Below are 63373 nucleotides of genomic sequence, written 5' to 3' on the forward strand. Positions count from 1 at the left end.
GTTTCAAAAGACTAAAATCCCACTGCAACAGTAAAAGTCCCATTGCAAATAGTAACCCCTAAAATAAGCACAGGGGGTATTTGCTAGTGTTTTTTTTATGATAGGGGGAAAAGCGCAGTTGCGACTTTCACATGGAGATATTTGTAATAAATGATGCAACAGGTTTGAATTCCTTTAATAAAAGAATCGCTTATTTCATTAACCAAAGTAAATATAATACATAATACATACATCATACATGATTCAAATGTCTCTTTATTTTTGTAATGAAAGAAAATATAATGCAATCTTGTAATTTAAAAAATTACGTAATACAATCATACAATTTGTACTAATGTGACCGAACACCATAACTCCAAATGGTAGTATGCTTCCATTAATTGAATTTTATTGTCAATTGCCCCGCCTTTGTAATATAAATTCACCTGCAGAGATATAGGTAGTAGAACATCAAGACGTCAAAGTTGTCACTAACCAATGGATTGTTTGTTCAAAGTACGAGAAACTATTTAGCCAAATGTTAGATTTGAAATTTGTTGCACGAGAAATAGAGTATCTATTATTCGGAAAGGGAATTTAATTAGGAAGCTATTGGATTTTAATTTGGAAATAGTACCATCTTAATTCTTAATCCATTTTTTTTTTCCAAAATAAAGTATTTTAAAACAGAGAGATTATACGCAACGCCCTGGATTCAAAAAATTCCAGAGGTATATTGTGGAAAATATTAAAAGAATAAAAATAACCACTAGATTTGTTTAAATAACGGATCTATGGGAAAGAATAAAAAAAAAAAAAAAAGAAAAGGAAGACAAAAAGTAATTAAGAAGAGAATGAATTAATGACCTGGGTACTAAGGTTCCCCTCGAGGGAAACAATTTGGCGCCATATTTTTAAAGAAGGGGCGAAGAAAACGATCGTAAATAAAAGGCAGCAGCCTCTTCTCAGTTACCCACAAAATCCAGACAGGCAAGAACAATAGAAATCTAACGAGGTCAGGTAATAAAAGAGAGAATAACAAACCAAAGAAAAGAGGATCAGCTACATTTATTTATTACATAAGATTTATGAGGCCCTTAAAACTACCTCTTCTATTGTTCTAGGTAACCCAAAAAGGCCAAAGAGTTCAAATAAACTTACTATCGTCTCTCTGTTCTTCTACTTAAACTTGCCAAAATTGCAATTAGTTCAAATCAATTGAGGATTTGTCAATTTTGAGACTCCAAATATGCTTAAGAGATGATTAGTTTGCTTTTTTCAATATTTTTAGTGCTTTGAAATAGTTTTCACATATCTAAATACCAGCCCTGTGTTACGAAAAATCTGCACCAAACCCCCTTGTGTTAATTTTATTGCGTAAAATCTCCTTGTATTTTATTGTATCTTGCATGAAATCCCCAATTCGGTTATTGGTAACTATTTAGCAAGTATTTCATAACACAAGGGGTGTTGGTGCATGATTTAAGCAAAAATATTTTATTTATTTAAAATTTTAAGTCAAACACATATATTCAACAGCAACATAGAAAAAAATTAAAGACTAATGGTAAGGATGTAAAACATAGGGAGAAAATAAATTTAATAAATTAAATGTCAAGCTGTCTCCAAATATGCTTAAGAGATGATTAGTTTGCTTTTTCAATATTTTTAGTGCTTTGAAATAGTTTTCACATATCTAAATACCAGCCATGTGTTATGAAAAATCTGCACCAAACCCTCTTATGTTAATTTTTGTTAGAGTATATTATATTATTAGATATTATAGAATATTAGGATTCTAGTATGATTCGGTTACCTAGATTAGTTAGGATTTAGTTACCTAGTCAAACTCTATTACCTTACAATATATCTCTATATATATTCCATGTAATCAACCCATAACATAATGGGGGTTTCTATTTGTTAAGTGTATATTTATACACTTAATTGTACCTTTTAATTGGAGCTTTTGATGTGTTTTTACGATAATTGGTGATTAATATGGTTATTATTTGTATTTTAGGTGCAAATTGAAGAATTGACAACTTTTGGGGTGAAAACTGCAAATTCAGATAAAAAGTGGGTCAAAAGTGAAAAAATCAGATTTCTGCAGAATTGAAGACCGCGCGGCCGTGCGGATTTCAGGCGTAAATCTCACACGGCCGTCCGGATTGACGTAGGGGCGCAGTGAAGGAAGTTTAATTACACAAGGAAACCCGCCCTATTATATTTTTGCACCCTATTTAAAGGCCAAAAGCACACAATTAGAGGAGGCTGGACCTTTTATCTTGAATCTTTAGTTTTTATCTTTCATCTTTCTACACGCAATCAAGGAGCACAAGAACGAAGACGAAGACTTGACGACTCTTCATCATAGTTCTCCTCTTTTATTAGTTTTTATGAATTTTCGTATTTTTATTATGCTTTTCGTAACGAACATGAGTAGCTAAGTTTTTTATTCTAGGATTTTGTTGGAACCCTATGTGGTAATTCGAACCTATTTTTCTACTTTTATGCAAGTTTAATTCTTCGATTATTTCTTCTATCTTGATCTTATTTAGCGCATGAACGTAGCTAATTTATGTTGCTATGTGTTATTGTTAGAATTGATTGACAGATCGTTTTAATAATTAGAACAGGGATAGAAGAGCCTTCGAATAGTTTTTCACCGAATGCGTGTGTTGATTGCATGTATTATCGTAGACATACAGATAATACCTTAGGTAGCCGTTTACGAGACTTGTTATTTAATGCTTTATTTTTACTAGGTTTGCATAGACATATAGTGAATCTTTTATGAATAATAGGCTTATAACGCAGCGACAGCTGGTTATGAGTAATTTCGTGTCTTGGGTTAATAATCGAGAATGAATGACCTGGGTTGTAAGGGACCCCCTCGAGAGAAACAATTTGGCGCCATCTTTTTGAAGACGGGATGAAGAAAACGGTCGTAAATAAAAGGCAGCAGCCTCTTATCAGTTACCATAAGAACCCAGAAGGGAAAGAATAATAAAAATCTAACAAACTCAGGGAATAAAACAGAGGCTATCAAACCAACGAGAAGTTTCCCGGACCAGATCATAAAATTGCTAGATATGACTGAAGCAGAGTAACCACCGAATGAAAAATCCAACTGCCCGCTAATTGCTAAGAAGTAAACAAGCAAAGCGCAGCCTGCGAAGCTTATAGTGATGGTGTGATGGGAGAGTTGGAAGCTCAAACCGAGAAGGGCGATTAGGGTCGGAACTGTGAATCGAATGCTTTCGTGAAAGCAATTCGTCACCGTCTGAATAGAAAGATCCCTCGGAAAAAAGTGTTTTAAAAATATTAGCGATGGAGAAGACATTGCGAAAAGAAAAGAAAAAAAAAATCTAAGTGGTTTGAAGATTGTAGATTTGATAAATAATGGAAAGCTAGATCAAATGTGGCTGTATTTATACAAGTTTTAATGTGGAAAATTCGACTGGAGTGATGCTAGTATTCATGTCATTTCAAGGCCAAATAGTTCAAATTCCCATCGAAAAAGGCCAAAGAGTTCAAATGCATTTTAAATATATATCCATGATAAAACGTGTTTGCGTTTTGTCATATACATGAGCGTTGGAGTAAGGCATGTTTATTCAGGCGCAACTTCTAAAACGGCCAAAGGGTTCAAACAGCAGTCCAAAATGGACGAGGTTCGATATAGTATAGGTTCAACTACTTCTTTTTTTGTTCATTTAATTATTTTTGTGTGACGTACTGACATACAATAATACTTACTGACATACACCGGTAGAAAAAAGATAAAAAAAGAATAATATTGTCGCTAACTCTAATTGTGCTGTCAACGACAGTACAAATACACATAAATGTACTCTCAACAACAGTACAATTACGTTAATGTACTGTCAACGACAATATAATTACGTTAATGTACTGTCAGTGAAAGTATAATTACTGTTTATAACAGTACACTTATGGTCAACGTTTAGCGGCGGACGTAAACAAACGGATAAAAAATTTAGGAAAAAAAGGAAAAAAAATTGAAATAGTCAACGCCGGAAATCGGCGGCGGAAAAAACATACCACAAAAAAAATCGAAAAGTCAACGCTGGAAAAAAAAGTCAAAATTTCAGACAAACAAATGTTTTAAAAAAAAGTCAAAATTGGATTTTTTTATGGTCAAAGTTGATTAAATTGAGGTTACAATTAAGTATTGGATGTAAAGGGTTGGGGGTAATTTTTTCATATACATTATTTTTTTCTTTATTTGTAATATATATTAAAGTGATGGACTTATTAGCGAAAGAGATATAGCCCTTGAACTAGACACGGCCAAGGGCCGGGTTTGACCCGGACCCGGCCCGGACCCGACCCGAAGACCGCCCCGCCCCGCCCCGGCCCCGACCCGTTGACCATGGACCCGGACCCGGCCAAGCACGGGTCGGTTTCGGGTCCCAAATATCAGGACCCGAGACCCGTCGGGTCCACCCGGCGGGTCTACCCGTGGGACCCGGCCCGAGGCCCCGACCCGGGAACCGGGTATTAAACCGGATTTTTTTGTACAAAAAATGCACCTTGGGGGGTTCGAATTCGGAAAGATGGGGGAAGAATGAGCAATTCTTAACACTGGACCAACCAACATTTTTGTTTAAATGTAGACAAGAAATATATATAATATAAACACGCTGGTGTAAAATGATAAATATGTTAAAAAAAATTATTAATTTTCATATTAATTGTTATTAAATAATTTTAATTAACTTATTAACAAATGCACTATAAGAAACTTTTAAAAAAATATATAGAATTACGATTCAATACTTCAAAAAATTTATTAGTAATTATTATATCAATATAATCTCCACTATTGAAATATATAGGATTGAATCAATTCAATATTATTATATCAATATAATCAATATATTGAATCAATTCAATATATAAACAAATGCGTTGATTCATATAATCTCCACTATTGAAAAATATATAGGATTGAATCAATTCAATATTTAATCAAATGCGTATACTTAATACAAACTCACTTTTGTTATTAAAATCGATAGTGTGAAAAAATCGAATGAAAAATTAAATAATATGAGTATTTTAACATAAGATAATTATTCAAAATATTATGATGTAATTTCTCTTTTAATAATTGGTTTAATTTGTAAAAATCGTAAGAATTAAATTGTAGATCATATGATTTAATCCTTTTTTTTACATATACATTTTATTCAAATATTCGAATTGAATCGTAAGATTTAAATGGATTAAGCTCAAGTTCTTTCAATTTATTTTAATTTTTTTATTATATTATATTTGTGAATAATTTAATTAAAATTCTTTAATAATTATGAATATGATAATTAATAATCCATTAAACATTATTTTTATAATCATTTTACACTATCTGTTATTGTTATATACATTTCTTGCAAGTAATTTCACAATTAATTGCCTTGTCCCACTGGTTTGGTTTGGTATTTTCATGTGAAGGGGACCAGAGTTCGAACCCCATTCCAAGCATATTTTGGAAAAAGTTTCAAAATCCGGTTCGGACCCGGCCCAACCCGGAACCGACCCGGACCCGGGTGGACCCGAGTGGACCCGCCCCGGACCCGGACCCGCCTCCCCGCGGGTCGGTTTCGGGTCCTCCAAAACTCGGACCCAGACCCGGACCCGACCCGACCCGGGGCCGTGTCTACCTTGAACAGTAACATCCAACGGCCCACATAGTCCCCACCCCTGCACTTATTTATTTGCTAAAAGTGGATCTTTTGATGCTACTATTTGCCCACATAGTACCTCTTCTATTTTTCAATTTAATCCAAAAGGGCCAAACAATTCAAATAAATTGAGCTACTAAGTATCGTTTATTTGGTCTTCTACTCAAACATGCAAAAAAGGATAAAGAGTTCAAATGAACTGATGAGTTGGCAATTTGCAATTCTAGTCATTTGTTTACTTCTTGTTTCTTAAGTTTTCCACATTGAATTTGAAATATGAGGCAATATTGCAAACATCATCGCAGACTGCCGCCACTGCTCAAGAGAGAGCGCTGCGAGATCAAATTGCTATCTCAGAATAGCGGACTCAAGAATTGGCTTGTATGCTTAGAAATGATTGAATAATTTATTTTGAATAAGGTGTACATTTTTTGAAGGGCAAGCAACAACTATATTATGTTTGTTTCTCATCACTAAAACGGAGAGGGTTTAACCTAAAAATGATCTAGTATATATACTACTACAAGTATGGGCCCTGTTTTACATTTCCTGGGCCCAAAGCCGCCACCCTACCACTCCCTACTCTGCCACGTGGCCAGTTATCATTGGTTCTTTTTACTGCCCCTGTGCCAGTGCAATTCTGCCACTTGTCCCTTTTTTCTCAGAGTTGTCCCCCGTACAGCCTCTGCAGTGTCGAGGAAGTACCCTTTCTCCGAGATGTAGAATTACCTCGTCTAGTCACCTCGCACGACCTATTCTTACTTCTTCCGCAGCCTTCCTTGCCTACCTCGCCTGTCTTGGCCCATCATGGTATTGGACTTGCCCATCTTGGGCCCACGAGCTTTCTTTCCTTTCTTGGGCTTATCACTTTTATCCTATGGGACAAAACAGTACGGATCATCTACTCCCCCACTATACCTAGTTTGACGAGATATTGATGGCTAGGTATAGTCCTGACTTGTTTAAAATAATATTTTATAATTCATCTCTACTCCCCCCCAGTTCGTCGCAACTAACGTTGTTCGGTTGCGACGAACTACTACCAATGCGCTTGCTCCTCTCTCTCTCTCTCTCTCTCTCTCTCTCTTTTTTTTTTTGTTTTTACCAAGCTCTTTACTCCCTAGTTCGTCTCCAACAAAACGAAACATTTACTAGAATTGCCGGATACTTCGGCACTCATCGCTTCATATTCCGCATCCGGATAGCGAAATTACATAATCACCACTTTTTCTTGGAGAACGTGTAAGCACCTGAATCAATATGTTAGAAGAATTAAAGGCAGTGATGTTTCATCTCTGCCACGTCTCTACACCCCTGTGGCGACTGTTGGTATTCCCGAATGACTGGGGTATACGAAACGCCGTTCTGGTCGTGGTTGTTCCATTTTTTGAAATGAACGGCCAGATTTCATCCCCCGATCAAAAGAAAAATCACAAAGTCTATAAATACACCCCAATTAGGTTTTGAACCTTTCTTTTGCCTCTTCTTCCTCACATATCCACCTTCTCTGATTCCGGCTAAGCGCCAGATCCACCCTTCACTTCTCACCTTTTTTGCTTCCAGTTTTTTCCAACGGCACGCTGACGTCCTTTTCCGGATCATCCTCTAGCTTCGCCGGAGGTCCTTCTTGCAGGTGATTCTTTCCTTTTGCATTCTTCTCTCTTCTTCTCCTTTTTCATCAAAGATAAACTTTTCCTAGGATGTCCCAACTTTCCAATGAGTCTACCCCATTAGGTAGTTCTTTAGAACGTTTATTAGGTGACTCAGATACCTTGCTGCATCTTTTAGCCGACGCCATGTTCTTAGGTGTAGGCGACATGGATAACGTCGCTTCTCTTGACCCCCCTAGAACCTCGCAAACCGCCATACAAACCCCTGCCGCACAACTCGCCGTGGTCACAAAAGATCCTTATTCAACGGTGGATAGCGGTTGGGTCCTAGAGTCGGTGGTGTACGGGCCTAGATATCGGTACGTACACCCTGAACCATCTCAACTCCCAGGCTACTTCGATGACGAGCTGCTTGTTAGAGTAGGTGACCGAAAATCCAACTAATTGTTGTGTTTTCTCACGCTACTCGTAAATAATCTATTTCGTATTAATGATAAATACCCCCATTGGCATTCGATATCTTTGTCCCTTGCATAAACATAGATATAGTCCTCACTCTTACTTAAGTACTATAAATAGATCTAGTAGAATCGTGAGATTATTTATTTAAGTATAGTAACTGTTAAACATAGTTCCTAGTCAATGGGTTACGCCACTAATGAGGATATCGGCCTTTCCCATTCGAGACTAGCACTTAGTGTATGTGTACTGCGTCTCATCAGTCAACGGTGTTGTGACATCGGCATACATAAGTGGGTGCTCATAAGTTGATGAGTTCACTGAACTCTCTCAATCTAGAGATCTCTAATTGGTTTCCAATAATCGAGTAGAGGTTTCTATGATATAGTTGTACACCATTAATCCTTAAGACCCAAACATCACCGTGACTTCACTAGAGGACCAGCTGTATCGTGACCTGTCCCTGAGGTTCCACCGAGGACCGCCCCAAGGGCCAATGTTCGTGCAGTCTGAAATCTAGTGGGAGGTCTGTGCATTGTAGTAGGGGTTTTTTGGGGTGAAACAGTTTCTACTGCTGCTTATGTGATAAATAGATCTCATTTTGTTCATTTGTCTGGAAACTTGCCTGAAACTATTTGGTCTGGTAAACCTGCTGATTTTTTCTATTTTAAGAGTTTTTGGTGCTCAACTTTTGTTCACCAGAAAGAAGATAAAATGTATTTTTATTGGATATCCTGAAGGAGTGAAAGGTTATACATGCTGGCTAAAAAATGAGCATGGTTTCAAAACTATAATTAATAGAAATGTTCTGTTCAATGAAAATGAATTTCCTTGCTTGCATGTGCCTTCATTTATTGTTCCTCCCCCTGCTCCTAGTGAGGTGGAGAAATCCCCTATGGGAAATGAGGAAACTGAGAATGATGATGATGAGTCATCCTCTGTGCCTGAAACTGTATTTGATCAAAATGTTGAGTCTGATCTACTTGATATTGATGATTTACATGAGTATCAACTTGCTAGGGATAGGCCCAGAAGACAAATTAGGAGACCACACAATCTTGATAATTTTCAGCTTGCTTCTCATGTGTTTAATGTGTTTGATGCCTTAGATGGCAATGAACATAAGTGCTACAAAGATGCTTTAAATTCTGTTGAATCTGTTATGTGGCTTTCTGCTATGAAAGAGAAAATTAACTCATTACATGTCAATCAAACTTGGACTCTTGTTCCTAAACCTGCTAAGTGATATGTGATTGAATGTAGATGGGTCTTTAAAATTAAGCATGAAACTAATTATGTGAGATACAAAGCTAGGCTTGTAGCTAAAGGTTTTACACAAAGAGAAGGCATTGATTGTAATGAAATATTTGCTCTTGTTGTGAATTCACCACTGTCATAATTTTGCTTGCTTTAGTTGCTCACTTTGATTGGGAGCTTAAGCAAATGGATGTTAAAACTTCTTTTCTACATGGTGATCTTGATAAGAAAAATTTCATGAAACAACCTGAGGGTTTTGTTGATTTTTCTCATCCTGATTATGTCTGTTTGTTGAAGAAATCTTTATATGGCCTTAAGCAGCCCCCTAGACAATATAACAAAAAAATTGATACGTGTATGCTATCTTTGAAGTTTAAAAGAAGTGATTTTAATCCTTGCATGTATTTCAAAGATAATTGTCAATCTCTTGTGTTCCTCTTAATTTATGTTGATGACATGCCTATTGCCAACCCTTGCTTGAAAGCTACTGATCATGTGAAGAAATGTCTTAGTGATAATTTTGACAGGAAGTTTCTTGGCGACTCAAAAAGAATTCCGGGTATGGACATAATTAGGAACAGAGAAGAGAGTTCTTTGTTTCTGAACCAATCTGCCTATGTGGAAAAGATCTTGGATAAATTTTCCATGAAAAATGCCAAATTTGTTATTGTGCCTTTAGTTGCTCATTCCTGTCAAGTAATGAACAATCTCCCAAGACTGAACATGAAATGTGTGATATGAAATCTGTACATTATACTAATTCAGTTGTCTCTATTATGTAATTAATGGTCAGCACAAGACTCAATATTGCATATGTTGTAAGTTGTTTGAGCAAAAATATGGCTAATCCCGGCATGCCTCATTAGGAGGCTGTAAAATGGTTAATGAGATATCTAAAAGGATCTTTTAAATCATGGATTGAATTTTCAAAATGTTAAAAATAAATAGGTCTATGTGGCTATGTGGATTCCAATTACGCTAACAATAGGGATAATAGGAAACCTACAACCTCCTATATGTTTACTCTATGTGGATCTTGTAAAAGCTGGAAATCACAACTTCAAAATATTGTAGCTCTTTCTACCACTGAAGCTGAATATACTGCAGCCACTAAGGTTGTTAAAGAATCTATCTGGTTTAAAAGGGCTTCTCTCTGAAATTGGTTTCTTGAAAGAACAGGTTGTGGTATTATCTGATAGTCAATAGGAATTTATGTTAGGATAGTAGACTAAAAGTCTCGCTTTTAGCTACATAATTTTATTATTGAATTTATAAAATAGCATATTATCATTTTACGAGAATCTGCACTAGGGTATTCAATCCATTTAATTGATTGTTTGTCAGTTACTTAAAACCATAAGTCTAAAATCTAATTGTATTCGAAATGGTGTGCTACGACGCATAGAAAGATCATTTCGAAAGTTCGTTTAGAATATAAAGATAAACGTTCACAATCTAGATTGAAATGGACAAGCCATTGGTAAAAGATTGTAGCTCAATATTTAAGTGATTGGTCTTGATCACAGTAAACAGAGAATAACTTTTGTAGTTATTGTTTTGACTTATTGTGCTAGCACACCCAGCATGTGTTGAACCGGACAAAGTGAAATAATTGTTTCATCACTGTTCATAAATGAAACTGTATTATTTCTAGTTGACAGTAAATTAGTTACTCTCTTAATCCCTAGATAATTAACGTACACATTTAATTGATGATCTCTACTTTGATGTCACAATTGGAGAGATTCCTATATTGAGTCAAATGGCCCCCGGTGCGTTGGGTAGAGACATTAAGAATCAATAAGTGGAAATTAATTATCGAAAGGAATCTACATCTTTGAAATATGAGATTGATAATAACCCTTGAGTAGCTTATAAGATTTGTTTATGCCAAGTCCTGGCCAAGTGGATTTCGTATCCGGCATACTCAAATAAATTAAGCGGGTAAGACTCATGAACAAGAAACCATTTAATTTATTAACAGTAAATAAATTATTTGGTGGTTCAAAGATATCTTAATGTGGGGAGAATTTAAGTAATGATCGACCGGAGCTCGAATATAATATTTGAGAATATAAACAGGAGTTCAATAATTATTTGGTAGTGGAAAATAAATAATTATTTAATGATTAATTAAATGAATTATTTTAAGAGTTTGAATTGAATTAATTATTAGTTGCCATATTTATATTTTCTTCTTTAGTCCCTATTGTAGCCCAATGGACTTTCTAATTAATCGAGAAAATAAAGTTCAACCAATATTATATATTGGAATTAATATAGCCGAAAATTAAGTCCCCATTGGACTGCAATTTTCGACTATATAGAGTTATAGAAGGAGTGGGATTTGTTTCCATGTAATCCTCTATGTGTGTGACTCTAATTCCTTGTGTTATATATAATAGAGATTAGGTTGATGAGAGATGGAGAATTCGACACGCCTAATTCACGTTGGAAGAGAATAAAATTTTCTCTTCTTCTTTTCTCTCTAAGTTTCTTCATTATAGGTTTAGATTGCTTCAAGTACATGTCCACCATTGTAGAAAAATTATTAATCCAGGATATACAATAGAAGACTATAGGTTTTTAGAGCAAACTATTATTCCCAAAATTTCTGAGCAGTCCTGCGAAGAAATTCACCATAAATCAACCGTTCGTCCGATAGGCTTGAAATGTATACATTGGCTTCCTAACCCATAGTAATACAATCTTTCCGAAGGGTTTCTCCATAAGATCAAGAATCTAGGAGATATCGGTAAAGGAAGACGGATGTAAATTTCTAGACAACAGTTTTTCGAGGATTGAAGGCTTGGTGTGGATCCTCGTTCGTGCGTTGATGATATAAATGAGTCTGCTCGCTAAAACTTTAAGTTACTAGATTAAATTTATTTCTTGTTAAACGAATCTAATCAAAGCATGTTAATATAATTAAAACTGGCTAATCTCGAACCTCTTGCGAATTTTCATTGACTCCTAGGCTTCACATCCCAACAATTTAGTTGTGCAAGAATCGTGTCTTTCATGACAGAACAAAACAAATTGACATCAAATTCCACTTTATGAGAAAAAATGTGGAAACAGAAGTTGTAGATCTTGTGAAAATTCCTTCTAAATTCAACCCCGCTAACATGGGTACTAAGTGGTTACCTGTTGAAAAATTGAGATCATGTTTGTGTTGGGGATCAGGCACGTGTACGCAGCGGAAAACAAGATTTTTATTTTATTTATATAAACTAATTTATATAAACAAACACGTGCACATTAATTACAATTAATTGCATACCTTTTCGCTTCCAATCACCGACAAACATGCTCGCATATATAATTAATTTAAATGACATAAATTAAATCATCATAGCATGCTTGAAAATGAAATCAAATAATCAACATGTTCAACGAACGATTCACATAAACACATAATCGAATATATAGATTCATGTGATTTGATAATTAATTAACATACATTAATCTCAATTAATACAAATTAATTAATATATATATCTTAATTAGGAAAAATGATATTTTACCCTTGAAGAGGGAATCGAACGAAAACTCGAGAAGATGGCTAGTTGCTCTTCCCACTCCTACTAATCCAACGTGTTTGCTGATCTGAAATTACAGGTCTGCTCCGACTTTAATATCTCCATTATTATTGACTCGATAGACAATTCCTTTTGGCAAATTGTAGACCCATGAGTTGTGAAGCTTCTATCAAGATGCCACGACCATTCGAGAGCAGTTTTTCAGAATTGCCTTCTCGCATCACCGGCTTGTGGTGGTGCGTGAGGCGCGTGGAGACTACCCTGGTGGCGGCGTTGGCGGTAGAATAATCTTCCTCTTCTTAGGTTTCACCTCATGTATTCAATCCACTATCCACGCATCACTAGATACGTGATAGGAAAAATACAACGAATAAGAACGAGGGGAAAAAGAAGATGCCGATGCGGCGGCGGTGCGGCGGCTAGTGGCAGAGGTAGGGTGTCGGCTGCAAGGTGGACGGCTGATGGAGAGAGAGGCTAGGGTTTTAGCTTGTGATGTGTGTCGTTTTTGTGTGTCTTTCACAAGACATATAAATCCTATTTAAATGCTCCTTGTGAAAACCCTAACATGCCTTAAGTTGGGGTAGGCCTAACAGTTAAGTTCACTCTATTTCTCGGATCATTTTTAACAAACGAATGCTCGTAAAAATATAACAATTATACTTTGACAACAAGCACAAATTCTCGTCGATACGAGTACCACTTTGCAATTTACCAATTTCCGAAATTGGAAACCCTAATTTAGGACTTGCCAAATTGGGAAGCTTCCCAATATAGAAAGTTCACTAAATTTCCGTCGAATTCTTTTCCTCTACTTATTCTCATCCGTATTAACAATTACGAATGTTGGACTCAATCATATTGACTTCCAATTACACTAAGATTAACTAATTAATCTTAGCTCGTTGCATTAAGGATCTCAAGTACACGAGCAGTGTGACCCTCGATGGTTCAGGTGTAAGCTAGCCGTGGGCCCACAACCCATTGAGGTTTAAACTCGTCCCTTGAGTTATAATTAAGTTGAAGCTAATTTCAACTTAACTACCCAACGAATCAAGATTGGCGTCTAGCAACTACGGGTCATGATTCCCTAGATACAAATGAAGTGCCTGCAAGAACCGTGTGATATAGTTAACGTACAGTACGATCCCTTCGATACATATATCCCGATTGAACTAGAGGCATTGGTTCGTCGAGACCTCTTTATGAGTTCAATAACTGTGTGGACGTTCTTGATTATATAATCCGTTCACGTTTGACTTAGGGAAACATATTTCTCTAATCACGACACTTTCAGCTGTGGCCACAGACTTCATTGATTATAAATCGTAAGAACACAAAGGATATCCATGACTGATCAGGCGATCGAATCCCCTACTACAATGCACAGACCTCCCACTTGATTTCGGACAGCACGAACACTGGCCCTTGGGGCAGTTCTCGGTGGAACTCAGGGACATGTCACGATACAGCTGGTCCTCTAATGAAGTCACGGTGATGTTTGGGTCTTAAGGATTAATGGTGTACAGCTATATCATAGAAACCTCTACTCGATTATTGGAAACCACTTAGATATCTCTAGATTGAGGGAGTTCAGTGAACTCATAAACTTACTTATGAGCACCCACTTATGTATGCCGATGTCACAATATCGTTGACTGATGAGACGCAGTACACATACACTAAGTGCTAGTCTCGAATGGGAAAGGCCGATATACTCATTAGTGGCGTAACCCGTTGACTAGGAACTACGTTTAACAGTTACAATACTTAAATAAATAATCTCACGATTCTACTAGATCTATTTATAGTAATTAAGTAACTGTAAGGACTATATCAATGGTTGTGCAAGGGACAAAGATACATAATGCCAAAGGGGGTATTTATCATTAATACAAAATAGATTATTTACGAATAGCATGAGAAAACACAACAATTAGTTGGCTCTACGGTCACCTACTGTAACAATCTCCCACTTGACCTTAAGCCAACTACTTACTACCTAAGTCCCATCGACTCTCGATGTTTCTCATGGACCGGTCTGGGTAAAGGCTAAGTAAAGGGATCTAGAATGTTGTCTACCGAGGCAACTGTCTCGAACTAAAGTTTGCCTCTATTAATTATCTAACCAATGAGATAATTATGATTGAGTATGTGCTTGAATTTCTGATGAGATCTTTTGAAAATACACATTCAACACTTGAATATAATTTCGAATCCAAACTGCTACATTCGCGTCATCTAATGCCGCAATATATTAAGCTTCAGAGGTGGAATCCGGCGTCATGTTCCACTTGGAACTCATGCGGCACATCGTTAATAAGCATGAATATAAATACCGACGTCCTTTTTAAGTTGTCCACTTCTGATTGAAACACTAAAGTCATCGAACGACTTTATTTTCAACTCGGAATCCCCATTGACTATATATGAACAAGTTCTTAATACTTCTGAAGTATTTAAGGATTTGTTTCATAGCTATCCAACTAATTTGGTTGGGCTTAGACTGGTGTCTATAGTGACGCTTCACTACATATATTATATCATGTCTACAATATGAATTGGGATAACTAAGCAACCTCTTCTATTTATCTCTATAAATATTTATCATCTAATACGTAGGAAGCTTATCCCCAATTCATGTATTGAGAAATATGTGGATAATTGTGCTTTAGTTGACTGCAACATCCCTACAACATTCCGAATGAGTAGGATGCTATCAACACAGAGTACTGGGAAACGTAATGGCACTCCCACTAACCTTCTTGTAAACTGAAGGCTCTTTCGAATTCGTTACTAAATCAATTGCTTGATTTTTGTTTCGAATTGAACATTCTAATTTATGGGATGCTAGGTTCAATCCATAAATGGAACGCTGGAATTTTGCAAACCTTTTGCTAATTTCCAGAAGATGTGAAGCCTTTCGGCTGCACCACCCTGATTTCCTCAATCTCGCCATTGAGGAAGGTGATCTTCATATACATTTTTCATATCTCATAGTCTTACTACGCAGAAATGGCTAGCAAAATCCTAATGGAATTACAACATAGTGTTTGGTGAAAAATTATCTCAGACAACAACTTGTCTTAGAGTATAACTCATTTCCACGTATCTAGCTTTATAGGTCGATACATTACAATCTATTCCAACTTAATGATTATAGATCCACTTGCATCCAACGGGAAAGATTCCCTTGGGTGGATCCATCAAGGTTCATACCCTGTTGGATATATGAAATCCATTTCAGATTTCATGGCGTTAAGCCAATGTCCCTTATTGCATTAAATACATCCTCATTGAAGGTTCTTGGATCACATCCCTTTTCAAATTTATTTTGACTACCTTCAATGAGGGTTAGCCTATTGAGTTCTCTATGGATCATTTCGAATCTAAACATAGATGGTTGAGAAGGTACATTAATGGGTGATTTGATTTTGATTGGCTCTTGTTCTATTTATGGTGTTGGAACTTCAATTCGTTGTTCTCGAATTTCTTCGAATTCTACCATGCACCTATTCTATCGCATAGAAATTTCATCTTTAAGAAGGTGGCATTCCCCGAGACAAACACTTTTGTTTCAAGGGATAGTAGAACAAGTATCTAAAACATTTTTTTAGAAACCCAACAAAATGGCATAAGTTGGATCGACTATTCAACTCGTTTCCCACTAGCCACTTTATGTAAGTGGATTATCAGGAATGCCAAAGTTCATATGGTGTGGAACTAACTGCTTTGGTGTTAACCCTATTCAGTAAATACGCGGCGGTATGAAGTGCATGACCCTATAAGTACGCTGGTAACTTTGTGAATCACGTTCTCTTTGAGATAGTCGATAAACTCATCATTTGAGTATTTTCCACTACGATGGGATCGTAGTTTCTTAATACTTCGTATGAGTTGCTTTTCTACTTTGTTTCAGAAATCTTTGAACATTTCAGAAATTTCAAATTTTTACTTCATCAAGTATACGTAACCATACCTTGAGTAATCATCGGTAAAGGTTACGAAGTAGTTAAAACCACCCGTGGCACTAACACATAGTGAACCACACATGTCTGTATAGATCAAATCCAAGGGACTTCAACACGCTCCATTTGTCCCTTTATGGTAATTTGGACATTTTTCTTTTTAAACAAAATTTACAAGCCCGCACTGAGTTCATATCATCCAATCGTGAACAATCCCTCACATGCAAACTCATTCATTCGTCTTAAAGAAAAATGTCCTAATCTAACGTGCCAAAATTGTGTTGGGTTATCTTCTATATTGAGTTCAGGTTAAACGAAAAACGCATCTTTCTCAGAACGTTTCCGATCAAGATACTCCGTGCAGTTTACAGAGCCCATGTTGGGAATCGGACACGTGTACGCAGCGGAAAACAAATTTTTTTGCGAATTAAACAAGTTTAAATCACATAATCACATGCCCGACAATAATTAAACAATTAATTGCGTACCCGTGCGCTTCCAGTGAAATTAAAAACGACAATCATGCGAATTAATTTAATCGACAGTAAATCAATTAGCATGCTCGCAGTAAATCATTTAACGTGCTCGCAGTAAATCATGAGTTTCATGTGAACATAAAAAACATACAAATTCACGAAACGTACTACGAAAACGAACGTGGATAATTTAATCCAATTAAATTAAAACCTAACGAATACCGGATTCGAGAATTACCTCTTGAAGCGTGAGGTTGGCGCACGAAACGAAGCAAGACTGCCACGGAAACCAATTCGTGCAGTCCGGGAGCGGTGACGGAGAAGCAGTGGCGGCGGCAGTGCAAGCTACGGCGGCGCGAGAGGATCACGCGCTGTCTTCGGGTGGCGCGTGGGAGCGCGTACGTCGTCGGCTCGGGGGCTGCTCCTCGGTTCTTTGAATCTTCGATCTTCCTCCCCTTGGATTTTACCTCGTATACTTTGATCTACTAAAAACGTGGCACTAGACACGCAATAGTGAGAATACACGGAAGAAAAGAAAAGAGGAAAAGAACTACCACAACAATCGGCCAAAGAGAGGCCGATTCCGGTGATGCAACGGCGTGAGGGAGCGCGTACGTCGTCGGAAAGCTAGGATCACGCATTGTCTTCGAATACAACTTCAAAAATATTAGGATATGGGGTTGTCCCACTTATGTGAAGAGATTAGTGGGAGATAAGTTGGATAGTAAATCCGACTTATGCTACTTTGTGGGGTATCCCGAAGACTCAATGGGATACGAATTCTATTATGTCAAGGAAGCAAAGACGTTTGTTTCGAGAAATGCCACCTTTCTAGAAAGGGAGTTTCTATCGAATAGCTAGGATCACGCGCTGTCTTCGGGTGGCGCGTGGGAGCGCATACGTCATCGGCTTGGGGGCTGCTCCTCGGTTCTTCGAATCTTCAACCCCATATCACAATACCGTTTACTGATGAGATCTTGAGGATATCTTTCACAGCCGTCCAGTGAGCTGGACCGGGGTTAGACTGATATCGGCTTGTGACACTCACAGCATACGCGATATTGGGTCTAGTACACAGCATGACATGCATTATACTTCCTATGGCAGAAGCATAAGGCGTCCTTTTCATCTCCTCGATTTCACTAGGTGTCTGAGGACACATGGATTTCGAGAGATGAACACCATGGGACATTGGCAAGAATCCCTTCTTGGATTCTTCCATGCTAAACAATTTCATAACGGTGTCTATGTAAAGGTTTTGGGATAAGTCAAGCATCTTTCTTGCTCTATCACTATAGATGCGTATTCCAAATATGTAAGATGCTTCTCCCAAATCCTTCATTGAGAAACGTGTGGACAACCATGCTTTCATTTGTTGCAACATTCCTACGTCATTCCCAATGAGTAGAATGTCATCAACATAAAGCACCAAAAATATCACTGCCCTCCCACTAACCTTCTTGTATACACAAGGTTCCTCCGGTTTCTTCTCAAAATCAAACTCTTTGATAGTTGAGTCGAACCTAATGTTCCAACTACGGGATGCTTGTTTGAATCCATAAATGGATCGCTGGAGTTTGCAAACCTTTTGCTCACTTCCAGAAGATATGAAGCCTTCCGGCTGCGCCATGTGAATTTCTTCCTCAATGTCTCCATTAAGGAAATCGGTCTTCACATCCATTTGCCATATCTCGTAGTCGTACCACGCAGCTATGGCAAGCAAAATCCTAATGGACTTCAGCATTGCGACCGGTGAAAAGGTTTCGTCATAGTCAACACCTTGCCTTTGAGTATATCCTTTCGCTACCAATCTAGCTTTATAGGTCGATACCTTTCCATCTACTCCAATTTTCTTCTTATAGATCCACTTGCAGCCTATGGGAACTATTCCCTTAGGTGGATCTACCAAGGTCCACACCTTGTTGGAGTACATGGAGTCCATTTCGGATTTCATGGCAGTTAGCCAATGTCCCATGTCCGTATATGATACGGCCTCATTGTATGTTCTTGGATCTTATCCAAGATCAACATGATCTTCATCATTTTCGAGGAGGAATAACCTATCCGGCATTTTCCGAACTCTTTCGGATCTACGCACTATAGGTTCAGGAGGTATATTAGTGGATTGTTGTATTGGTTCGATTACTTGTTCTTGCGCTTGAACTTCACTTTGCGGTTCTTGAACTACTTCAAGTTCTATCATGCTGCCTTTTCTATCGGACAGAAACTCCCTTTCTAGAAAGGTGGCGTTTCTCGAAACAAACGTCTTTGCTTCCTTGACATAATAGAATTCGTATCCCATTGAGTCTTCGGGATACCCCCACAAAGTAGCATAAGCCGGATTTACTATCCAACTTATCTCCCACTAATCGCTTCACATAAGCGGCACAACCCCATATCCTAATATGATTGTATTCCATTCTCTTTTAGATAGTCAATGAACTCGTTGCTCAAGTATTTTCCACCACGATCGAATCGTAGTTTCTTAATAATTCGTTCGAGTTTATTTTCTACTTCGTGTCTAAAATCTTTGAACTTTTCAAATGTTTCGGACTTGTACTTCATCAAGTACACGAACCCATACCTACAATAATCGTCGGTAAAGGTAGCGAAGTAGTTGTATCCACCCTTTGCACTAACACTTAGTGGACCACATACGTCTGTATGGATCAAATCCAAAAGACCTTCGTCCCACTCCATTTTCCCTTTGTAGGGTGACTTGGTCATTTTCCCTTTAAGGCAAGATTCACAAGTTTGTAGTGATTTCACGTCGTCCAAAGTGAACAATCCTTCACTAACAAAATCGTTCATCCTTCTTAAAGAGACATGACCTAATCTAGCGTGCCAAAGTTGTGCGGGGTTTTGATCAATCTCCTTACGTTTTGCTGATATAACATTAATAGGTATTTCACTTGGATTTAGTTCATATAAGTTGTTTAATAGTCGTCCCTTGCTAATCAAGTTTTTATCCTTTTGTATAATGCAAATCGAATTTCCAAAAACAAAAGTAAAACCTTCAATATCTAATACATGAATAGAAATAAGGTTTCTAATTAGAGACGGAACAAATAAACAATCGTTCAAAACAATAGGAAAACTAGAATCCAAAACATTTAAGTAAATCGTGCAAATGGCTTCAGCAGCAACTCTTGCTCCATTCCCCATCCTTAGGTAGGTCTCACCCGCTCTAAGCTTTCTACTTCTTGTCATTAGCTGCAAATCATTACATAAGTGCGAGCCACAGCTCGTATCTAATACCCAAGAAGAAGAATTGACAGACAAATTTACGTCAATGAAATACATACCCTTTCAGAACGTTGCTACTTTAGGTAAGCCTTGCAGTTGGGGCGTCAATGTCATTTCTTTCCACAATAATGGCAAGCTGACCTTTGCCTTGGGAACCCCACTACCTTCACCCACTTCGAACTTGTTGTTTGGGAAGGGAACTCTTTCCTTTCTCTTCTTTTGGAAGAACTCTTCTTTCCAGAGATAGCAGCAACGAGAACAGACTTCTCTTTCTTAATGGTGGACTCGACACTGACCAACATGTTCATTAACTCATCCAAGGGAGGATCTGGTTTGTTCATGTTGAAGTTCACTATGAACGATTCATATGAACTAGGAAGAGACAATAGGATCAAATTCAACGAGACCTCGGCAAGGAGGGTGACATCAAGGTTCACTAGCTTTTCGAGGAGAGTGATCATTTTGAGACAGTGCTCGTGGACCGAAGTCCCTTCGCGCAGTCTCGCAGTGATCAACTCCTTTGTAGTAGCGTACCTCGATGCCCTAATATTCTCATTATACATGCTATCGAGATGAACCTTGATATCGAAACCATGTTTGTGAGATTCATATTTCCTCGCAAGCACGGGCTCCATGGCGGCTATCATATAGCACCTAGCAGGAGTGTCGTCTTTCTTCCATGCTTCATAAGTTTCCTTTTCAACATCGGTCGCAGTGTCGGGTATAGTGGTAGGAAGTATCTCATTAAGGACATAGAGACGCCCCTCAACAGTTAGCACAAGTTAAAGACCACGCAACCAATCTAGGTAATTAGGGCCATTGAGTTTATTGTCGAGGATTGACATTAAGCGATTCTTAGACATGATTATATGAGAGGTTTAGAGAAGAGGATTATTAGAGATTCGTATTAAATGAATTTTACAATTAAATGTTTGGACTTCTGTTATTTAATTGTTCTCCCACTAATTTTACGAGTTCCACTTCCCTCTAGTAGACAAACGAGAAAACCGATTTTTCTTTAATGGGCTTCAGGTCCAATAGACAAATATAACCCGTAGTTAATCTAGCCCGATTATATTGCCCAAAGGTAGATCACAATCAATCATATCATTTATATGACCCTAAATTAATTTTCCTCACACTTGATAATGACCTAAGTTAATCTCGCGAATTGAAAATCTTCGTGTGTCAAGTCTAACCTACCAATCAAAGATGCTCATAGAACTTAATTATACCAAACTAATGCAGTCCCTAGTTAATCTAGCCGACCACGTTAATCTAGCATAACCTTTTCTATGGCTACCTTCATTGTTATGTCAATTGAATTACATCTTACTTTACATCTTACATCGTTATGTCCACTAACACGGCTTACTGGACTATAGTAAAGGGCTACACATAATTCAACAGTTGGCAGAATGAAAGAAAAATTCAACAAATTGGTTTTTCTTTACAGCTTGAAATAATTCTTGATTAGATTAAGAATGAGGGATTTTTTGAGAAAGTTTTTATCTCATCAGAAGGTTTGGATTGGTCTATGTGATTCCTACATCTATGTTCTCTAAATGTATATGGAAGCGCATATTGTCCTAAGAGGAACATACGACCTAACTATATAATTAATTACATTAATTAATTATCGGTTTTTTAAAAATAATTATAGGTTATCAACTAGCATACATCAATCAAATAATGTTGAGGTACTATTAATTAAGTTGAAGTATAATCATTATTATATGTGCATTCTATTAATTAAGATCAATTTAACAATTTAAATTAATTAATTAATTAATCTAACACCTATTTACTAAAATAGATGATTGTTGAATCTATTATCTAATTGGGTTTAATTGAAAATAATTTTCCAAAAATTAAAATCAATTTGTTTTAAGTTTAATTTTAGAAATCTGAAATAAAAATTTTTTTTTCAGTGAACCGGCTCGGCCCGATCGGTCTGACCGGTTCGGACCGAAACGTTCCAGTTCTAACCGGTCCAGTTGACCCAAATCAGTGGGCCGGGTCAGTCGGACCGAGAACCGGTCTGACCGACCTGAATCCACCTGGATTTGGTCAATTGGATCGAGTAGAACCATCGAACTGGCCGGTTCGACCAGTTCGATCCGAATAATTAAAACCAACAATTTTAAATTAAATTTCAGATCCAATTTTCCAATTTTAAACAATTTTAAAGCTGGAAAAATTCTAAATAATATTTCAAAAATATTTTAAACTTTCGAAAACACCCAATTAAATAATACAACAATCACAACTTTAATAAATCGAACATGCATCAAAATAAGCATAGCATATGAAAACGCAATTAATTGCGCAACGAGCTCTAATACCACTGTTGGGAATCGGACACGTGTACGCGGCGGAAAAGAAAAATTTTATGCAAATTAAACAAGTTTTAATCACATAATCACATGTCCGTCAATAATTAAACAATTAATTGCGTACCTGTGCGCTTCAGCAAAATTAAAAACGACAATCATGTGAATTAATTTAATCGACATTAAATCAATTAGCATGCTCGCAGTAAATCATTTAACATGCTCGCAGTAAATCATGAATTTCATGTGAACATACAAAACATTCAAATTCACAATACGTACTACAAAAACGAACATGGATAATTTAATCTAATTAAATTAAAACCTAACGAATACCGGATTCAAGAATAACCTCTTGAAGCGTGAGGTTGGGGCACGAAACGAAGCAAGACTGCCACGGAAACCAATCCATGCAGTCCGGGAGCGGCGGCGGCGGTGCAAGCTAGGATCACGCACTGTCTTCGGGCGGCGCGTGGGAGCGCGTACGTCGTCGGCTCGACGGCTGCTCCTCGGTTCTTCGAATCTTTGATCCTCCTCCCCTCAGATTTCACCTCGTATACTTCGATCTACTAAAAACGTGGCACTAGACACGCAATAGTTAGAATAGACGGAAGAAAAGAAAAGAGGAAAAGAACTACCACAACAATCGACCAAAGGGAGGCCGATTCCGGCGATGAACGGCGGCGACGTCGGTGGACGGCGGCGGCCGTGAGTGAGCTTGGCCGAGAGAGAGAGGTGAGCGGCTAGGGTTTGTGATGTGTTGTGTGTTTGTGCAAGACCGATAAATCAAGTATTTATAGTGTCTTGTATAAAAACCCTAACGGGCTTAAGTTTGACCGGGCCCAACAGCTTAAGTTCGTTAGTTCTTTACTCGCTCGTTTCTCTCAATTGAATGATCGGAAAATTGTAACAATTACATTTTCGGAATCATTATAATATCATCGTCATTACGAGTGCCAATGTTCGATTTCAAACTTTCTAAAAGTTGAAACCTTAATTCAGTGCACTTTCTAAATTTGGAAACTTCCCGATTTAGAAAGTCCACTAAGATATTCGCCTATTCTTTTCCTTTTCTTATTCTCATTCATAATTCCAAATTACGAATGTTGGACCGAATCATATTGACTTCCAATCATGCAAAGTTAAAAACACTTTTATCTTTGACCGTTTATTCAAAGATCTCGAGTGCACGAGCAGTGTGACCCTCGATGGTTCAGGTGTAAGCTAGCCGTGGGACCACAACCCTTTGGGGTCAAAACTCATCTCTTAGAGTTACGATTAAGATAAAGCCCGTTTCACCTTAATGACCCAACGAATCAAGATTGGCGTGTAGCAACTACGCTTCATGATTCCCCAGATACAAATGAAGTGCCTGCAAGAACCTTTTTTGATATACACTAGGCCAAATTTCATTTCAGGCGACATTTTTTTTGCGACGATTACGGAAACGTCGCACACATTGCGACGTTTTATTAACAAATCGTCGCAATAAATACATAATTTAAATTCAAATTTTAAAAAATGAGTAAATATTGCGACGATTCTTAGTTCCGTCGCGGAAATCATCGCAAACTTTGAAACGAAAAGTTCCCTAAAGAAAAGGCGACGAATCTGGTATATAAGTCGCACATTTGCGACGTTTATGGAATCTTTCGACGCAATAAAAAAAAAGAAAAAATTATTTTTTTTACTTAATAATAATTGCGACGATAATGGTGAAACGACGCAATATGATTGAAAAATTAGCGACTTTTGTATATTATTGCGTCGCAATGGTTTTCTAATTAAAAAATTTCTAAATTTGTTTTGCGACATAAATATAGAAACGTCGCAATATAATTGCGTTTTTTTTCACAATATTTTTTTTTGCGACGTTTGATAATGTAAAGTCGCTAATGTTATTTCCATAAGTTTGTTGTTGCGACTAAAATATAATAAAACGTCGCAATGTTATTTTCTATCCTGCGACTAATAGATAAAAACGTCGCAACACCAAATTAAATCCCCTTTTCCACACCCTAATTTCAGAACATTTCAGCCACAGACCCCTCCTCCGCCAAAATCGCAGCTGCTCCCACACCCCTCCTCCGCCGAAGCAAAACATTCCGCCGTCGCCGTCGCCGTCGCCGTCGCTGGTGACGGCATAAGGCCTTGTGCAGCGAAGTAACGAGATAGCCACCGCCGCTTCCTCCGCCCTTCCTCCGTCTTCCACACCGCCGCCGCCGACGCTTCTATATTCTCCACCGTGCCGACGACATCACCGAAGTCTTTCTTATCCCGCTCCTCCTCCCTGTTTCACACCGCCGTTGCCGCTCTTGCTCCCGCCGTTGCCGCTCCCGCTCCCACCGTTGCCGCTCCCGCTCCCGCCGTTGCCGTTGCCGCTGCCGCTGCCCCTGCCACCACTGCACTCCGCCGTTCTTCGATTCACTCCGCCGTCGAGGGTAAGTTTTTGAATATTTGAGAATCATTTTTTTTGTTATCAATTATGTTTTCTCGTATTTGAAAATATATAAGGTGCATAATTTGAATGTAATTGATTGCTCTCATCAATAGGCCATCAAATTATGCTTTCAATTGATGAATTAACTCAGAATAAGTGCGTAATGTTTGAGGATGGAAAATATAATTTTCACTGTTGTGGGTAGGATGGAAATCTGAGAGATGGAATAAGCACTTTTTATATATCTACTCTTTTTTTTTTTTTTTTTTTTTCTGAAATGAAAATTTTCATTCTAAAAAATAATAAATCAAAATTTCAAAAATTGAAATAAAAAACTTATTCGAATATCGGAAAATTTAGACCAGATCCATTCGGAATTCGTTATTTCCATTTTTTTCCAGCTAGACCTAGCGAATAAGGGGATTCGAACATGGTTGACACTGGCTCTCTTGCGAGACATTACTATTATTTTCTAGTTACATACTTACATGTATAATAGCAACAAATCAAGTTCAAATATATATCGCATTTAATTTAAAACTCATCTTGAACGCGGTTCATATTATATTAGACTAGAATTTGTTTGGATTCAACATAATTATATTAAAATCAAATAGAACGTAAATACAGTTCAATATCTATTTAGAAAATCAATTTGGGTTCGAACGTCATCGCATTTGTTTTTTCTTTCTTTTCTTGGTAATGAAGGAATCCCTACTATATATATACTCCGAAATTAAATTATTCCGAGAGAGACGAATATATAAATTTAACTCTCTCGTTACCTTCTATGTTCCTCAGTTGCGAATATATTCTAAGTAAAAATGCCGAAGGATAGGAGTTGGGTTTTGCTAGATGATCATCGATTAGACGCATTTCAAAATGGTTGTTTAGAATTTCTCGACTTTGCTTTCGATAAGGCGGCCATTGATGACAAAATAAGGTGTCCATGTAGAGACTGCAAATGTCGAAAAGTCGGGGATCGTGAATTCGTTCATGAGCATTTACTTTGGAGGGGCTGGGATAAATCCTATGGCAAAGGACAATGGGTAATGCATTTGGAGTCTGATGAAGAGTACCGTAGGGTTCTTTGCGAAGTAAACGAAGAAGAAGCTAGTGAAGTAGGGGGGTTTGGTGTTGTACATTTGAATGAAGACGATGACATGAGTGCCGATATTAATCCCACAATGGATGAATTATTGCAAGCATGTCTCAATCCTGCTCAACATGCCCTAGGTGAAGAGTCCAGCTCAGAAAGTGATGATCTCCGCAAACTCATTGAAGAGTGGTGTATCCCTTTATATGAAGGTTGCACTGATAACTCTAAACTTTCCTTCATGATGGACTTTTATAAAATCAAATCTCGGGGTAAAATGAGCGATAAGACATTTTCAGAAACCCTCCAACTTATGAAAAAGATTCCTTCCCTAAATATTCCCGATTCTTTCTATGAAGTTAAGAAGCTTATCGGGAAGTTGGGATGCGGTTATGTCAAAATTGATGCATGTGAGAATGATTGTATGTTGTTCTGGAAGAATGACAAAGACTTGGACAAATGCAAAGTGTGTGATGCTTCAAGATGGAAGAGTCCCACAGAAAATGAACCAAGTTGTTCAACCTCTCATCGCAAAAGAGTACCTAAGAAAGTCCCCCGACACTTCCCGTTAATTCCTAGACTCAGACGTTTGTTCATATGCGAGAAAACATCAATTCATATGAGATGGCATGCTGAGTCTCGGTGTAACGATGGTTGTTTAAGGCACCCTGCCGATTCTGATGGGTGGAAAGAATTTGATAAGAAGCATGATTCATTTGCTTCAGACCCCCGAAACGTAAGGCTCGGCTTGGCTACAGATGGATTCAATCCATTTGGATCATTGAGTAGTAAGTATAGCACGTGGCCGGTTATTCTAATGACTTACAACTTACCACCAAATATGTGCATGCAACGTTCTTTTATGATGATGTCTTTGCTTATTTCTGGTCCTCAAGGACCGAAAAATGGCATCGATGTTTATTTGCAGCCACTGATAGAGGAGCTGAAAGAGTTGTGGGTTACTGGAATTAGAACCTTTGATGCATCCACCAAACAGTACTTCAATATACGAGCGGCCATTTTGTGGACTATCAATGATTTTCCAGCATATGGTAACTTATCAGGATGGAGCACAAGTGGCTATCTTGCTTGCCCAAGTTGTGGTGAAAATACAGTATCTGAGCGGCTGTACAAATCGAACAAACAGTGTTTTATGGGCCACAGTCGTTTTCCCGAGGAAGGGGCACCACCTCCACCTTCGGGCGACGAGGTTTTATCACAGACAGATGGAATCAATGTTATATTTGGGGCAGGTCAAGCAGTTCATAAAGATTCTCAATGGCGGAAGAGAAGTATTTTCTTTGAATTGCCTTATTGGAAGGATAATCTGATACGTCACAATTTGGATGTCATGCACATCGAGAAAAATATTGGTGAGTTGTTACTTAAGTGGCTGTTAAATATTCTTAACAAAAGCGATGGTTTCGACAATGCCAAAGAGGATATCGAAAAAATAAAAAAACCACCGCCGGGAAAATCTGGTCCACGATTTCCCAATTTAGTTCCTAAATTGGGGAAATATCACAAGATGTCTGCTCAATCTAAGAAAGCTGTGTGTGATGTTATAGCAAGCATTAAGGTCCCTAATGGTTATGCATCAAATATAGCCCGTTGCGTTAATGAAGATAAAATAGGGTGGTTGAAGAGTCATGACTATCATGTTTTAATGCAACAATTGCTTCCCTTAGCGGTTCGCAATGTGGGGTTACCGACAAAGATGGCTTCCGCCATTATCCGATTGTGTAATTTTTTTCGAGGATTGTGTTCCAAAACCAGCAAGTTTGATGACTTCCAAAAGCTTCACTCTGATATTGTAAAAATACTATGCGACTTGGAGAAGTTTTTTCCTCCGGCTTTCTTTGTTGTTATGATGCATTTGCCGGTCTTTAATGTAGTTGGTCGATCTTTATATATGAATTATTGTGTTTTTGTTTACTTGAAAATGTTTGGGTTGAGCAAATTAGTTGGTATATTTTCATTTGAATTATTATTTTATTTTATACTTTGTATCAAGTAATTAGTGTTAATACACTTTTTTATATTACTCAGGCGGATTTGGACAGAGTCTATCAAGAATGTATGAATGATGGGAGTGATGAAAGCACCGCTAACACGATTGCTTGCGAACGAGTACTAGGAAAAACTAAAAGACTAGGACTTGGTTGCTCAAGTTCAAAGAAAGGGGCGAGGTCCAACTTATCTTCTGTTGCTAGAGATGAAGAAATAGCGGCTTTGAAAGAAGACAATCAAACTTTAAAGGACGAGATGAATCAAATGCAGAGTACTATGAAAGCCATGGTCGAATATTTTAGGGCTCAAGGTGTCGAGTTCCATCCCCAGAATCCACCCAGCGACGACAACTAGTTTCCTCTACAACATTGGTTTTGGGTACTTTTATTTCATGTTTGGATGATTTAAGTTGTTATTTGCATTATCTTGTGTTTTGATAGAATTTTTGGATGATTTTGTGTTTGATGATTATGTGTTTTGGAATGTTTCGACGATTTTATGTTTTGGAAGAATGTTTTGGATTGTTTAATGTTTTTGTGTATTTAATTATATTGGAATTATTTATTATTACAGGTCAAATAACCATTAAAATAAAAATCAGTAAAATATTAAATAAAAATATTTATATATTTGCGACGTTTTATGGATATTAGTCGCAATAGCAGAAATTTTTTTGCGACAATAACTGTATATTCGTCGCAATTTCGTAACAAAACTGTGCGACTTTATCAAAAAAACGACGCAAAGCTAAAAACAATTGCGACGAAAACATTTCGGAAATAATAGTCGCAAAACATTTGCGACGATATATATGAGTCGCGGTTGGTGGTCGGAATTTGCGACATATTTGAAAAATCGTCGCAATAAATCAGCAGACGAAAAAATTACAACGTTGCGACGGTTATACGTAATCGTCGCAAGCTGTTGCGACGTTATAACAAAAACGTCGCACATATTTGCGACGGGCATTTTTTTGACTTTTTTCGCGGCAAATTTCGTCGCAAAATAAACGTCGCAAAATTACAAATTTCGTCGCAAACGTGGTTTTTTCGTCGCAAAAAAACGTCGCCTGAAATCTGTTTTGGCATAGTGATAGTTAACGTACAATACGATCCCTTCGATTCATATGTCCTGATTGAACTAGAGGCATTGGTTTATCGAGACCTCCTTAGTAGTTCAATGACTATGCGATCGTTCTAAGTGTTGTAATTGGTACGTCCATGACATAGAGAATCGAATTCTCTAATCATCAGTTAGTCAGCTCTGGCCAGAGACTTGGAGATTACAAACTATGAGAACACACATGTCATCCAAGACTATTCTAGCGATCGAATCCTCGACTACAATGCACAAACCTCCCACTAGATTTCAGACTGCACGAACACTGGCCCTTGGGGTTGTTCTCGGTGGAACTCAGGGACAAGTTACGATACAGCTGGTCCTCTAGTGAAGTCACGGTGATGTCTAGGTCATAAGGACTAATGGTGTACAACTATACCATAGATATCTCTACTCGATTATTGAGAACCACTTAGAGATTTCTAGGGTGAGGGAGTTCAGTGAACTGTCAACTTACGAGCACCCACTTATGCATGCCGATATCACAATACCGTTTACTGATGAGATGCAGTACGCATACACTAAGTGCTAGTCTCTTAATGAGAAAGCCCGATATCCTCATTGGTGGCGTAGCCCTTCGACTAGGAACGCGTTTAACAGTTATAATACTAAAGTAAATATCTCACGATCCTAAAGATCAATTACTAGTACTTGTAATAACTGTAAGGACTATATCTATGTTTATGACAAAGGGACAAATATATAGAATACCAATGTGTTTTTATCATTAATACGAAAATAAGTATTTATTACAAGAATAAATGGGAAGACCATAGCCACAAGTTGGCTTGTTGGTCACCTACTCTAACAACCCAATGGTCTTGTATTTCCACATTGGAAGCAAGCATCACTTACATGCTTGTTTTCCTTATCCTCGCGAATACTCGATTCAACCCTAGTTTATCTTTTGCTCGGCTGGAAACTATTTTCGTTTTGCTCTCTTTTTTGACTTTGAACTGTTCTTAAGAAAAGATATAGAAGGTGCCGACGGCAAAACAAACGTTTCTTCCTTTTTAACTGACTCGTATTTCAACATGTTGACCAACTCTTTCAAAAATAGATTCAACCATATTCTCATTGAAATTAATTATGAATGTTCCATATTGGAAGCATGAGATTCACCGAGAACTCTGGTGGAAGAACGACATTGTGGTCACGCAACTTCTTTGGGAGCGAGTCATCTTAAACCATGCTCATGGACCGGAGTCATCATCTCCTTAGTCGTCACAAACCTCATTGTCATAATGCTCTCACCACACACGATCTCGAGGAGACTTTGTGTCAACAACATAAAGATGATTCTCATAGTTCCTTGCTAACTCGGGTGACCAAACGCTATCATATAGTATTTGTTCATAACGGACACGATTCTTCCACTTCTAATAAGTGGTGGTTTCCTAGTGAGTCGAGTTATCATGAAGTTTGGTTAGTGTGTATTTGAGTATGCACAATTTCTCTTGGATCAAAAGCACCAAACGAATGTTTATTGAACAAATCAAGGTAATTGTTGCCATTAAGTTTTGTTAGTGTCGAGAATTGACGATAAAAGATTCTTAGCATTTATACAGAAAAGCTTTAAGTAGACTTATAACAGATAATTCGTTATTAATGATTGCAATTAAATATTTGGACTTTTATCATTTAATTGTACTCCCACTAAATTTTATCGAATTCCACTACCCTCTACCAGACAAACGAGAAAACTTATTTTTCTTTTAAGGGGCTTTAGGTCCAATAGGCAAATGTAACCCGTAGTTAATCCAGCCCGATTACATTTGTCCAAAGGTACATCTCATCAATCATATCGTTATATGACCCTAAAGATATATTTTCCTCACACTTGATAATGACCTATGTTAATCTCGCGAATTCAAAATCTTCGTGTGTCAAGTCTAACCTAGCAATCAAAGATACTATATAACTAATTATACCAAACTAATGCAGCCCCTTGTTAATCTAGCCGATCACGTTAATCTAGCATAACCCTTTCTATGGCTACCTTCATCATTATGTCAATTAAATTACAGATTAACCAACTATAGCACTCCCCGCTAACACGGCTCACTGCACTATTGCAAGGGGCTACACATAATTTAACTGTTGGTAGAAGGAAAGAAAAATTATACAAATTGCTTTTTCTTTATAGCTTGAAATAATTCTTAATAAATTAAGAATGAAGGATTTATTATTGTTTTGTTGTTATCTCATTAGAAATATTGGACAGGTCGATTGGATTCCTACAACTATGTTCTCTAAAGGTATATGGAAACGCATATTGTCCTAAAGGAACATTCGACTTAAATTATATGTGGATTTGTTTCAAAATAATTAAAGGACCTTAATCAACATAAATCAATCAAATAAGATTAAGGTACAATTAATTAAGCTGAAGTATAATCACCATTATACGTGTGTTCTATTAATGAAAATAATTTAACGTTTAAATTAATTAATTAATCAAACACTCATTTATTGAACATTATTGATTAATGGATTGAATATTTGGATTGGGCTTTAATTGATAAATAATTTCAGAAATTTAAAAATCAATTTTGATTTAATTTTAATTTCTAGAAAAAGAAACCCTTTTTTTTAATAAATTTAAAATCCGGCTGTCTGAACCGGTAAGACACGGTCGGACCGGTTGGACCGGCCGGACCGAGCTGTCCGGTTCGGGCAGTTGTCAAAAGGAAATTTTAGAATTTAAATTCAAATCCAGTTTTAATTTTAAATCCAATTTCCAATTCCAATTTTAAAATCGATCAAATTCAATTTTAAAAACCAAAATCCAATTTTCTAATTCCAATTTTAAGATCGATCAAATCCAATTTTAAAATCAAATTAAAATTAAACCAACTCAATTTCAATTTCACCAATTCAATCAATTCAATAAACTATTCACATGCAATCGAAATCAATAAACACGTAGGCAATTATTTGCGAAAGCGTAGCTCTGATACCACTGTTGGGGATCATGCACGTGTACGCAGCGGAAAACAAAAAAAAAATATTTTATTTATATAAACTAACTTATATAAACAAACACGTGCACAATAATTACAATTAATTGCATACCTTTTCGCTTCCAATCACCGACAAAAATGCTCGCATATATAATTAATTTAAGTGACATAAATTAAATCATCATAGCATGCTCGAAAATGAAATGAAATAATAAACATGTTCAACGAACGATTCACATAAACACATAATTGAACATATAGATTCATGTGATTTAATAATTAATTAACATACATTAATCTCAATTAATATAAATTAATTAATATATATATATTAATTAGGAAAAATGATATTTTACCCTTGAAGCGTGAATTGAACGAAGACTCGAGAAGATGGCTAGCTGCTCTTCCCACTCCTACTAATCAAACATGTTTGCTGATCTCAAGTACGAATGTTGGACTCAATCATATTGACTTCCAATTACACTAAGATTAACTAATTAATCTTAACAATTACGAAAGTTGGACTCAATCATATTGACTTCCAATTACACTAAGATTAACTAATTAATCTTAGCTCGTTGCATTAAGGATCTCAAGTACACGAGCAGTGTGACCCTCGATGGTTCAGGTGTAAGCTATCCGTGGGCCCACAACCCATTGAGGTTTAAACTCGTCCCTAGAGTTATAATTAAGTTGAAGCTAATTTCAACTTAACTACCCAACGAATCAAGATTGGCGTCTAGCAACTACGCGTCATGATTCCCTAGATACAAATGAAGTGCCTGCAAGAACCGTGTGATATAGTTAACGTACAGTTCGATCCCTTCGATACATATATCCCGATTGAACTAGAGGCATTGGTTCGTCGAGACCTCTTTATGAGTTCAATAACTGTGTGGACGTTCTTGATTATATAATCCGTTCACGTTTGACTTAGGGAAACATATTTCTCTAATCACGACACTTTCAGCTGTGGCCACAGACTTCATTGATTATAAATCGTAAGAACACAAAGGATATCCATGACTGATCAGGCGATCGAATCCCCTACTACAATGCACAGACCTCCCACTTGATTTCGGACAGCACGAACACTGGCCCTTGGGGCAGTTCTCGGTGGAACTCAGGGACATGTCACGATACAGCTGGTCCTCTAATGAAGTCACGGTGATGTTTGGGTCTTAAGGATTAATGGTGTACAGCTATATCATAGAAACCTCTACTCGATTATTGGAAACCACTTAGATATCTCTAGATTGAGGGAGTTCAGTGAACTCATAAACTTACTTATGAGCACCCACTTATGTATGCCGATGTCACAATATCGTTGACTGATGAGACGCTACAGACATACACTAAGTGCCAGTCTCGAATGGGAAAGGCCGATATCCTCATTAGTAGCGTAACCCGTTGATTAGGAACCACGTTTAATAGTTACAATACTTAAATAAATAATCTCACGATTCTACTAGATATATTTATAGTAATTAAGTAACTGTAAGGACTATATCTACGCTTCTCCAAGGGATAAAGATACAGAATGCCAAGGGAGGTATTTATCATTAATACAAAATAGATTATTTACGAGTGGCGTGAGAAAACACAACAATTAGTTGGCTCTTCGGTCACCTACTCTAACAGTTTGAGAATCCTGAACATAGTCTGAAAACATGATTGAAACATAAATTGAGATTTATACTTGATGTGTGTATCTCTTCTGAGCTTTCTGTTTGATAGCTTTTGTGATTTTTTAAAATTCTCTGTGGTCTTAAAAAAAATTTATCTTGGTGATTACATCATTTTTGATAAAATATTGTGGAATCTTCTACTAAAATATGCGTGATTAGTATTTAAGATTCAAAATTACGACAATGATGATCCTAATTCATTAAGTGTGTTCATAAAATTCTTTATTGGTCTCAGGTAGAGAATTTGTTTGGTTTTGAGCCCAATAAATGATCTTTGGTGATCAGGGTCATTCGTTACAAATTGCAGCCTAACTCAAGGAATCGGCCCCAACAACAACTTAAGCCCACTGATCTGGTCAAACCCAATCTTGACCGTCTATTGTGTGAGATTGATCTTGGTAGTTCGTCTCCTCTATCTTACCATTCTCCCTCAAACCCTAGCACCTCACTTTTCAGCTGCGCCGCTTCTCTCTCCTCTTGTCCCATTCTCTCTCTACTGTGTTTCGTCACCGATTGTCGTTTTCCAGCGACACCGTCGCAGGTCTAGCCGGACAATGGGTGTCCTTGCCGTCGCAACACAAAATTAATGCTAAGGACCGTTGAATTTCCGTGTATAGATATTGTGCTGAGAGAGAGAGAGAGAGAGAGAGAGAGAGAGAGAGAGAGAGAGAGAGAGAGAGAGAGAGAGAGAGAGAGAGAGAGAGAGAGAGAGAGAGAGAGAGAGAGAGAGAGAGAGAGAAGTGTGACTTACCTTTTATTCAAATTGAGTGTTTTCAAACCTTGATACTCTTATGTAAATGATTGAGGAACTCTGAGTTAGGAAACCTGGGTTTGTGCTGAGTAGGGAGGGTTTGTGCTGAGTGGAGAGGGTGAGTTTGTGACTGAGTTGACTGTGTATGTGTTGGTGAGTCAACTCAGTGTGAGTTCGGGGTAGATCTATGGTTTTAGATCAGTGGTTGTTGCTTGGTTCTTGTTTACATTTTGGATCTTGCTCAAACTTCCCCATCTCCACCACCTTCGTTCGATCTTGGTCCGTTGTGAATTTGAACACAATCCACCCCGTACGATGAATTTGAAATTTCACCGGGACCTCCCATTGTGCCTTGATTGCGCGTATGGCGTCAACTCCGGGGAATTTCCCCGGAAAATAAGCAACGGCCAAGAACACGCCTTTCGTACCCCAATCTACCTCGTCGGCTTCCTCAAAACGAAGGACGTCCGTGTCGTTCAATCCTTTCACCGAGTCCAAAGCCAAATCCTCCGGTGGTGGCGGGTTTCCTTTGAAGAATTGGGACCAATTCATTCGTTCACCATCGCCGGAGTGTAGCCCCGTTGTAGATCCCCGAATTTCACCTGCCTTTGATGTTTCGGCATGTGGAATTGGGGATGTTGTCGTCGTCTCCATCGGACCTACTGCCGGAATTGCAACGGGGGGAGCCGAAGCCACGCCATCTCCTTTGCCGGCCACACCTTTCCCTTTCCCGACCGCAACCGCGGCCTTCTTCCGCACCATTGAGGCGACGCCTCAATCCTAACCCCTTGTGTCTCCCTAACCCTAATCTACCCAAACCCTAGCCGCCAAAGCCCACCAAGAAACCCTAGCCGTCAAAGCTCACCGAAACCCTAGCCGCCAAGGCTTCGGAAAAAAAACCTAGCCGTCAAGATTTGCCGGAACCCTAACGGCGGCCGTCTACACACCGTCGGAAAGAATGGCCGTCAACACACCTTCGACCTATCTCCGCCGGAAAACACCTCCAAAAGTCACGCCGTAGCCACCAAAACGTGGCCAAACCTCACGAAAAACGTAGAATAAATGTATACATGTATAATAACGTCTTCTAATTATGACAGGGAGGGAAGATACAAGATTCGGTCACACAATAACACTTCAACAAGTTTAAAAAAAATTTGAAAGAAGGAAAAACTTACATGTTCCGTAATGTGTTGGTTGCTCAAAATGATTCCACTAACCGTGCTACGCTACATATGAATAAAATTACCATTGTAGGCGCTACCACGGTCACCGAGTTTGCTGCCGACATGATCCCTACCCTGAGCTTCGACTTTATGAGTTTCAGCAAGGTCATAAATGGTGCAGATGAAAGTTTGCTCATAGGTAATCAAAAACACTCTTGCATTAGTTAAATAAATATTTTTTTAACATTCCACCATATTTTATTCATATGTAGTTCTTTGATTTATAAAGATTATATTTTTTTTTTGGTTTTTAAGATATCATTGGTCATGTTATTGAAAAAAAACCAATGAAGGACGTATCGAAAAATGGAAGGAAAGACAACCTAATGGAGGTGGTTCTTCAGAATTTAGAGTTTGTATTTTTCTTTTTTGGTTTAATAGTTTTGTAATTTTTTATTCATGTATATTCACTGACATCTTATTGGACAAAAATATTTTGTACATTTTTAGAGGCAACACTCTTAAATGTGCACTGTGGAACAATTATGTTGATGATTTCGAAAGTTTTCTAGCCAAACATGATGCACAATCTCCTATCATTGTTATTTTACAACTGTGTCAAATAAAGAGCTTCCAAGGTAAATTATTATTTTTAAAATTTATAAATTACTACAATATATATCCACTTTCCACATATTATTTTCATAATTATTCTTTATTACTTATTAGTTAAAGTTCAGTTTTGTTTATATAGAAAGATAGATATATAGTTTAAATTAATTTGTATGTTTTGAATAATATTTCAGAGAATTATAGTATTGCCAGTTTCTACAATGCAACAAGGATGCTCATAAATCCTGCCTTGCCTCAAATTGTTGAGTACAAAGAAAGGTTTGTTTGTCCATAATTGTTTCATGTTAATATATATATATATATATATATATATATATATATATATATATATATATATATATATATATATATATTATGTCTTAAATGATTTTATATACCCAGACTTTTGAAAGGAGATATGACATTCACCCAGTCGATAAGCATATCAAGTAAATATTCTAAGTCTACGTTTGCTATCATTCTACAAACCGACCGAATGACTATACAAGAATTGGTTGATGCAACATATGTATGTTATGTACTATCATCAATTACATGTGATATTATTTTCGAACAACAAAGTAATTCTATATCGATATTGTAGGAATGTGATGTATTGTTGCTTGCAAATGTCATCAAAATTAATTCCAATAAGAATTGGTGGTACGTATCATGCGAAAAATGTTGCAAAAAGGTTCAACCAGCTGGAGTGAAGTACTTCTGTGACTAATGTGATATATATGTCGTTGCTGTTCCAAGGTATTTTTCACATACGTTTGACTCAATACAAAAAATTTAATTAATAATTCATAATTTTACAATCACACACACACACACATATATATATATATATATATATATATATATATATATATATATATATATATATATATATATATATATATATGTATATATATATATATATATCTATATATATATGTATATATATTTATTTTGTACAGATTTCGCATTGAGGTTACGGTTATAGACAGTACCGGGTCGATTGATTTGGTCATTTTTTATCGAATCATTAGTCAATTTATTGGGAAAAGCGCGTCAGATGTAATTGGAGATTCAAAAGCGGTAATAATTTTTGACGAATCTGTTTGCTCAAATTATTCAAAATTATTTCATATATATTATTAACACAATGTATCGCATGTACTTTTTATGTAGGAAGACTGTACTAATAAATTCCCTATTGAGTTTGACACAATACTTAACAAGGAATTTCTTTTTAAAGTTCAAATCGGTGCAATGAACATACAAAAGAATTGGCCCCTCTATACTATTAAGTCGATGCACGATGAAGAAGAACTTATTCGCCAATTTAAGGCTATGTACTGCATCAAGGTGTATACCAAAAAAATACATATTATGTACGTATTTTTTTTATTGCAATGAGCACATCTATATTTATTTATTTATATTGCAGGAATCCGACGAAGACGAATCCATTGGAAATTTTGTTCAGCATCAAGATGACAGTTCTAATGTACTGCATATATATTATCCAATTAATTAAACACATGATCAAGTATATTTGATGAATCTATAAATTGGAAATACTATTAACATATAATTTTCGTGTAAATATTTTGTAGGCTTTGAGTACAAGTATTGATGACAATACTCCTATCATTTATTTGGGTGAGAAGCGAGTTGACGAGGGTGCTATATCTAATTTATCTCACGATGATACAACTCAGATGTCCTCTACTACAGCGTTAAAGAAGATCAAGATTGAGAAGCTTTCGAAGTGATTCGTAGAATTTGAGTATTTTTTTTTTAATCTTTGCATATTTTAATGTTATGTTTTGTCAGAACACTTTCGTTTTTCAGTTTTAGACATTTAGTATTTAGTTTATTTATGTTTTCAAATTTTATAAATTTTAGTCGCTATTTTAGTTGTAGTGTTTGAAATTACATTTCATCTACTTTTATCATGTCAAGTAGTTCTAATTCTATGTTTTTATCATTACTTTGTTCAGTTTACTCATGTATTTATTATGTCAAATATAAATAAACGAGTTCAAACCTACATAAAATGAGGATTATCAGTTTAGGATTGTGTATTAGAAACAAAATTAAACTATTACAAATAAAATGTTTTGATTATAGTATTAAACCCAGTATTTTATTTTGTAATTTTACAAAACCTAATAAAACAAAACTATTATCATTAACTATAAATTCTATGTTTAGAATTTAAATATAATTTTGGTTCATAATTAATATATGCATATGATAGTTTGGTTAACTGTTAAATAAATCATTGTTCTTGATAGTTTGGTTAAATGTTAAATAAAATATTGATCTTATAAAATAAAAATTTCTAATAAAAATATATGGTTAAATATTATTTAATTTTTTCTTAAGAAAAAAGAGAAAAAGGAAAATGAGTACAAAATAAATAATAAATAATTAATATAGTTACAATTTTTTTCATTAACATACGCTATATCAACAAATTGAATCTATATAATTCCCAACATAATAGGCAATTTTTGTGTTTGCAAATAAGCAGAATTTATATTTGCACATAAAATTATATGCATTAAATAAAAAATAATAAAAAAAGAGACTAAGTCAAAATAAAGAAAATGTGAACTAAGAATTTGCACATGCCCATGATTTCCCACGTCAAAATAAACCCCCACCCCCACTACATTAATTTTAGAGTAAACTGCAAAAAGTACCCCTGTGTAATTTCTAAATAGCAAAAACCCCCCTGTGAAATTTAGTCAAAGGCAAAAAACCCCCCGGTTGACGTAAGTGTGGCTCACTCGCGGGTTGCGCGACTGGAAGTTGGTTTTTGGACGTGAAATGACGAAATTGACCCTAAAAATGGATTTATATGTATATATATTATATGTATATATATTTTCCTTTTAATTTGATTGTTTAGAAATTAAAATATTGTTAAAAAATAGTAAATAATTAAATTAAAAAATATTAAAAATTTGTTAATTAAATTAAGTATAGATTTTTTTAAATACATAATAATGGAATTTAAGTTTTCTTTTGATGTACCGATAATTTAAAATATATACAAAAATTATGTGATAATAAAAATAAAAATAAATTAAAGACCCCATTGTACGTTTATAATTAAGATATAACAAAAATAAAATAATTAAAATATTTTAAAAACATAAGAATTTATTAATTGCAAAATCCCGGGGGTATTTGTGTCTTTTTATATGCAACACTCAAATGAGAAATGGGCCGAGTGTGCTATTTAAATAATTTCACAGGGAGGTTTTTGCTAGTTTATTTATCATAGAGGGGTTTTTGCTATTTAGAAATTACAGAGGGGTACTTTTTGCAGTTTACTCTTAATTTTATTGTGCCTTAAAAAATATATTTATATTTACCAAAGTTACATGCCCGTTAAAAAACAAAAACTTTTAAACAAAATAAAAAAAAATCTTTAATATGAACACTCCCATGAGCATCATGGCAACAACAGTTACCATTACACCGACGGTTGTTCCACAATTAATGAACGTGGGAATAATTTGGAAAAATTTGACAAAACTCCCTCATTACACAAGTGTCATTACAATGAGTCCAATTTTGTTTTACATTTTTAAGATAAATCCAAAACAATTTTTATTAATTAAAAACACTTAATTATCACTATTATACCCCTAATTAAGAAATAATGTATATTTAATTTTGATATTAAAAGATATATAATATATTTTCCATTAAATAATCCTAATAATTAGGAAGTTGGTTACTGATTTAATTACGGAATTATCTCCCCCTATCCAACTCTCTCTCTCTCTCTCTCTCTCTCTCTCTCTCTCTCTCTCTCTCTCATGGTTATACAGAGTGGTTTACATGTTTATATAGCTGTTTATATATAGTGATTTTCATGTTTATATAGCTGTTTATATATAGCGGTTTTCATGTTTATATAGTTGTTTATATACAGAGTGGTTTTCATGTTATATAATTATATACATAGTGGTTTTCATGTTATATAATTGTTATATATAGTGGTTTTCTTGGTTATATAGCTGTTTATGCAGAGTGGTTTTTATTTTTATATAGAGTGGTTTTTATTTAAAAAAACTGGAAATAAAAAATAAATAAATAAACCATTTTCAAAAAAAATTCGAAATTAAGAAAAAAGAAAAACCATGAAAAAACAAAAATAAAAATAAAACCATTTTTTAAAAATTAAAATAAAAAACATGAAAAATATAGATAAGAAAAAAAATAATTTTAAATAAACAATCGAAAAAAAATAATAATAATATAATTACAAAATTTTATTTTAAATAGAAATAAAGAAAACCATTAAACAAAATAAAAAAGAAAAGGAAAAAAAACTGAATTAACGTAATGAGAGGAATAATTTTAGGAGAAGATTTGGTTGTAGATTATGGGTGTAATTTTTTTTAAATTAAATAGTTATACTAATTAATAATTAGTGGGGGCATATATGGTTTTTAAGGCCCATTGGATTTATCTCAAATATTATTTATAAATAATGGATTTATCAAGAATTAAAATCCCAATGAAGGGTGTTTGGCATATTGCCCCGAATAATTTATCCCTTCTACCCATACGTTCTTATGTGTTAACTAAAAGTAAACTCAAAATTCTGCACCATTGTTCATTTTCTCATACTAACAAAATTTCTAATGTCACCCTATTTCTCAACGTGTTTTCTTTTTTTATGTGCTAATTAACTTGAGTTGTTTGTCATCGTTTTTTCACCCTTCATCTTTACTAAGGTGGTGTTTGCAAATGCTTTTTGAAAGTGATTATGCGGTTTTTTTTGCTCATAATCTGTTTTTAGGTGTTTGAAAAATCAACTTTTGCTTTTGATTCTCTTAAAATAATCTGTTTTAAGCTATTTTTTTAAAAGCACCCCTAACCCTGCTTTTTCAATTTTAGTTTATTTTCCGAAATATTTGCAAACACCCCCAACTTTTAGAAAGAAGCACTTAAAACTAACTTAAATCACAATCACTAACTTCTGCTTTTAAATAATCATTTGCAAACACCACCTAACTGGTGATTGACAATACGTGCTTATGCTATAACAAGGGTAAGATATATATCACTTTTGTATATTTATCGTCTGTATATTCATTCAAACTGTGCTTCATTTTTATGCCAATAAGAAAATAATTTATATTTCCAAATAAAATACTTATTTTATATATACACTGACATTTCAATATTGAAATATCTACTAAAGAAATGAGTTTGTTTTTTTTTTTCCCGCATGTAAATGTCCATGTTGTAGCTGTTGTTCTCTTTTTGTTTTTGTTTTCTTTTTTCCTCTCCTTTTTGGAGAAAAACTAACATTATTAGTCGATGCTAAGAGATAAAATCAGAAGAAACTTCGCACATTTCTTTATGATTTTTATACACATGGTATGATTGAACTTCCCTTGCTTACAGATTGTCCTTCAACTCTTTACAATCTTTACTTCAACAATGATGCAAGAAGTAAATATTTTTTGGAGAATATTCGATCCTTTAACATGATGTTTTCTTTGACATCTTTGGGAGGCCGAATTGAGAAAATCGTGAATAACGGAACAACACCACCCACGTTCATTATGTGCGGTAAAAATCGAGAAAGATGCTTGGCTTATCCCAAAGCCTGTACATAGACACCGTTATGAAACGGTTTAGCATGGAAGAATCCAAGAAGGGATTCTTGCCAATGTCCCATGGGGTTCGTCTCTCGAAATCTATGTGTCCGCAAACACCTAGTGAAATCGAGGAGATGAAAAGGACGCCCTATGCTTCTGCCATAGGAAACATAATGTATGGCATGCTATGTACGAGACCCGATATTGCGTATGCTGTGAGTGTCACAAGCAGATATCAGTCTATTCCCGGCCCGGCTCACTGGAAAGCCGTGAAAGATATCCTCAAGTACTTGCGAAGAACTAAGGATATATTTTTGGTCTATGGGGGTGCCGAGTTGAAATTAGAGGGTTTTACTGACTCTAGTTTTCAATCGGATTTGGACGACTCGAAGTCGAATTCTGGATTTATATTCACGCTTAATGGTGGTGCCGTGTGTTGGAAGAGTTCCAAGCAAAGCACGACGGCCGATTCCACTACCGAAGCGGAATACATTGCAGCGTCCGAAGCTGCAAAAGAAGGGACTTGGATAAGGAAATTCATCCAAGAGTTGGGTGTCATTCCTGATGCTAGTGATCCAGTACCGTTGTACTGTGATAACACCGGAGCCGTGGCGCAAGCTAAGGAGCCACGATCTCATCAGAAGTCGAAGCATATTCTGAGGAAGTATCACGTGATCCGAGAGATCAATGATAGAGGTGAAGTTAAGGTTGAACGAGTCACCTCGGAAGAGAACGTTGCAGACCCCTTCACGAAGCCTTTACCGAGATCGGTCCATGAGAAACATCGAGAGTCGATGGGATTGCGATTTATGGGTAGTTGGCTTTAGGTCAAGTGGGAGATTGTTGGAGTAGGTGACCAACAAGCCAACATGTGGCTGTGGTCTTTCGTATTTATTATTGTAATAAACGAACCTTTATTCGTATTAATGATAAAACACCTTGGCATTCTATATCTTTGTCCCTTTGTCACAAGCATAGATATAGTCCTTACATTTATTACAAGTACTAGTAATTGATCGTTAGGATCGTGAGATATTTACTTAAGTATTATAACTGTTAAACGTGTTCCTAGTCGAAGGGTTACGCCACTAATGAGGATATCGGCCTTTCCCATGAAGACTAGCACTTAGTGTATGTGTACTGCATCTCATCAGTAAACGGTATTGTGATATCGGCATGCATAAGTGGGTGCTCGTAAGTTGACGAGTTCACTGAACTCCCTCACCCTAGAAATCTCTGAGTGGTTCCCAATAATCGAGTAGAGATATCTATGGTATAGTTGTACACCATTAGTCCTTATGACCTAGACATCACCGTGACTTCACTAGAGGACCAGCTGTATCGTGACCTATCCCTGAGTTCCACCGAGGACCATCCCAAGGGCCAGTGTTCGTGCAGTCCGAAATCTAGTGGGAGATCTGTGCATTGTAGTCGGGGATTCGATCGCTAGAATAGTCTTGGATGTCCTGTGTGTTCTGAAAGTTTGTAATCATTCTAAGTCTCTGGCCAGAGCTGACTAAGTGATGATTAGAGAATTCGATTCTCTAAGTCATGCACGTGACGATTACAACACTTAGAACGATCGCACCGTCATCGAACATATAAAGAGGTCTCGACGAACCAATGCCTCTAGTTCGATCGGGACATATGAATCGAAGGGACCGTACTGTACGTTAACTATATCTGAAGGTTCTTGCAGGCACTTCATTTGTATCTAGGGAATCATGACGCGTAGTTGCTAGACGCCAATCTTGATTCGTTAGGTGATTAAGGTGAAACGAGCTTCATCTTAATCGTAACTCTAAGGGACGAGTTTTGACCACAAAGGGTTGTGGTGGGCCCACGGCTAGCTTACACCTGAACCAACGAGGGTCACACTGCTCGTGCACATGAGATCTTTGAATAAACGGTCAGAGATAAAATAGTTTATCTTTGCATGACTGGAAATCAATATGATTGAGTCCAACGTTCGTAATTTGGAATTATGAATGAGAATAAGAAAAGGAAAATAATAGGCGAACGTATTAGTGAACTTTCTAAATCGGGAAGTTTCCAAATTTAGAAAGTGCACTGAACTAGGGTTTCCACTTTTGGAAAGATGGAAAATGAGAGATGGCACTCGTAATGACGAGGAAATTATAATGATTCCGAAAATGTAATCGTTGCAATTTTTCGGTCATTGAATTAAGAGAGACGAGCAAGAAAAACTACTAACGGACTTAAGCTGTTGGGCCCGGTCCAACTTAAGCCCGCTAGGGTTTTATGCAAGACATATAAATACTTGATTTATAGGTCTTGCACAAAGAGACAACACAAAACCTAACCCTAGCCGTCCACCTCTCTCTCTCTCGGCCTCTCTCTCCCGCGGCCACCACCGCCGTCCTCCCCGCCGTTTCGCCGGAATCGGCCGTTGATCGGCCGATTGTCTTGGTAGCTTCTTTCCTTCTCTTTTTCTTCCGTTTTTCTAACTATTACGTGTCTAGTGCCACGTGTTTAGTAGATCGAAGTATACGAGGTGAAATCCGAGAGAAGGAAGATCGAAGATCGAAGAATCGAGGAGCAGCATACGAGCCGAAGCCGCACGCAACCCCACGCGCCGCCCGAAGACCGCGCGTGAGCTACACGCGCCGCCACGGCCCGTCTCGCCGTTGCTGCTGCTGCACCGCTGCTGCCCCGATTGTACGGATTGGTTTCCGTAGCAATCTCGACTTGCTAAGCGCTCCTACCTCACGCTTCAAGAGGTAAACACACGAATCCCTTGATTCGATTCGTTTACGTTTAAACTATGTTTACATGTTTGCTTTCGTATGATTTTATGTGATTATGTGTAATCGTTTTAATCGTTGCAAGCATGTTAGTTGGTTTAAACGCGAGCATGTTAATTGTTTTAAATTCGGTTAAACATTTAGCATGTATGTTGTTTTTTAATTTCGCTGGAAGCGCAAAGGTACGCAATTAATTGATTTTAATTTGTCGGGCATGTGCTTGTGTGCTTTAAAGTCGTTTAAATCACATTAAATTTTTGTTTTCCGCTGCGTATGCGTGCCCGAAACCCAACAGTGGTATCAAAGCTCGTTGCGTAATTAATTGCGTCATATAATATGCTATGATTTTATGCATGTTCGATTTATTAAAGTAGTGATCGTTGTATTATGTAATTGGGAGTTTTCGTAAGTTTAAAATATTTTTGAAATATTGTTTAGAATTTTTCCAGCTTTAAAATTGTTTAAAATTGGAAAATCGGATCTGAAATTGTTTTTAAAACATCGGTTTTTGTTTACTCGGATCGAACCGGTCGAACCGGCCGGTTCGATGGTTGTGTGCGATTTAGTTGACCGAATCCACGTGGATTCGGGTCGGTCAGACCGGTTTCCGGTCCGACTGACCCGGCCCACTGATTTGGGTCAGCTGGACCGGACAGAACCGGACCGCTTCGGTCCGAACCGGTCAGACCGGTTGGGCCGAACCGGTTCACTGAAAAAAAAAAAAAAAAAAATTATTTCAGATTTCTAAAATTAAACTTAAAACAAATTGATTTTAATTTTTGGAAAATTATTTTCAATTAATCCCAATTAGATAATTGGATCAACAATCATCTATTTTAGTAAATAGGTGTTAGATTAATCAAATTGATTTAAATTGTTAAATTGATTTCAATTAATAGAACACAAATATAATATTGATTATAGTTCAACTTAATTACTAGTACCTCAACGTTATTTGAATGATTTATGCTAGTTGAGGTTCTATAATTATTTTGAAAAACCCGATAATTAATTAATGTAATTAATTATATAGTTAGGTCGTATGTTCCTCTTAGGACAATATGCGTTTCCATATACCTTTAGAGAACATAGATGTAGGAATCACATAGACCAATCCGAACCTTCTGATGAGATAAAACTTTTAATAAAACCCCTCATTCTTAATTTAATTGAGAATCATTTCAAGCTATAAAGAATGACCCAATCTGTTGAGTTATTTCTTTCCTTCTGCCAACGGTTGGATTATGTGTAGCCCTCTACTGTAGTGCAGTAAGCCGTGTTAGCGGGGAGTGCTATGGTAGAGTAAGTTGTAATTCAATTGACATATTGATGAAGGTAGCCATAGAAAAGGGTTATGTTGAATTAACGTGGTCGGCTAGATTAACTAGGGACTGCATTAGTTTGGCATAATCAAGTTCTATGAGCATCTTTGATTGGTAGGTTAGACTTGACACACGACGATTTTGATATTCGCGAGATTAACTTAGGTCATTATCAAGTGTGAGGAAAATTTTATTTAGGGTCATATTGTGGATATGATTGATTGTGATCTACCTTTGGGCAAATATAATCGGGCTAGATTAACTACGGGTTATATTTGTCTATTGGACCTAAAGCCCATTAAGAAAAATCAGTTTTCTCGTTTGTCTACTAGAGGGAAGTGGAACTCGATAAAATTAGTGGGAGAACAATTAAATAACATAAGTCCAAACATTTAATTGTAACAATCATTTAACGCGAATCTCTAATAATCCTCTTCTCTATATGTCTCAGATAATCATGTCTAAGAATCCCATAATGTCAATCCTCGACAATAAACTCAATGGCCCTAATTACCTAGATTGGTTGCGTAGTCTTAAGCTTGTGTTAATTGTTGAGGGGCGTCTCTATGTTTTGAACGAGAGGCTTCCCGCCACTATACCTGCCACAGCGACTGATGCTGAAAAGGAAACTTATGAAGTTTGGAAGAAAGATGACACTCATGCTAGGTGCTATATGATAGCCGCCATGGAGCCCGCGCTTGCGAGGAAATATGAGTCTCACATGCATGCTTTCGATATAAAGGCTCATCTCGATAGCATGTATAGTGAGAATATTAGGGCATCGAGGTACGCTGCTACAAAGGAGTTGATCACAGCGAGACTGCGCGAAGGGACTTCGGTCCACGAGCACTGTCTCAAAATGATCACTCTCCTTGAAAAGCTAGTGAATCTTGATGTCACCTTCCCGGCCGAGCTCTCGTTGGATTTGATCATGTTGTCCCTTCCTAGTTCCTATGAATCGTTCATAGTGAACTTCAACATGAACAAACTAGATCCTCCCTTGGATGAGTTAATGAACATGTTGGTCAGCTTCGAGTCCACCAATAAGAAAGAGAAGTCTGTTCTCATTGCTGATACTTCTGGAAAGAAGAGTTCTTTTCCCAAACAACAAGTTCGAAGTGGGTGAAGGTAGTGGAGGCCCCAAAGCAAAGGTTGGCAAGCAAGTTGATGATGCTTGCCATCACTGTGGAAAGAAAGGACATTGGCGCCGCAACTGCAAGGCTTACCTAAAGCAGAAAGGTTCTGAAAAGGGTACGTATTTCATTGACGTAAATTTGTCTGTCAACTCTTCTTCTTGGGTATTGGATACGGGCTGTGGCTCACATTTGTGCAATGATTTGCAGCTAATGACAAGAAGTCGAAGACTTAGAGTGGGTGAGACCTACCTAAGGATGGGGAATGGAGAAAGAGTTGCTGCTGAAGCCATTGGCACAATTTACTTAAATGTTTTGGATTCTAGTTTTCCTATTGTTTTGAACGATTGTTTATTTGTTCCGTCGCTCATTAGAAACCTTATTTCTATTCCTGTATTAGATATTGAAGGTTTTACTTTTGTTTTTGGAAATTCGATTTGCATTATACAAAAGAATGAGAATTTAATTTGCAAAGGACGACTATTAAACAACTTGTATGAACTAAATCCAAATTAAATACCTATTAATGTTATATCAGCAAAACGTAAGGAGATAGATCAAAACCCCGCACAACTTTGGCACGCTAGATTAGGTCATGTCTCTTTAAGAAGGATGAACGATTTTGTCAGTGAAGGATTGTTCTCCTTGTAGGACGTGAAATCACTACAAACTTGTGAATCTTGCCTTAAAGGGAAAATGACCAAGTCACCCTACAAAGGGAAAATGGAACGAGCCGAGGGTCTTTTGGATTTGATCCATACAGACGTATGTGGTCCACTAAGTGTTAGTGCGAAGGGTGGATATAACTACTTCGCTACCTTTACCGAAGATTATTCTTGGTATGGGTATGTGTACTTAATGAAGTACAAGTCTGAAACATTTGAAAGGTTCAAAGATTTTAGACACGAAGTGGAAAAGCAACTCGGACGAAGTATCAAGAAGCTGCGATCCGATCGTGGTGGAGAATACTTGAGCATCGAGTTCATTGACTATCTAAAAGAGAATGGGATACAATCCCAATGGACTCCACCGGGAACTCCTCAACCTAATGGAGTCTCCGAACGTCGGAATCGAACTTTATTAGATATGGTTCGATCAATGATGGGGTTCACAAACTTACCGGCATACTTGTGGGGTCATGGACTTCGTACTGCCACGTATTTGCTGAATAGAGTTAACACCAAAGCAGTTAAATCCACACCTTATGAACTTTGGCATTCCCGGAAACCCAACTACAAACATATTAGGATATGGGGTTGTCCCGCTTATGTGAAGCGATTAGTGGGAGATAAGTTGGATAGTAAATCCGACTTGTGCTATTTTGTGGGGTATCCCGAAGACTCGATGGGATACGAGTTCTACTATGTCAAAGAAGCAAAGACGTTTGTTTCGAGAAATGCCACCTTTTTGGAAAGGGAGTTTCTATCCGATAGAAAGGGCAGCATGATAGAACTTGAAGTAGTTCAAGAACCACAAAGTGAAGTTCAAACGCAAGAACAAATAATCGAACCAATACAACAAACCACTGATATACCTCCTGAACCTACGGTACGTAGATCCGAAAGAGTTCGGAAAATGCCGGATAGGTTATTCCTCCTCGAAAATGATGAAGATCATGTTGATCTTGGACGAGATCCAAGAACATACAATGAGGCCGTATCGGATGCGGACATGGGACATTGGCTAACTGCCATGAAATCCGAAATGGACTCCATGTACTCCAACAAGGTATGGACCTTGGTAGATCCACCCAAAGGAATTGTTCCTATAGGCTGCAAGTGGATCTATAAGAAGAAAATTGGAGTTGATGGAAAGGTATCGACCTATAAAGCTAGATTGGTAGCAAAAGGATACACTCAAAGGCAAGGTGTTGACTATGAGGAAACCTTTTCGCCAGTCGCGATGCTGAAGTCCATTAGGATTTTGCTGGCCATAGTTGCGTGGTACGACTACGAGATATGGCAAATGGATGTGAAGACCGCCTTCCTTAATGGAGATATTGAGGAAGAAATTTACATGGCGCAGCCGGAAGGCTTCATATCTTCTGGAAGTGAGCAAAAGGTTTGCAAGCTCCAGCGATCCATTTATGGATTGAAGCAAGCATCCCGTAGTTGGAACATTAGGTTCGACTCAACTATCAAAGAGTTTGATTTTGAGAAGAATCCGGAGGAACCTTGTGTATACAAGAAGGTTAGTGGGAGGGCAGTGATATTCTTAGTGCTTTACGTTGATGACATTCTACTCATTGGGAATGACGTAGGAATGCTGCAACAAACGAAAGCATGGTTGTCCACACGTTTCTCAATGAAGGATTTGGGAGAAGCATCTTACGTATTAGGAATACGCATCTATAGAGATAGAGCGAGAAAGATGCTTGGCTTATCCCAAAGCCTGTACATAGACACCGTTATGAAACGGTTTAGCATGGAAGAATCCAAGAAGGGATTCTTGCCAATGTCCCATGGGGTTCGTCTCTCGAAATCTATGTGTCAGCAAACACCTAGTGAAATCGAGGAGATGAAAAGGACGCCCTATGCTTCTGCCATAGGAAACATAATGTATGGCATGCTATGTACGAGACCCGATATTGCGTATGCTGTGAGTGTCACAAGCAGATATCAGTCTATTCCCGGCCCGGCTCACTGGAAAGCCGTGAAAGATATCCTCAAGTACTTGCGAAGAACTAAGGATATATTTTTGGTCTATGGGGGTGCCGAGTTGAAATTAGAGGGTTTTACTGACTCTAGTTTTCAATCGGATTTGGACGACTCGAAGTCGAATTCTGGATTTATATTCACGCTTAATGGTGGTGCCGTGTGTTGGAAGAGTTCCAAGCAAAGCACGACGGCCGATTCCACTAACGAAGCGGAATACATTGCAGCGTCCGAAGCTGCAAAAGAAGGGACTTGGATAAGTAAATTCATCCAAGAGTTGGGTGTCATTCCTGATGCTAGTGATCCAGTACTGTTGTACTGTGATAACACCGGAGCCGTGGCGCAAGCTAAGGAGCCACGATCTCATCAGAAGTCGAAGCATATTCTGAGGAAGTATCACGTGATCCGAGAGATCATTGATAGAGGTGAAGTTAAGGTTGAACGAGTCACCTCGGAAGAGAACGTTGCAGACCCCTTCACGAAGCCTTTACCGAGATCGGTCCATGAGAAACATCGAGAGTCGATGGGATTGCGATTTATGGGTAGTTGGCTTTAGGTCAAGTGGGAGATTGTTAGAGTAGGTGACCAACAAGCCAACATGTGGCTGTGGTCTTTCGTATTTATTATTGTAATAAACGAACCTTTATTCGTATTAATGATAAAACACCTTGGCATTCTATATCTTTGTCCCTTTGTCACAAGCATAGATATAGTCCTTACAGTTATTACAAGTACTAGTAATTGATCGTTAGGATCGTGAGATATTTACTTAAGTATTATAACTGTTAAACGTGTTCCTAGTCGAAGGGTTACGCCACTAATGAGGATATCGGCCTTTCCCATGAAGACTAGCACTTAGTGTATGTGTACTGCATCTCATCAGTAAACGGTATTGTGATATCGGCATGCATAAGTGGGTGCTCGTAAGTTGACGAGTTCACTGAACTCCCTCACCCTAGAAATCTCTAAGTGGTTCCCAATAATCGAGTAGAGATATCTATGGTATAGTTGTACACCATTAGTCCTTATGACCTAGACATCACCGTGACTTCACTAGAGGACCAGCTGTATCGTGACCTGTCACTGAGTTCCACCGAGGACCATCCCAAGGGCCAGTGTTCGTGCAGTCCGAAATCTAGTGGGAGGTCTGTGCATTGTAGTCGGGGATTCGATCGCTAGAATAGTCTTGGATGTCCTGTGTGTTCTGAAAGTTTGTAATCATTCTAAGTCTCTGGCCAGAGCTGACTAAGTGATGATTAGAGAATTCGATTCTCTAAGTCATGCACGTGACGATTACAACACTTAGAACGATCGCACCGTCATCGAACATATAAAGAGGTCTCGACGAACCAATGCCTCTAGTTCGATCGGGACATATGAATCGAAGGGACCGTACTGTACGTTAACTATATCTGAAGGTTCTTGCAGGCACTTCATTTGTATCTAGGGAATCATGACGCGTAGTTGCTAGACGCCAATCTTGATTCGTTGGGTGATTAAGGTGAAACGAGCTTCATCTTAATCGTAACTCTAAGGGACGAGTTTTGACCACAAAGGGTTGTGGGCCCACGGCTAGCTTACACCTGAACCATCGAGAGTCACACTGCTCGTGCACATGAGATCTTTGAATAAACGGTTAGAGGTAAAATAGTTTATCTTTGCATGATTGGAAATCAATATGATGGAGTCCAACGTTCGTAATTTGGAATTATGAATGAGAATAAGAAAAGGAAAAGAATAGGCGAACGTATTAGTGAACTTTCTAAATCGGGAAGTTTCCAAATTTAGAAAGTGCACTGAACTAGGGTTTCCACTTTTGGAAAGTTGGAAAATGAGAGATGGCACTCGTAATGACGAGGAAATTATAATGATTCCGAAAATGTAATCGTTGCAATTTTTCGGTCATTGAATTAAGAGAGACGAGCAAGAAAAAGTACTAACGGACTTAAGCTGTTGGGCCCGGTCCAACTTAAGCCCGCTAGGGTTTTATGCAAGACATATAAATACTTGATTTATAGGTCTTGCACAAAGAAACAACACAAAACCTAACCCTAGCCGTCCACCTCTCTCTCTCTCGGCCTCTCTCTCCCGCGGCCACCACCGCCGTCCTCCCCGCCGTTTCGCCGGAATCGGCCGTTGATCGGCCGATTGTCTTGGTAGCTTCTTTCCTTCTCTTTTTCTTCCGTTTTTCTAACTATTACGTGTCTAGTGCCACGTGTTTAGTAGATCGAAGTATACGAGGTGAAATCCGAGAGAAGGAAGATCGAAGATCGAAGAATCGAGGAGCAGCATACGAGCCGAAGCCGCACGCAACCCCACGCGCCGCCCGAAGACCGCGCGTGAGCTACACGCGCCGCCACGGCCCGTCTCGCCGTTGCTGCTGCTGCACCGCTGCTGCCCCGATTGTACGGATTGGTTTCCGTAGCAATCTCGACTTGCTAAGCGCTCCTACCTCACGCTTCAAGAGGTAAACACACGAATCCCTTGATTCGATTCGTTTACGTTTAAACTATGTTTACATGTTTGCTTTCGTATGATTTTATGTGATTATGTGTAATCGTTTTAATCGTTGCAAGCATGTTAGTTGGTTTAAACGCGAGCATGTTAATTGTTTTAAATTCGGTTAAACATTTAGCATGTATGTTGTTTTTTAATTTCGCTGGAAGCGCAAAGGTACGCAATTAATTGATTTTAATTTGTCGGGCATGTGCTTGTGTGCTTTAAAGTCGTTTAAATCACATTAAATTTTTGTTTTCCGCTGCGTATGCGTGCCCGAAACCCAACAGAAATAGCACGTTTGGCATTCATTCGGACACATCAGAAAGAGTTGAGAGCAGAAATGTACAAGGGTTATGCGGAAGCAATATTGAGAGGTGAAACTGACTGCTCGAAAAGGGGCAAACGAGTCATAATACCTCCTACATTCACGGGTGGACCTCGCTATATGACCAAAATTACCAAGATGCAAAGGCTATATGCAGATGGGTCGGATATCCTGATTTGTTTGTTACTTTTACCTGCAATCCATGTTGGATAGAGATAACAAGAATACTAAAGGATCATGGATTGAAATCTGAAGATAGACCAGACATTATTTGTCGGGTTTTCAAAATGAAACTCAATCAACTGATCAAGGATATAAAGGATGGAAAAGTTTCGGAAAAGTGAAATCAGGTATTACGAACATCTTTTATTGTTTCGAAAAATCTTAGATATGTTCAATTGTGTCGAAATTAATTATAATTGTTATTATTTTATTAGTTGGATAGTAATAAACTTTTAATTAATCAAATTTTTTTTAGGGAATAACTTATATTTTTTACATGTTTAAATAATATTAATTATAATATGACTATTTTTAAAAATTAAACACAGTACAAATATTATTTGTTTACAATAGTACTTTATGCTTTATATAATAACTATATAACTATATTTAATATATATATATATATATATATATATATATATATATATATATATATATATATATATATATATATATATATATATATAATAGTACTTTATAACAAAAATGTTACTTTAACGCTGAATTATGAAAACTCCATTGTGTTTATATTAAACAAATATTTTAGGGGTCATATAGGTCCCTAGTGACAAAACTAATTAGAACTAAATGACAAGCTCAACTAAACATTTGTTTCACATCCTTCATTAAATTCATTCCAAAAATGCCCTTTCACTCATTTTTATTTTTTCAATTTACACTCGCATTTTTTATATAATTATAAACATTTTTTTTCTTCTTATTTATAACATTTTTCTGAAAATTACGATTTTTTTCTTGTTTTTGTTAAATAATTTAGCAAATTTCAAAAATACTATGGTATACTATAGTGTACTATGTTATACTATGGTGTACTATCGTTTTTACACTAGTATTAAAAAAAATCTACAATATTATTAAAAATTACAAAACAAAACTTGTTTTTTCGTTTTTGTTAATATTTCGTTTTTCGTTTTAATATTTTATTCAGCAGATTTCGTTTTCATATGGAGCAGATTTCGTTTTTCGTTTTAATATTTTATTCGTTGTAATACTATAGTAGACTATGGTATACTACGGTGGACTATGGTCTACTACGTATACTACCAAACCCTAGCCGCCAACAACACACAACCCTCGCCAACCCTAGCCGTCAATGTCAAACCCTAGCAGCCAACATCTGCAGTCGTCGCAACCGTAACCAACCAACTTTGGGAAAACCTAGATTTACGATTTTGAACCCAAATCAAGCAAAATCTCTTGAAGATCAAGATCAAATCTCCACCATAACCACATCCCCGCCGTCATCTCGACCACCACAGCCGGTCGCCATCTCTACCACCACAGCCCGCCGCGGCCCACAACACCTCGCCGCCATCTCAACCACCACAGCCCGCCACCGCCGCCTCCTCCACCACAGCCCCCGCCGCCGCCCACAACACCTCGCCCCCATCTCAACCACCACAGCCCGTCACCACCGCCTCCTCCACCCCAGCCCCCACCGCCGCCCACAACACCTCGCCGCCATCTCAACCACCACAGTCCGCGCCGCCGCCTCCTCCACCACAGCCCCCGCAGCCGCCTCCTCCTCCACCACAACCCTTGGCTTTCGGCTATTACTGAATTAATTAGCAAGAGAGAGGTATGGAGATATAGAGATGAGAGAGAGATGGAGAAAAAAACGAGAGTGAAAAAGAGAAGAGAACGTGTGATAGAGGAAGGGAGAGAGAAAACGTGAGAGAAACCAAAAGACGAAATAAATCTGAATTGGAGAAACGTGAATATGTAGGTTATATACTTTAGGGTATAAGGGCAAGATAGAGATTAAAAAATATTAGGGATGTGGCTCATATATTATTTCAAATTAAAGATTTAATTAAAAAAAAAATTGAACTTGTCATTTAGTTCAAATTAGGTTTCGTTTGAGGGACTCATAGCATATTACCCCAATATTTTAATATCAGCATGTATTACTAATATGACATGCTCAATTTTTTATGCAGTTATGTACACAATTGAATTTCAAAAGCGAGGATTGACACACGCTCATATACTCATCTTTTTACATCCCGATTATAAATATCCAAATCCAGAGGATATTGACAAAATAATATCTTCTGAAATACCCGATGTAAATGAAGATCCAATATTTTATAGTTGTGTTAGTTCTCTTATGATCCATGGTCCGTGTGGTGTATTTAATCCCAAATCTTCGTGCATGGAAGATGGAAAATGTACAAAATACTTTCCGAAAAAATGTAACGATCAAACATCGAATGATGAAGATGGCTATCCACTCTACAGAAGAAGAGATAATGGAAATGTGGTCAAAAAAGGAAAAATTTGTTGTGGATAATAGATTTGTTGTGCCTTACAATCCATATCTCTTAAAAAGGTACAACGCCCATATTAATGTTGAGTGGTGCAACCAATCCAGGTTAATTAAGTATCTTTTCAAGTATGTCAACAAAGGTAATGATCGCATTACTGCCAGTTTTTATGAAACCAGATCAGACAAGACTGGATCAGAAGATTTTGATGAAATGAAGTCGTACTTTGATTGTAGATACTTATCGTCGTGTGAAGCAGTGTGGAGACTATTTTCCTTTGATATTCATTTCAGGGAACCATCTGTTGAACGTTTGCCTATTCACCTGCCTCATGAACAGATTGTAATTTTTGGGGATGATGACCCTACTGAATCAGTTATGGAAAGACCACATGTACACCAATCCAAGTTTCTCGCATGGATGCATGCAAACAGTATATATAGCGAGGCAGAGTCCCTTACTTATGCTCAATTTCTAAGAAAATTTGTTTGGAAGCAACAAGAGCATGCGTGGCGTCCAAGAAAACAAGGATTTTCTGTTGGAAGAGTTCATTATGTACCTCCAGGGAGTGGCGAGCTATATTATTTAAGAATCTTGATCAATACGGCTAAAGGGCCTTCTTCTTATATTGAGTTAAGAACCGTCGATAATGTAGTTTACCCTAGATTTAGAGATATTTGCTTTGCAATTGGTATGTTAGATGATGACAGAGAGTACATAGGCGGCATTGAAGAAGCAAGTAGTTGGGGATCTGGCACGTACCTGTGGCATATGTTCTCAATATTATTGTTGTCGAGTCAGATTGCACGACCATAAATTGTTTGGGAAAAAACGTGGCGTTACTTAAGCGATGATATTTTACGTAGGCAAAGAAGGTTACTCCGGCGTGAAGGTAATATTTCATTTATTGTTAATATATTATATGTTTATACAAAAAAAAATTATTGTTCTTGAAATGTATTTAATTGCAAAACGCCGATTTATATATAACAGATTTGCAACTTGATGAAGATGACTTGCAAAATTTTGCTCTTGCGGAAATAGAAACTATTTTACGAAATAGTAATAGAAGTCTCTCAGATTTTCCCACAATATCTTTCCCAACTATATCTCTTATCACCCAAGTTCAAAACAAACTTATCTATGATGAACTGAATTACGACAAAAGTGAATTAGCTACCGAACATGCTACATTGTTCTCAAGTCTTAATGACGAACAAAGGATGATATATGATAATATTATGTTTTGTATAAATGAGAAACGTAGAGGTTTATTTTTCCTTTACGGTTACGGGGGTACTGGTAAAATATTTATTTGGAGAACACTTTCGGCAACATTAAGACCAAAGGGTGAAATAGTGTTGACAGTAGCTTCAAGTGGGATAGCAGCTTTGTTGATTTCAGGTGGAAGAACAGCACACTCTAGGTTTGCAATTCCTTTCAACGTTGATGATGAATCAACTTACAACATTAAGTGTGACACTCCTTTGGCTGATTTGATAATCAAGGCGAAGTTGATCATTTGGGATGAAGCGCCAATGACTCACAAGCATTGCTTTGAGTTCGTAGATAAGGAGTTTCATGGATATATTAAAGCACTCTGTTCATGATAGTAAGAACAAGCCATTTGGTGGGAAAACAGTTGTTTTCGGGGGTGATTTTAGACAAATCCTACCTGTCATTCCAAAAGGTACAAGACAAGAAATTGTGTCTGCAAGCATAAATTCTTCATATTTGTGGTATGACTGTCAAGTGTTAAAATTGACAAAAAATATGCGGCTTTGTTCGAACAATTTTGATTGCGCTGATGTGAAGAATTTTTCAGATTGGGTGTTGAGTATAGGTGATGGTGTTGCTGGTGGAGCTAATGATGGGTTGACAAAAATTGAGATTCCTGAAGAACTACTCATACAATCATCAGGTGATCATATAGCTTCTATTGCGGAATCTACGTATCCAAACCTCATGGCCAATGTCAAAGATTCTAATTATTTACGAGAGAGAGCTATATTGGCGTCTCCAAATGAAATTGTTGACATGGTAAACAACTACATGCTATCTTTGATTCCGGGTGATGAAAGGACGTATCTTAGTTTTGATAGTCTATGTACTGCCAATGATAGTTCCTCTGTACATAATGACATATATACACCAGTTTATGAATACCATTACATCTTCTGGTCTTCCAAACCATGAGTTAAAGTTGAAAATTGGTGTTCCTGTTATGTTGTTGAGGAATATTGGCCAGACAAGCGGTTTGTGTAATGGTACAAGATTGTTAATTACTCGATTAGGAACTCGAGTTCTGGAAGCAGAGATTATATCAGGTTCAAATATTGGAGACAAAGTCTTCATACCAAGATTGTCGTTAACCCCATCAGACAAGAGGATTCCGTTTCATTTTCAACGTCGACAATTCACTATTGCTCTTTCATTTGCTATGACAATAAATAAAAGTCAAGGGCAGTCACTGAAATGTGTTGGTCTATATCTTCCGAAGCCCGTTTTCTCTCATGGACAACTGTATGTTGCTGTTTCGAGGGTTACCGCTCGAAATGGTGTGAAAATACTTATAGTTGACAAAGAAGGAAATACTTCCAACAGTACAACAAATGTTGTTTATAAAGAAGTATTCCGAAATATTAGGTAACTAATTTTGTATATTATTCACATTAATTATTATGCACAATTAACTTTTGAATCATAAACACATTTTAAATTATTGTACAACATGTGAAGGTGGATTCAACGCTTTGAAGATGTTGTTGTTATGTTATACTTTGCTACGCATTAAGAACGACAATCTCTTCACCCAAAGTTGTTTCATTTATGTTCTTGCAAGTATATTTGTATTTACAACAATTTATGTTCGTATATTGTTTGTTATTAGTTTATTTTTTATTATAACATTCTCTTCCGTATTTCCGTTTTGCATGTCAATTATTTAAACTAATTTTTTTCTTATTTAATTTCGGAAACAGTCCACCGCGCAACGCACGGGTCAAGGTACTAGTTGAACTAATAAGAAAATTAGAATACTTGGGTAGTATTTGATTTTATCATATTTTTAAGGGATAATTACAGTTTTGGTCCCCCAAGTTTGCACGTTTTTCACTTTTGGTCCCCCATTTACCGCCGTCAACAAAATACACACTAATGTTGTCACATTTTAGCACATTTAGTCCCTCCGTCTGTTTGACCGTCAAGAAGTAACGGTCAACTGTTGAATTTGGGCTGAATTTGGGATTTTTCATAGATAAAAATTGCACTCAGACCCCTGCATTCTTTTCAAATATTCTAAAAACCCCTAAAATTTTATTCAACCCTAATTTAACCCCAATTTCATCATTTAATCAATTTTGACAAACGACCCTGATTTTTACCACCATTACCGCTAACCATTGACCGACGTTAATTTTGTTTTCTATTTTTCGGCATAGACTTTTTTATTTAATATGGATTTTGACGTCGTTCACCGACATTGTATTCTCGATTAACAATGTTGACTTTTTTTTTCTTGATTTTTTATGAACTTTTTCCTGTGATTTTTTTTTTTCCGATCAACAAAATTATTGTATAACACAATAATAATACTACATTAACATCTAGTATCGTAATATTAAAATTAGAAACTTCTAACAATTTTTTTATCTAAAATTCTAGGGCCTAAATACAATTTAAAAAAAAATCTAAAATCCATAATTTGTTCCCCTCAATTTTTTCTTCGTGGAACCGCCAGTGCATCCCAAATTTATTCCCAAAAAATTATGAAGAAGATGAATTAGGCATGTGCGGAGTAATTTGGAATGAGATAACCACTCTAGTACAACGGTTTTTGGGGCTAACACCGGCCGTTAAGTTTTATCTTGTTTTTTTTGTCTTAAAATTTTTCCGTTATTGAGATTCGTTGACTTTTTCCTTTTTTTGACTTTTTTTATAATATTTTTTTCTCGCCGATTATCAGCTTTGATTTTTTTAAAAATTATATTTTTCCATTTCTCATTAGTTTAAATTAAAATAAAATAAAAATCAAGAAAAAAAATGTCAACGCTGTTAACCCGACATTCAACATCGGTCAACAACGGCAAAAAATGATCAATCGAAAGAAGAGTCAACCGAGTTAAAAAGAAAGTCAACGTCGGATTACCCAATGTTGAAAAATCAGGGTCATTGGTTAAAATTGGTTAATTGATGAAATTGGGGTTAAATTATGGTTGGATAAAATATTAGAGGTTTTTAGAATATTTTGAATGAATACAGGGGTCTTATTGCAATTTTCTTAAAGAAAAACCCCAAATTCAGCCGTTGACCGTTACTACTTAACGGTCAAACAGACGGTGGACCAAATGTGTTAAAATGTGACAACATTAATGTGTATTTTGTTGACGGCGATAAATGGGGGACCAAAAGTGAAAAACGTGCAAACTTGAGGGACCAAAACTGTAATTATCCCTATTTTTAACTTATATATTGCTTGGTAGCTTGAATACATCTTTCGCCAATGTATTCAGGAGGTTGAACTTTTATTGCAGTTGCATAATGACATGAGGCAAAAAATCATAGTGACGGATCGTCTGGCTAACTGGGCCTATACCCACAAATCCAATCAACATTTTTTCTCGGAAGTCAGTTTGTCGCTTGAGGTTAGGACCGCTTACGTCAGTGACAGATTGGGCATAGCTAATTATCGCCCATGATGGGTTTTATATGGTGTATTAGCCCAGCCTGTTCAGATTTAACCTTACTACATGTCGGCCCCCACTTTAGGCATTTTCAACAAATTTCGGATTCGATTCATAGAGGCCTTATTTACACTTTCACAACCGTTGGGGCACACCAGCAATTTTCAAAGTTTAGTCTGCATAGGCATAGTAGTCTCTTTAATTTCATTTTCAGCTCTATGCTGGGCCCCGTTTTTATTCCTTTCGTTTGTAGGGGTACTCTTTTTCTTGTGTATGCCCACAAGGTTTTTAACGAGCTTCCTTGTACTTTCCATTAGTATTCAATGGAATAAAAACTTTTTGGTCAAAAAAAATTATGTATTGAAAAAATAAGTTTTACTTTATCTCTTTAAATACTTTTCTAATAAAATCAATTCTACAAATTCAATTAGAATTTAAATCTTTGATCTTTATCAATTCCATAATAATACAAATTAAAACAAATGGGCTAAATACAGTTTACACCCTTAAAGTATAGGGGTGATAACATTTACCTCTCCATTAATGAATTTGGAGAAAAAACTGACTTTAAATGATATGGCATTTTTCTTTTCCAAAATTTCATTCTAATCATTATATAATAATTGATAAATAATGATATAGCTTAAAAAATCTCTCAAAAAATATTTTTTTTTAAATAATAATTATGTAAAGCATATATTGATGTACGGTTCACCTCCGTATTTTAATTACTCTACGACCCAAATAAAATATATATCAATATTATTTTTAAAATTTATTTCAGTTACTTCATTTAAATTAATAAAAATATTTAAACAAGTTTACATGTTCAAGTTTGATTTATTATGATCTTTGAATGCATTTTGTGGTTCTCATACTAGAGTAATATATTAGTTAAATAATTAGATACACTGTAAACTCGGAATATTGAAAAATCGACATAAACTAAAGAAAAAGCAAACCTAAATTTCAGATTTTTGTATTCATAAAATTAGAATATTGAAATAATAAAATTGCAATTTTAATAGATTGTTAAAATTATTATTGAATATCCATTTTTTAAATAATGTTTCGAAGAGTACTATGGAAATAAAAAATTCAACATCATCAAAGTCAAAGCTTTCTACCGAATTCATTAATGAAGAGAGTAAGTGTTATCTTTGTAACTTTAACGGGCGTGTTACCACCCCATGCTTTAAGTTAAAGGGTGCAATATGTATTTAACTCTAAAAGAAAAAAAAAAAAGATAGATGATACGCATTATTGGGCCAATTCAATGGGCCTACAATTTCTTTGTCTACTGAGGTAACAAGCCCAATATCGAAGACTACTACAACGAATGCCCAATCACCTTAAGATAAGGTTTCGCCTCGACAATCTCAATTAACCACCTACATCCCAATCAACGAGATATAAATAAATGTTGTAACTCATTTGTTAAGTTACGTTCAATATTCGAACCATACAACTGCTCGTACTCTCTCTACGACTTTTGCTATACACACACCTGACTTGAACGTCGGAGGGGTTTCCGCAGAATCAACCCCCAGCGTAGTTTATGTGTTCTATGACCGCAAGTATCTCAAGGTCATCAAGCTCGTGAGCCAATGATTCACTTTGCTCTTCCAGCTCATCATACCTCAAATATTTAAGGTGATGTAACTCGAGCATCATAATTAGATATTAAAAAACTTATTTTGTTATTAAATCATAATGTTTCACTATTTCAGGTTCTATCAAACTATTACAATTACATATTTTCTAACATTTATTATTTTAAGCAACCTAATTTTTTTAGTGATGATATGTTTTGAATATACGACATTTTAATTTATGTTGTTTTAAATAAACTGTACAAAAATATAAACTTATTTTATTTATGGGGCCTTTAGCAATAAACCCCTAGGATGAATAACAAATGGTGGTAGGTCCAACTAGGGGTGCGAACGAGCCGAGCTCGGCTCTTTTGGCCAGCTCGAGCTCGAGCTCGAGTCCATGTTGCCGAGTTCGAGCTCATCGAGCAAATTTTTTTTGGCTCGAGCTAGAGCTCGAGCCAATTTTGGCGAACTCTACCTCGGGCTCATTAATTTATTTTATTTTATTTTCTTTTTTTTTTTATCAAAATCATTTAATTTTTTATTAAAAATTAGTTATAGGAAAATAAAAAAAATTATAAAATAAATAATGAACTCTAGTTATATATATTTTTTAATTTTTCTATTATTATTATTATATTTTATATTATTATGAATTATTCTGGGATGCAGGAATTTAATGAATTTCTTTTTGAAGCCGGATTAACTGATACAGGTTTTGTGGGAAATATGTTTACGTGGAGCAACAACCAACGGGGACGGAATTGCATTTGGCAGAGAATCGATAGAATGTTATTGAATGTTGAGGCTGTAGCTTCTTGTTCCATTATCGTCACTCACTTACCTCGTATAGTGTCGGATCACTCTCCTCTGATCACTAAGTTTGGAAAAATGCAGCCACCTAAATCTCGATTTTACTTTCAAACAGTGTGGTTGGAGCACCAAGAATTCGATACATTTGTTTCTTCCACTTGGCAGCAGGCGAGCGTCGTTGGGAAACATACTTTTGAGGGGAAACTAGGCTATCTACGTTCGGCTCTTAAAGAGTGGAACTGGGGCACGTTTGGTAAGATTGAGGATAATATAAGTGCCATGCAAGCTAGGATTGAGGAATTGGAGCAACGCCTAGCTCATGACTGGAATGAGGGCCTGCTTCTTGAGTGTCAAAAGGTTAAAGAAGACCTCAAACAACAATTAAAGTGGGGAACACGAGATGTTAGCTAGCAAAGCCCGAATTAAATGGATTGAGGATGGAGATCGCAACACTCGGTATTTTCATGCCAGTATTAAGGAACGAAGAAAGAAAAACTTAATTTCTCTTAAACAAGAGGATGGTACATTCACATCAGACGGTCGGATTATTGGAGAAAAGGCAGTGGATTATTTTTCGGAACTATTTCACGAATCCCCATATCATCTGGATTCTGATATTTTCTCAAACGTGGAGGCCAGGGTTACTTCCGATATGAACTTACGGCTGATCGCGATTCCAGACGAGGCAGAAGTGTTACAAGCCATTAAAGAATTATCGCCAGATAGTGCTCCGGGTCAAGATGGATTTACCGGCTATTTTTATTCTTATTGTCTGCACATAATAAAGAACGATCTTATGCATACCATTACCGGATTTTTTTGTGGAGATCATCTCTCCAAAGGTATTACGACAACACTTCTTACACTGATCCCGAAAATCAATAACCCGGATTCGCTTACTCACTTTCGTCCCATCAGCTTGGGAAACTTTGTGAGCAAATTAATTTCAAGAATTATTGCTTCCCGTTTGAGTCTATATTTACCAACGATTATCTCTGAAGAGCAGACGGGGTTTCTTAAAGATC

The 63373-nt window shown here is 36.8% G+C and overlaps 2 protein-coding genes and 1 pseudogene across 2 annotated transcripts; all 3 read left to right on the plus strand.

Annotated features, from left to right (window-relative positions):
* Nucleotides 1-25842: 25842 nt before the first annotated feature.
* On the plus strand, nt 25843-28653 carry LOC105961336 (uncharacterized). Its single transcript, XM_088817928.1, has 2 exons — nt 25843-28081; nt 28164-28653. The coding sequence occupies exons 1-2, from the start codon at nt 25843-25845 to the stop codon at nt 28199-28201; spliced, it is 2277 nt and encodes a 758-aa protein (XP_088674054.1). The 3' UTR covers nt 28202-28653.
* A 7170-nt stretch (nt 28654-35823) lies between these two features.
* LOC105961337 (uncharacterized) lies at nt 35824-38186 on the plus strand. The gene is made up of 8 exons (XM_088817931.1): nt 35824-36010; nt 36127-36223; nt 36322-36449; nt 36618-36702; nt 37458-37506; nt 37600-37776; nt 37859-37918; nt 38028-38186. The coding sequence occupies exons 1-8, from the start codon at nt 35824-35826 to the stop codon at nt 38184-38186; spliced, it is 942 nt and encodes a 313-aa protein (XP_088674057.1).
* Nucleotides 38187-55213: 17027 nt separating this feature from the next.
* LOC148770596 (uncharacterized) lies at nt 55214-57908 on the plus strand (annotated as a pseudogene).
* The last annotated feature ends 5465 nt before the right edge of the window (nt 57909-63373 follow it).

Source organism: Erythranthe guttata, chromosome 5, assembly GCF_056151865.1.
Source record: "Erythranthe guttata isolate IM_541 chromosome 5, IM_541, whole genome shotgun sequence".
In the NCBI taxonomy this organism is placed as follows: Eukaryota; Viridiplantae; Streptophyta; class Magnoliopsida; order Lamiales; family Phrymaceae; genus Erythranthe; species Erythranthe guttata.

Bases quoted from the DNA above. Each gene is read 5' to 3' on its own strand.
- LOC105961336 (XM_088817928.1), top strand. From the start codon at position 25,843: ATGCCGAAGGATAGGAGTTGGGTTTTGCTAGATGATCATCGATTAGAC. The intron at 28,082-28,163 runs GTATATTTTCAT...TATATTACTCAG, and splicing joins TGGGTTGAGCAAATTAGTTG to GCGGATTTGGACAGAGTCTA.
- LOC105961337 (XM_088817931.1), top strand. From the start codon at position 35,824: ATGTTCCGTAATGTGTTGGTTGCTCAAAATGATTCCACTAACCGTGCT. The intron at 37,777-37,858 runs GTGTATACCAAA...TTTATATTGCAG, and splicing joins AGGCTATGTACTGCATCAAG to GAATCCGACGAAGACGAATC. The intron at 37,919-38,027 runs GTACTGCATATA...AATATTTTGTAG, and splicing joins ATCAAGATGACAGTTCTAAT to GCTTTGAGTACAAGTATTGA.